Source organism: Aristolochia californica, unplaced genomic scaffold (assembly GCF_029961685.1).
Source record: "Aristolochia californica isolate CCGP_79_NKW_82.1479 unplaced genomic scaffold, dmAriCali1.0.hap1 SCAF_16, whole genome shotgun sequence".
NCBI lineage: Eukaryota > Viridiplantae > Streptophyta > Magnoliopsida > Piperales > Aristolochiaceae > Aristolochia > Aristolochia californica.
In genome coordinates, this window is record NW_027181837.1 from 4621696 (window position 1) to 4682643 (window position 60948).

Sequence of the window (60948 nt, forward strand, 5' to 3'; positions counted from 1 at the left end):
TTCTTCTTGCAAAAGATTAAAAGAATAGGACAACAAGGGCATCCAAAATAGAAAGCTAACTACGAAAAAGACCAAAGACAACAAATAAACAAACTAAGTCGCTTCTCCAGGGTATCACAAATTTCTATACCATTGATTTCTTTACAATTATTATTTAATTATTCATGAAAATCTGCATTAGAAGAATATCGCTACCCAAAAAAAGAAAAAGAGTGAAAAAAATCCACCCACTCCTCCCCCCCCCCTTACTAATAGTATCATCTAATATCTCATGGAGTATCATATGGTAACTCAAGTTGCCCCATGCATAATTTGTTGGATTATACCCTACAAAAGAATAATATTGATTTAAGAGCTTATACAACAACTGTATAAATACAACGGATTAAAACATCAATAGTCAAAAACCACCTCATGGTCATGAGTTTCTGGAGAAAGGTTCATCCAACAAACCTGAACCACTGAGTCCTGTAATCCATATAACACAACCTTTTTGCTGGAGTAATTTTTCCCTGTCAAGCTTCCCAACTGAACATTCTTGCCAAACAATATTTGTTGATTTCCCAATAGTTGACATCACGATACCATTTGTTTCTGGTCAGTAAAGATTTTAAAAGATCAAATTAAGATAAATAGATAATTGCCACATAGAGAGTTTTCCATGAATGTAAAGAACTCCCAAGTTTCTAAAGCAGTGATGCTAAGCATCCCAAAGACCAGACCAAGCATTTCCAATTGCTTGTTAGCTCGAGCATGGACTAAAATTATTGATTTGTGAGATTTATAAGACACTTCAAACAGGTAATTAACAATCTAAAGCTTATAAACTCATAAAAATTCTTGAATAAAATGATGGGTAGGAGAACAAGACTGTTGATTCAAATATTTAGTTTCAGATACCACTTGAGGCAAACTATCTGGCCCCATACGGGCAGCTCATGGAATTTTTAGCATAGAAGTACCATGCCACTGAAAGCATTATTTTTTCTCCAAAATCATCAACATAATATGAAGTGCCACTTATATGTTTCTGACAGGTAAAAATTTGCAAAAGAGAGGCCAACTCCCAAATTTAGAAATGTGAACTAATTTTTCCTTTGTCAACCCTTCTAATTAGGTGCACAATGGGTAATTTAAAGGTGACAAAAAGAATATGACTTGAAAAAGTGGTAGTTAATTATTCATGACGTCACGATAAAGAAATATAGGCCAAGCCACTATATGACCCAAGTTGACCTTTTACCTTTGGAGAAAGGTGCACAATGGGTAGTTTAAAGGCGACAAGAAAAACAAAAGACTTGGAAAAACGGTAGTTAATCATTCAAGACGTTACAATTGAGAAATATATATGTGACCCAAGTTAACCTTTTTCACACATCCGGATCTCAGATCTTTACTTCTTGGATTCAATAAGCCAATTAAGAATAACTGAATTAGCAACAGTGAATGATCTTATCCTTTGGTCCCAATGTAATGGACTCAAGTTTGACAAGTGGAGGTTGCTTTTGCATTAAATCCAGTGCCACAAATTCTAACATGCTCATTCATAAAATGTCAAATCATCTTTTTTTTCAAAGCAAGCAAAGAATCTTACTGTTCATCATCAATTATAATAGACACTGTGAAAAAGCTTCAAAACCGAACCAGCCCACACGCATAAATGCACAAATTAGCGGTATCCAGCCAACGGGTAATTTGACCGCAAGCAGTCAAAAGTATTTCATTTTCCAAAGGACAATTCTTTTTTCTTTTAACAAAACGATTCAAAGGAAGACCCTATTCAAGCAAAATTAGATCACATAGTGGACTTACCTGAGATAGAAGCACCATCAGGTCCTTCATCCTTGTAACCAACCGCATTCTCCCCTACGACATCCACGCACTCCGTCTTCGACTCCTCGACTGCCTTTATCGACGTCAAGTGCTCCATTCTCAGGGTGGAAACCCCACAATCCTTAAATTGACTCTCGAAAGAAACCAAATTCGATTCCGTATAACGCCCAAAGCTGATCCCTGTACACGACTCCGAGCTCAACGAAGAAAATTGCAACCTGGCAGCGATCCCAAACATAATTTTTCGGCACCTCAACGCAGACCCGGATCGCCGGATTCAATCGAAAAGAAAACGAAAACAAAAGAAGACATAATGAAAATTATGAAATGGCTGTTGGGACTTAAATAAGGACCAGCACCGGTGAAAGAGGAGGAGAGAAACGACTGGATTTGCGGGTTTTCTATAGATTTCGTTCGTTTGGAATTGACCACAAGGACGAAGACGGAGTAACAGACGATCGCGTGGCAAAACATTGGAAAACGTACCGGCTGGATTGGATTTTAACAGGTGTTACTGTCTATCTCTATCATTCGTTGATTCGACAAAAAATGGGCTCGATGCACGTCCAGGAATATTTTATCCCGTTAAAGTTGGTAGATAAGAGAATCTGCCTGCTGACTCGGATAGCAGGAGTTCTTTCCCGCAACGGACGATGTTTCCGCAACAGATTCCCTGAGAAGCATATGAGACGAGCTCACGGATGGTCTTTAATCCGATACCGCTCAGAGGAATTCTTATAGGCTTCTCTCGTTGAGAATTTTCTGATGGCTCCATGGAATCTTATCCGACATGGAAGGGTCAGAGGGGTGCGCTCCTTCGTCAGGACAAGTGAACGGACAGCGAAAAAGAATTAATGAACTCTTGAGACTGTTTAATAAGTGTAATTTGATTGAAAATATTTTTGCCTTAATAGTAGTAATTAATGTGAAAGGTGTCATTAGAAAATTTGATCTCTCCCTTCTATCATGTTTTTTGTTAATGGGGACCTCATCGTTAGTGTGGTTAGGTATGATCCTATAATCAAAATCAATCAGTTTGGTTAGGTATGCTTGTGCGTGTAGATCTACAAAGAGACGCACCCAATAATGCACAAACAAAGAGTAATTTACTTTAGGGCCTCTCTCTAGACGCTCTATGCTTCCCAACCTTCATCTCAACTTTCAGCTTTTGTAGTAATCAATCAAACTCTTTCAAGACTGCATCGCCCACCAAACCATCTGCTAAGAGAAGCCACAAGCCATGATTCTTTCCCTTGTGGATGACAAGTTCGATAGGGGAATGAAAGTGTAGACCCTTTTTTGTAGCTCTAGAAGTTGATAGTTTAGATGTAAGCTCTCTTTTGTGGTTCTACAATTGGATAATTTAGGTGTATGCCCTCTTTTGGATCTATGGATAATTTAGGTGTAGACCCTTTTTTGTGGATAGTTTTTAGGTGTAGGTTCACATATGAACCTGCTCTAATACCTTTTTTTGTGGATAGTTTAGGGATAGGTAGGGGTGGCTTCAAACTGAGTGGCTCGGTTCGATTCGGTATACCTCGAGCTCGAGTCGAGATCCGGGATCAGCTCGTTAAAAACGAGCCAAGCTCAATCGAATCTAGGTTCGGCTCGCGAGCTGGCTCGTTAACAGGCTGAGTCGGAATCGGGATCGGGGGAGCCCGAGGGGGGGAAGGTGGGAATTCTTCCTCTCCTCGCCACCATCAAGCCCCTCCCGTCCACTGTTGTCGCCACTTTTGTCGCCGACCGCCTCTATAGTCGTCCGTTTAATTTCTTCCTCCCCTCGTCATCGTCGAGCCCCGCTCGTCCGTTGTTGTCACTGACCGCCTCTATAGTCGTCTGTTCGATTTCTTCCTCCCCTCGCCTTCGCCTCTATTTTCGTCGCCGTCACCACCTCCTCCGTAGTAGCCGTCATCCCCGACAACAGGTCCTTGCCGGCACTGTAACCCCCTTCCCTCCACGTCATCTCGGTGGAAAACCAGAACCAGGGACGAAATCTCCGCCCCCCGGCGAAGATCCTTAAACTCTCCTTCCTCATGGCTCTTGAAGAAATTGAAAATACATTTTAGTAGAAATAAGTTTCTAGGGACTATTAGTGTCTCATGTTTTTTGTAAACATTTTTCTAATTGAAAATTCTTATTAAAAAAATTATATAATTTTCTAAGTAAAAATTTCCTGCCAAGAAGGGCTAGAAAACTGTATAGAAAATTTTTGAATAAATATTTGACAGTTGATGCTGTAATACTTTTAGCATGAGGCAATTTTCATTGCTATTTTGTATTTGACATTTTATTTGATTAAAAATTTATCGACAAGTATAATAATATAGTAGATTGATTGTTAATTTTTATTTATTTCCCTAGAAGAGGCAATAAGAGGTCCATTTAACTTTCCTAAGAAAATTTTAAAATATTTCTTGTAATTTTCTAATAAGTCACTAATAATAATAGGATTTTAGTTAAAGTATTTTTTGGAAATATGTATCATAGGAAAAATATTTATAGTTTTTCCTAGAATATAAATTTTCAACCAGGGGCACGAAGGAGACCATAGTAAATTTATGGCCAAATTCAAAAATTATAAAACAAGCTAGACAACATTTGGAGTAAAAAAGATTAATATTGGTGCGTTTTAATCCATTATTAAAATTCAATCCTGAACCTCCCCTATCATTCTTTTTTTTTTTAAATGTATACATAATTTTATATATAATTTATTTTACATGTATTTTATATAGAGTATTAAATGTAGGTTAAACTTGAACTCAGCTAGAGCTCAAACTTGAACTCAATTAAAATTATTAGGCTTGAGTTCGATTACAATTTTAAGTTCGAGGCTAGGGTCGGTTCGAGCTCAAGTTCAAAATATTTAAATCAAACTCGGCTTGAACAAGGTTCAGACTTAGCTGGATTTGATGCCACCCTTATGCCCAATTTTAAGTAGAGGTCATTCCTAATTTTATATACAATTTATTTGATATATATTTTTTGAAAAATTTTAAATGTATGTTGGAGCACGAACTTGAGACATATATTTTTTTAAAAGCTTTAAATGAATGTTGAAGCTCGAGCTCGGCTCGAACTCTGTTAAAATTATTAGGCTCAAGCCTAGGTTCAGCTCGAACATAGGCAGGTTCGAGCTCGGTGTGGCTTGATGCCACCCCTATCTATGGGAACATTAGAACTAGTGTTAACTACTTATGTCAATTGAGTAGAAGGTGTTGACATTCTTACTTCTACAAAAAAATTACTAATTAAAAACATAAATAAAAAAATAATCCAAACAACTAAGATAAATCCAAAAAAAGAAAGATTAACAAATAAATGTAGACACATAGATGAGAGAGGAGATAGTAACAATTTTTAATTTCTTTTATGTAAATTATAGAGAGAGAGTGAGACATTGGTTCATTAGTCTATTGTTTATTTTTCTCCATGCAAATTATAAAGAACTTATCCACCAATTGGTTGTTAATTTATCTCCGTGCAAATTATTAAGAACCTCTCCCTCTTTTATGGCTCTACAATTGGATAATTTAGGTGTAAGCCCTATTTTGGATATATGGATAATTTAGGTGTAGACCCTTTTTGTGGATAGTTTTTAGGTGTATGCTTACATATGAATACCTGCTCTAATACCATGTAAAGTTAGGTCCAAGGCCCCATTCAAAAATAATTAGCCAACTTCGAAAACCTTTTTCTCAATTAATAAACTCAAGATCTTTGTACTCACTAATCCATGTGAGACTATTCTATAACACTCCCCCTCACATGTATGCCCTCTTTTGTGGCTCTACAAGTGGGTAATTTAGGTGTAAACTTTTTTTTTGTGGCTCTATGGATAATATGAGTGTAAACCCTTTTTTGTCGCTCTACAAGTGGATAATTTAGGTGTAAACCCTCTTTTGTAGCTCTATGGATAGTTTAGGTGTATGCCCTCTTTTGTGGCTCTACAAGTAGATAATTTATGTGTAAGCCTTCTTTTGTGACTAGTGGATAGTTTTTAGGTATAGGCCAACATATGAGTACCTGTTTTGATACCATATAAAATTGGGTCCAAGGCCTATCCCAAAATAACTAGCCAACTTAAAAAATATTTTTTTCAACTAATAAACTCAACATCTTTGTACTCACTAATTTGTGGGACTATTCCTTAACATTGTGCATTAACACAAGAAAATATTTTCCAATACACTTCGTATTATACACACTAATACAAAAAAGTGATTAACTTTCCATTTCACTTTCAATTTCCCTTCCCCATATAAATGCACTAACCCTCCCTTACAACTAAATAGTCTCCCTTCTTCTACGTCTTGCATCATGAGTGGCACCATGGCCCATAGTTAAAGTATCTTCAGAAATCAATTTAACCCATCATTCCCTGTTTGTAGAATTACAGGGCTTCTCAGCCATAAATTAGAGGTCTGTGACAACTGATTTTGCTTCAACTTTCACATAGGCAACATCCAAGTCTTCAATGTGACCCCATATCGTGACCCCATATCTTTCACGAATGATACCAATCTTTCTGGACTTTGCTATTTGTCGTATTGCCTTGGGCACGTTCCGTGATGCGTTAAACCCTGGGTCACATCAGAATTCTCGCCCATGGTCTATGTGGGCGCTCGTTCATTCTGAATCCTCAATAGATTGCTGGGTAAGTTTCGGTCTCCTTTTTGGCGCTCTTCCGGTGTTTCTTCTGTTGCCATCATTTGCTTGTAGAAATGGATTCGTCCTCGGATGCGGGAGATCGGCCATGGCAGTTCTATCATACTGCGTTTACGAATGCAAAAGCAGGTGACTTCTCTCCACTTTTTTTTCTCTTCTTCGTGCTGGCTTTTGATTGTTGTTATCGATTCACGGCCAAGAAATCAGTGATCGTTATTGTAATGAACGGAAAGTCAAGAAGTGAATGCCGCTACTTGGACATGTTGTTTTCAAATTCAGTTTCACATTTAGCGATTTAACTGGGTTTAGTATGCGTGTACTTATGTACTGTAATTTATGATGTTGTCTGCCTTGGAGAGGTCTTGTAGTGGAGAAGGACAGGAATATTTTCAAAAACTTAAAAAGCTTGCTATCTTATTTGCTTCTTCTTTATTATTTCCTATTAATTGTTGTTTTTAATTTGTTTGCTATACTTTGAAATTATGTGTCTTAGGAATGGATGGAGTTGACAAGGAGAAAGTGCAAAGGACGGTCTATGAGATGAGCAAAGGGTCTAAATTTTTTGAGAATGAGCAAAGAAAAGAGGCATTTATTCAACAAAAAATTGAAAATATGCGTTGTCGATATGCAATGCTAACGGAGGCGGACATTTCTCATTTCCATATGGTGCGCCTTCAGGAATAACTATTTTACATGCTTTGTTCTTATAATCCATTTTTTCTTAATTGAGTTTATATGTGAACATTTAAATATTACACAACTTCCAGATTGCAGATAAGAAAATCAATGAGCTCGAAGCTTCACGTGTTCTTTCCAGGACATGGCTGCATGTCGATATGGATGCATTTTATGCTGCTGTGGAGACATTAGAAAATCCATCACTGAAGGAGAAGCCGTTGGCTGTAGGTAGCTTGTCAATGATCTCTACAGCTAATTATAAGGTGTGAAAATCGCTTTTTATCTCCTAATTTTTCATAATGCTCCCATTAAAAATAAATAAATAAAATTGATGTTTTGAGTCTCATTTTCGGAAGAGAAAATCATTTCTATAAGGTGTTAAGAGATCTAACAAGAAGTCATGGGTGAGGTCCTCATAAACATAATATATTGGAGTGGAATCACTTGAAGGACCTGCCTTTTATTTATTTATTTATTTATTTTTTTGGGGGGGGGGGACGCTGGTAGTCATCAGTGAAATGTCTTGTTAATTCCACAAATATTATATGTAGGCTAGGAAGTTTGGTGTTAGGGCTGCAATGCCTGGTTTCATTGCGAGGAAATTATGTCCAGACCTGATTTTTGTTCCCACAGATTTCAAGAAGTACACTCACTACAGTGAACTAACAAGAAAAGGTGAGATTTGTAGTGTGTATGGCAGATTTGAGAAGCATTTTTATTTGCTGCATAATTTTTGGAAAAATGATTATTGCTTGTCTTTTGTAGTTTTTGAGAAATATGATCCTTACTTCATGGCCACTAGTTTAGATGAAGCATACCTTGACATAACGGATGTCTGCAGAGATAGAACCATTACTAGTGAAGAAGTAAGTCTATATGCTAACAGCTTTCCTATAACCATGCTATTCTCTTTCATTTAGTTTTTGCTTGAGCAAGTTTTGTTTTGTTTTGTTTTGTTTTTTTTCTTCCTTTTCTCTCTGTATATATTAATGCATGATGGGCATTTCCTTTTTGTTTTGCCAAACACTGAAGATTGCTGAAGAGCTCAGAGCTGCAGTTTATGAGGAGACTGGTCTTACATGTAGTGCTGGAGTGGGGCCAAATCGCTTGCTTGCAAAGGTTCTTTTAACATTGTAACAAAAAGCTGTCTTTGGAAAATTTAATTACTTGTTTATATACTTAATGCATTTATTCTTTTTTCCTTTGTTTGGATATTATTTGCCGATAGGTTTGCTCAGATATAAACAAACCAAATGGACAATTTGTCTTACCACATGACCGCGTGGCTGTGGTGACATTTATTTCGTCTCTGCCAATTCGCAAGGTAGTGAACTATATATATATATATGTATGTATGTATATTTTGGATATTGACAGTCATATGATCTTCTTATTAACTTGAAGTCCATGGTTATAGTCGAACCATCTATAGCTCCAATTTGGATGTCTCAAGACAGAACATATAACTTTTGTTTGTTAATGGACTCATTTTGTTCTCAAGGGTTGCTTCGTCTTCCATTTGATTCTATTTATTATTGAGTCAGAGTCTCGGTTCTCTGCAATCAGTTTATCTTCTCTATTCTTGCATGAACTGGAGTTTTTTTTTTTGAGCGGCAATAATTTTATCTAACAAAGACAAGGAACAAGAGGAGGGGTGGCTGAGTCCCTTCAAAGAATGCAGCAAAAATTAAAGAGGCATCTTATACCCCACAACGAGTTGATACTTCCCCTAATGGGGCAGTGTCCCTGCAACTTACATCTTAAACAACTCATAGTATCTAAATATCTAATTCTTCTGAAAACTATGAACTTGTTAGCCACTTCTATTTTAGTATTTAGAGTCTTTCCTATCTAAACATGCGACTCATTTTCATACACTGTTTGGTTACACGGCCAATTACAACTCTTTTGCAAGATATGCTGCTGTACACTGTCCGAAACATCTCTCCTGTATCTCTTTGCCGATGGCTACATATTTTCTTGCACTTTACATGTAGTTAAATCTCCTTAATTTTTTACTTCAGATTGGGGGCATTGGCAAGGTGACTGAGCATATATTAAGAGACGTTCTCGGTATCAACACGTGTGAGGAGATGCTTCAGAAAAGCGCTTACATTTGTGCTCTATTTTCTAGTTGTGCTGCAGGTTGTATGCCTATGCATCTTTTGAGTTTCCAAAGACCATTCTATTATGAATTTTCTTTTGTGTCACTTGTTTTATTTAATTTTAAAACCTATGCTGTAGAAATTTCTGTCTTTGTTTTATGTGAAATCAAATAACAAAATTGCATGTTCAGAAATATTATTTTTTGTCACTTATGGATTCCTTGTTGCTTTTGGCCTTTCTTCTCTAGTCTCTTTCTACTTTTGGAATTCCTTTTCTTCTATGAAGCTCATCACTTCCAAGACCTGTCCCCCACAACCAGAAGATAAGACGTGGAAGTGTTTATGTTTTATTTGAGAGTAATGGTCAGCATATATCAGCAGAAAACGATGTGGATTTTTTTAGTTTTCAGAGTCATTTGTCTTCCATGGGGACTAGTGAAGTTTATAACTGGCATTTATCATACTGGCCCTTACTTGGAACTTCTATCTGTCCCTTTGTTTTTAACACCAATCATAAGTGTGCCCTTGATACATTTATAGTCATAGAATTTTCATACTCTATGTAGTATTACAAACTAAAAAACTCTTTGTAGTATTTCAAAATGAAAAACTATTTAATTATCTTTTGCTTGTTTAGTGAAGAAATGTACTAATGGGAGTGTTTTACCTACTTAGTGGTTAATGCCTAGGTGTAATGTAAATATTAATATAAAATGGAGAATCACATTGAGTTTCGAAGAGTTGAATGAGACTTAAAGTAGCTTTTTAGATGTATGGTGACGTGACATTGGCTGAGCTTTAAAAGTTGTTAAGAAATAGTCCCACATGGATTAGTGAGATCAAAGATCTTGAGTTTATTAGTTGGTAGAAGAGATTTTCTAAGATGGCTAGTCATTTCAGGATACGGCCTTGGACCCAATTTAACATGGTATCAGAGCAAGTACTCGTATGTGGGCCTCCACCCAAATTATCCACGTGCCTACACGTGAGGGCCTGCACCCAAATTATCCACGTGAGGGGGAGTGTTAAGGAATAGTCCCACATGGATTAGTGAGATCAAAGATCTTGAGTTTATTAGTTGGCAGAAGAGGTTTCCTAAGTGATTAGTCATTTTGGGATAGGCCTTGGACCCAACTTCACAAAAGTTAAGTTATACTTTTTGTTTTTTGCTACAGATTTCTTCCTGTCGGTGGGCCTAGGCTTAGGCAAAACAGAGACTCCAGAATTGAGGGTGAGGAAAAGTATAAGCACTGAGAGAACCTTCCCAGCAACTGAAGATGAGGCATTGATTTTACAGAGATTGGGTTAGTAAAACCTTAATGAGATTTACTGTGGATATTTATATGCAGTAATTAGTATCTAAAACTTAATCTTCCTGGATGGTGCAGTGGAAATAGCTGAAAATTTATCAAATGATATGGCTAGAGAAGGGCTTACAGGTAGAACTTTGACCTTGAAAGTGAAGACTGCATCCTTTGAGGTTTGTTCTCTATTTATTTATCCGATATTATGTGTTATTAATTGTTGGATATGACAGTTTCTTTATCTCTTTTACTTGCAACTTTCTTTTAATTTTTTTATTTAAAACTCCTGAAACTTTCATGTTTGCATCTTTTTATGTCTGTTCCTTGTTGTCCAATAGCTCCTCCTCTTGTACACTATTGGTTATTGGATATGACAATTTTTTCTCAGTATCCTTAAATCTTAAAATTCTGTGTATTGCATTCTTTTTTCCCATACATCAAGAGTGATGACATGTCTATTCCTGTGCTATGGATATTTATTTGACTTTTAAGGCCATGAATCAGATTCTCCCAAATGTTAGGGTGACACTAAAGGATTTAATTTTGTATCTCCTGTTTAACTACATCAGTTCGAGTCCAGAATTGCTTTTAATCTGAACTTTGGCATTCAAAGCTTAGAATAATGATGTATGAATTGGATTAGATCTCCCAAGAGGACCTAGCATAACCTAAATGAGCTATCATTTAGATTTTTTTTCCAATTCAGTGATCCTTTTTTTACTGTGTTGACCATTTTGGACTATTACTACAGATGAATATTTCTTTCCAAAAATAATATTATAGTTATTTTCATCAAGTTCTTATATCCGTTATCCTTGGGATGGTATAGGGAAATGCTCTTTTTATTGTTTATTGTCAGATTCTCTAATTTGCAGGTTCGTTCTAGAGCTGCGACTTTGCAAAAATATATCTGCTCAAAAGAGGATATCTTGACTCATGCTTCCAAGTTGTTAAAGGCTGAGCTGCCTATTTCACTGAGGCTGATCGGTATGGTGTGATATGCTGAATTTTATGCTGTGAAGGGCACTCATACGGATGCTTAACTGTGCCCAGCTTTATTGCCAGGGTTACGGATGTCTCAGTTCTGCAATGGGAAATTTGGTCAAGCAGATCCCACACAAAGAACACTAAAAAATTTCATTAAATCTGGAGATGCATCCTTAAAAGCTCCTGATAGTGAGAATTCCACATGCTCAGCTTTTAGCAATAATTGCCGAATGGATGACAGAAAAATTAGTGGATCGATTTACTCTTCAGATGCTTCTCCCACAAATGGGGATGCTTGTGATTTTGATGAATCTTCAGACTCAGACCATCTACTCGTTGACAATGGCCGAGGTGACTTTCCTTGCAGTGGTTCTAGTGAAATGAACAACAGATCTGAACCATCAAAGTGCCAAGAAGATGCAGCTGAGGTCTGGAACTTCATAAAGCTTCTATTCATCATACTAGTGGGCTAAGTTATGTTGATCTACAACTAATATTTTAATTATAAGGATTAGTCATGATCGTTGTTGGGTGAGATTTGCGAAAAAATGAATGTTTTAACTTAACAAGTTTGTCAGCATACTTCCTAATAGGTTTTGGTTGGAGAGTTTTTACAATGTTAGGCTCACACAATACATTTAAAATTACTGTGTCATTGTTTGCTTCTATTTCAGTTCTGCCAAAACCTGATCATGCTTTTATTTTTATTTTTTTATTTATTTTTCTCCTTCATCAGAGACTTAGAGACGGTTCCTCAGTTCCTAGAACACAAGCTAACATTATTGAAGGATCGGAAATGATGGATACAGAAGCTTCTTCAATCTCTGAACAGCTGAAAGAGGGTATTGATAGCAATATAGATGATATATGCATGATGGCCAGAATCTTTGATGATAAACAGCAGGTTTTGTCAAATGAAGATGAGCAGTCTATTTGGATAAATGACTATAAATGTTCGGTATGTGGTTTTGAGCTGCCTCCTAGTTTCATTGAGGAGAGGCAATACCACTCTGATTGTCATTTGGCAGAGAAGCTTCAGGAGTCACTTGTGCAAGAAACATCAGACATTCCACAGAAGCATAGGTACAAAAATAGTTGCTCTCTCCTTTTTTTTCTTCTTGTATTTCGCTTTTGTCTGTATTGACTAACTGTGCAATGCTAAGAAGAGAATGGGCTGTTCACCTGACAAAAAAGTGACCAGAACTGCAATTAACCTTAAAAAAAGTTAAAAGGAAGTGACAAACACTAGGAAGGGTTAGCGACCCTATGGATGAGTCTATGAAAGTCTTCTGACACTTGATAAACATGATAATGATGCTACAGATTAGTGTTAAATTCATAAAGCGTTCACTGTGCATCTGAATGATTGCTTGAGGTGGATCCATTGAGTCATATGGTTATGGTGGTCCACATGGAGAATGTGACACCTAGTTCTTCTTATTTTCTGTTGGCATTTTGGGAGCTATATGAATGAAAAGTAGAGTTTGTGTTTTCCTTGACCACAATTCAAATGGAATCTGAAATTTGATGCTAGTTTTTGTTAGGTAAGGAAGAAGGTAACACATGGGAGTAACATGTTTGGAAACTCGTATTGCTGGAGGTGATTTCTGGGGTCTCATGGGAGTCCATATAGTGCATAGGGTTCTTCAACTACCAACATATTTATTCATGTCAAAATTTGAAAATTTGTTAGTCTTACCTAATTTGTCATTTCAATATGTGCATGGCAATCCACATATTGAATTGGGTTCTGCCATCTATGTTCTTGGCAATCCACATATTGAATTGTTTAAGCCATCCTTGTGATTGTGGTGGGTACACGGAAATGAAACATGATATCGAATTGCTGATACCAGCTCTATCAACACATGGCAGGGTCAGCACATCTCAAGGGCAAGTGTCCAGTTACCTTAGGTATCACCTAGAATGTCCTATTGGGCTTCATTATGTGTGTGGTGATGGTCTAAGTAAGATCATGAGAATAACTATTAAGTTAGACCACTTTAGTTCTCTAAATCAATTGTCATAATGTAGTTTTTATTAAGCTAGAGATCTGGCACACAGATTTTTAAGAAATTTACAGTTTCCTAGCTAAATAACTCTACTAGTTATATTTTACTGATTCCTGCCAAAAGTGGATGACATGAGGTTGACAGCCAGCATATGCTGTCATGTCAAGGTGATTTATGTAACTGATGCCAATATAGTTGGCCAAGGCTATGCTAGTGAGGCAGCTGTAGATGTCTGTTTCCCATTTCTCAAGTGTTCTCAGGGTTGTACGAGTTTACAGAGTTTTGCTGGTTGTTTTCCAGATTCTCTATTCCCAATTTGCTATATATTAATGTTCCAATTGTTTTTGGATTTTTGTTCACTTGGTTTCTAGTTTTTTATATGGGTCGTGACTAGACTGCTGGGTCAGTAGGGGCTAATGGAGCGTGCTTTGCCTCTACTGGCACTAATTTCATGTTGACAATTGGATAGAATGAACTTAGGGATGGCATTTCTATCCAATTATTTATTGTATAGCTTTGCACCTCTGGTTATAATTAGGTATTGGACAAACTATTTATGTACTTAATTGGACTAAATAATTAGGTATTCTGATAAAATTACTTATTCGCCATTATGTTGTTAATGATGGAAAATGTTAAAGGTAGAAGGTATTTCATACCTAATTGCCTTGTACTGCTAGGGTATCATATGAATTTATCCCTATTTAGGATTTTAATTATTTTTTCAGTTGAAAACTATAAGAGAACCATCTTAATAAAAGGTTAAAACAAACTATAACGGGAGACAAAAAACAAATTGGAGAAAGATGCTCATGCAAGATCACCCTGTACTTGGTAGAGTTGTGAGCTAAAAATGTTGGTTCCACTGGGCCTTTTGAATTAGTTCTAGTTTTCGAGTGTCGACTTGGCACAAGTGTTAAAATGTTTTCTTTTTTTTCTGGTTTTGTTTGGAGCATGTTTCATTTTGTCAAACTGTTGGTCGTGTATCAGGATCACTCAAGAGGTGCAGTGTACCAGAGGAAGCTCAAGGAAAAAGCCGAAAACCACTCCAAAGGACCGCCAACATCTCACCATTGATTTATTTTTCGCAAAGGGTAAACAGAATTTATAGTAAGTGTTCCTTGTACCATATGTAAAGGTTACTTTATTTATTAGTTTTCTAAACATGTAAGAAAACGATTCTCTTGGTAATTTGATAATAAAGTATTATTCATTTATATCGCTTGCAAAAGAATTATGTTGGCTTCAGACAATCTTTTGCTGTTCTTGGCTCTCATTTTTGTTGATAATCAGACCCAGAATCCATGTCTGCAGAGGTGTTTGCACGTTTTGTTTTGAAAATCATCAAGTGTTAATGTTGCCAGCATTTTCTCAACTATTTTTATTGTCTTCCGTTCTGCTTTTACTGTCAGCTAACTGTCATGGCTAGTTTATAAACCCGTAACTGTCTATTTAGGGGAGACAGATCGAGTAGATTAAAGTTGTCTTACTAAACTTCTGATTTGAAAACCGCCGTGTTCTTTACTGTTGAAGACGATGGTGTTGGAATTAATTGCTACAAGAGCAAATGTTACTTCAGGCTCGAAGCAATGGAAAAATAACTCGATTTTTCATATCTACCATATAAACATCGGGAAAATGTGTGTTTTTCTTAAATATGTCACAAAAAAATTGACAAATATTTGCTTTTAAGAGTTTGTAGCTATTCACCATATTTCCTCCATTTGCAACAGATATAAGATTAAGCTCCTGCTGTCGACTATGGCTATAAGAAGTAGAATTACACTAGTTAAAAAAAAAATTGTATTGAAATTTGAAAACAAACAGAATTAAAATTCTAAGATCAATCCCGACACTCGGACCCTTAAAAGATGAATTGACGCGGTTGCTTTTGTATACAGGAATGTGTTTCTAATTTTCATTTGCATCTCTTCCACTGAACCTCTTCTACACTAACCAAATAATACAATCAAAACTCACACCAGTGACCGGCTCCTTCGATGACGTCCCCGCCTCTCTTCATCCTCCGACTCCTTCATAGATTCCTTCTCACGGCTTTCCTTCACCGACGTTCTGAACACGCTCTTCAGCCCATCCACCAGCTTCCTCCCTAAGCTCTTTCCCTTCTGCGAAACTCCTCCGTTTCTCTTCTCACTCCAATGCAACTCTCCTCTCCAGATTTCCTTTTTCTCCTCCTCCGAGCTAAACCGGAAGCTCGCCGACTTGGCCGTCTCCAATGCTTCTCTCCTCCTCTCCGACTCCTGCAAACTCTTCTTCATCCCCATCAGATCACTCTCCAGGCTTCGAATCCTGTCGCTTGTCGCCTCCATCGACGCCTTCAGCTGCGCCACGTGCCGGAGCGCGGCGTCTCGCTGCAGGATTGCACCCAGCGTCATGCTCTGATGATCCCTGTCCGACTTCCACTCCTGGTTTGCCGACTCCGTCGCGGTAAAGACCGATCGTCGGGTGTTGAAATGCTCCGCCAGCATCACCTGGACCACGAATCTCAGGGGCATGTTTGGGTTCTGGACTGCGTGCATGAGCACTTCGTGGGAGAGCTTGTTGCAGTCGATCGTGCTGGTCATCCGGTTCTTCACCGATTCCGATATTTTACTGCTATTTTCCTGTGAACAGTTTCGGTCATAATTTCAGATCACGGGGATCATCTCGGAACATTGATTTTCACTAAAACGTTGGGACATTTTGGTCCACTCACCTTAAGATAGAGGCTAACGATCTTGTACAGCGGATCGTGGCTCACTGTCAGTCTCCCTCGCAAGGAGTCCGTGATCAGCAGAAACTCCTCCGCCGTTAACGCCGTGACGCCGTCGATCCAACCGTCTCTGGCGTTCGCGTCGTTGCTTTTCTCCGTCGATAAAAATAAAGCTTCAATGCATCTGCTCCCTAAGCACGCGGTCTCCTCCGCCTCCGGCATCATCGTCAGGCACGACTGGAGAATGACCACGGTGTACTCACGGCTAGCGCCTACCAGGCGGCGGAAAGCTTCTTCCGTTCGCTGTTTTAGGTTTCCGACGTCGTCGTCGTCGTCGTCCTCCGCCACGTCCAAGAGTTCCGCGGCTACACGGAGCTCGGCGACATTGGACGGCGTGATGAGGACATTATGCCCGTAGAACGAGGCGGCGACAGTGGCGAAGGTTTCCGGCGTTATTGTGGGCGGAACGGTTGCGGAGGCTCCGAGCACGAGATGTCGTTTCAAGTAACCGCTGCCAGTGATTAAAGGTTCCTGTTCGAGGGACAGAATCAAATAAATGCCCAATGAATTGGAATTAATTACCATTAAGGGCTCTATTAATATGCTCCATTATTCCCATTATCCGGTGACTTGCGCGATCCGTTTGCAAATTAACGAGGGTCCCATTATCTTGTGGGGCCCGCGAAGGAAGAATGGCTCGCGCAAGCTCTAATGGCTCACCTGCTCCACCAAGTTGAGTACCCTGCAAGTACGTCCTCCCCTTTCCTCGATCCTATCGCCGGAATTTTCAACAGAAGATAAAAAGCCGGAGAAAGAAAAGGCAGAAAGCAAAAAGGTGAATTTGTTTTGGTTCGTGAAACTTCTGTTCTTTCTGAAGTTAGTCGATCTACCTTGTGAAGATGAAAGCGTCGTCCCTGAACAAGTATGACTACATTCGGCTCCCGCCCAGTAGCCTGAGACCTGAAAAAATTGAAACGGAGCTTTACAACTCAGAAACCCAGAAACTTCTCAAAGACAGAAGGAACCAACGAATAGAAAATGCCCAGAATGGGGAATGGGCAGTCCTCAGTGTTGAAAAAAGAAAAAAAAACAGGAGCAAATGGAGAATTAACTTACCATATCTCAACTCTGGTTTGGAGAGAATGATCGGAAGTAGTATCAAACGAAGAAGAGGTTGAAGAGGACTCTTCTTGCTCTTCTTCGTAGATGGTATCTACAACCCCCAAGTCCATCCAACTCTTCATATCTCCTCCCCTCCGCAGCACGGTTTCCAAAATCCCCAAACTCCTTCTTCGGATTGGTATTTGTATTTGGGCGTTTGGATTATCGCAAAAATGGGTAGAGCATTGAATGCTAGCATGTGGTGCACCATTAATGCTATCTCCGCTACCACTCAAATCCCTGCAATTTTGAAACATATGGGTTTGTGGATTGAACCACAGAGACTCAGAGAGGGACTTTGAAGCCATAGTTGAGTTTAGAATCATTAGACAGAGTCACGGAGGCCCCTCTCTCTTAACTGTGCTGTTGCTTCTACTGTAAATTGACTACACTCATGAGACAAAAATCAAGCTTCTTATGCACTTGTCTTGTCATTGGTACACCATTGTTTAGACCTGCAGTTGGAAATATTTATGGTTTAGTGGGTCTTGTTGATCTGTATGATAGAAACACAGACCTGAACCCTGATGGAATTCATAATTTTCTGCTGCTATCGATGTCTTTCAGAATTCGACAGTTTTGGGAGATTGCTACTGTGGTTAGAACTTACGAAGGAAAGTGAGCTTTGATTCAGGAAGTTTTTCTTGTTGAATTCTAGATATAGATAAATTATCTTTGCAACAGAGGGATAAGTCCTTCTGCCGTAAAATAGTAATCAAAATTTGAATATGAAGAATTTATGGTTATCCTATCAGATACAGGAGCAGATAGCAGCAGAACAGCCAAGATTAAGAACGTCTTTTAATGGAAGAACGAACAAAAAAAGAATTTATCCCGTTTGTTTACAAGTTAGCTATAGTATTTAGTCCTGAAAAGAACATATAAATATTTCATGTGTGCATGGTGTTTTATATTGCATGCTTTGATGAGGCTTTGTTTTTTCCTTGACTATTAAGTTCTGTTTATGATTAAAAATACTTTAAAATTTACATGCCTTTAGGTGGATTCTTGTATTCGTATTTTGTCATTTGGCTAACTCGGAATTTACTTATATGTAGAGTGAGTGAGCTAGGAGTTAGTAAACCGAACGAAGAAATACGAAGAAGAACGTGAATCAAAAATCCTTTTTTTTTTTTTCTCATTGGGGCTTTTGTTTGGGAATCAACATTATGTAGTTTGTTTTCTCATGAAACACTAAATTGTTGATAATAAAAATGGCAGTTTGATTATCACATTCCATAACTATTAACAATGCTACTTGTACTCCAAACTCGGACACCACATAATGAACCTAGATCAACTCACATGTTGTATGAGTAATAACCCTATATTCTGCTTCAGTACTTGATCTTGCTATAACATTTTGCTTCTTACTTTGTCAAGTAACTAAATTTCCCTCACAAGTGAGTCCTCATCAAATAAGTCATCATTTCCTTCTCAAGGAGTACCAATTGGTTTGGTTTCCAATAACCTAATCTCACTTCAAAGATTCATTATATACTTCATCTGAGATAATAAAATACTTGTTTTATTTCTAGCCACTTCAATTCCTAAAAAAAATACATAAGTGGTAGTCCTAAGTCCTTTGTTTGAATTTTTTTCTGAAGGTGAGCTTTAATCTTTGCAATGCCACCAGAGTCATCAACTGAAATCACAAGATCATTCATATATACAATTAAAATTACATAATGTATGACTCTTCTCCGGATGAACACAAATTGATCTAAACTGCTCCTTTTAAACCCAAATTCCATAATCTCTTTGCTAAATTTATAGAACCATGTTCTTGGGCTTTGCTTTAAACCATAGACCTTAAATAATAAATCCCGAAGGTTGCTCTATATAAACTATTGCAAATAGATCTCCATACAATAAGACATCTTGACATCTAGTTAGTGTAATGGCAAACCTTTGTTCACAACTACAAATATTAAGATACACGTAGAGTGTAACCTTACAATGGGGGAGAAATTTTCAACATAATCCACTTTGTAAATTTGAATATGACCTTTAGCCACAAGACAAACCTTGAACTCAGAACCCATCAAACTTCTGCTAATCGTCACACATGCAATTTTCTCAACCATACGCATGCGCAATAGAAAATGATAATCAAGGTCTAGTTTTTTTGTTGTTCTTCTTCACTTGAAGCTTTCAACTCGAAAGGTATATACTGTTTCCCATGAGCAGCTCCAAGAGCAATCGTTGTAGAGAGAGATTTCAAGTAAAATGCAAACATATTTGAAGAAGAGATGGGTCTCCCTCTATCATTTTTATCCTATATTGATCAGGTGAGGATGCAACTTACCTGTCCCTTTTGTGATAGTGTAGGGAAGAGCACTTGGAGTTAAAAGGGACAATGAGAAGGCAAGTAATCTCCTTGGGAACCAAGAGCAAAGAGTCATCTTTGTTTTGGCAAGGAAGGAGGATAAAAAGTGTTTGCCCTTCTATCCCTCCCAAAGTAGGAAAAGAGGAGAAGTGGTGTCACCCTTTTCCCCTGTCTTGTTCTTTAATAATAACATAAATTTAATATAAATAAATATAAATGAAAATTTATCATTGACTACCTAAAATCAACTATAGTGGGAGAAGTTATTTTAAGATATTAGGGCTGAAAACAATTTACAATTTGTTAGACACTAGAGATACACAAAGGGAGAAAGAGAAGAGGGAGGGGGAGGGCCAGAGAGATGGGAGGTGGTGTAGGGGGAGAAAGGTGGGTGGGGGTTAAGAGGGATAGGGGGAGGGATGGAAAGGAAGAAAGGGATAACATTCTTGTAAGTAGTGGTACTTTTCTAGAGAAAAAATATGGGACCAGAAAATGTTACCTTTCTTCTCCCACTTTGTAATATCTAGAGTATATTTTTTAAAAATATTATGATTTTTCTGTGTTTACCCACTATTGTTTTCAGAATTTATAACTTTTTTTCTTCTTATTTTTGTAACTTTCCCTCTCATGGGTTTATATAATGAACTGTACTGAACCACTATGAACCATGCTTTTGTATTGATTTAAAGTAGTATTTATATACAATTTTACAACAGAAATTACTTAACCAAGAAGGTGATTCAGAGGAGTCAGAGAAGTCTTATTCTTATGAACGACCCAACTGATTAGTTCACAAAGTCAAGGTATTTTGTACGTTATGCTATTAATCAATTTGACAAACAAATTAGACTTTGATCAACCCAGTTAAACAGGAAGGTGATTCAGAGGAGTCAGAGGAGTCTTATTCTTATAGACGACCGAACTGATTAGTTCACAAAGTCAAGGTATTTTGTTCGTTATCCTATTAATCAATTTGACAAACAAATTAGACTTTGCTCAACCCAGTTAAACATAGGTTCAAGTTGACCCAAAGCATGACTAACTTGGACCTATTTGTCACCTCTAAAATCCAAAGTTAATGAACCAGTTATCATAATACTTTGTGTAAAGGTTTATCACATAGGATTATATAAGCACAAGGGGTGTTCTCATGTAACTCAAATACATTTTTTTTTTGTCATTTCTTTACATCATCTCTGCCCTTTTTCTCGTAGACTGATTGACCTCACAATTGTATTAAGTTTACAGGCTATAATTATAATTTAATCTTGAACATTTTATTCCCAAAGTTAAGCGGATTAATTTATAGAAAAAGAAAGAATATTAAAATCCACAAAGGAAAAATTGTGAAACCTTCCCAAGTTTGACAGTCCTTTCTGGAATAATGCCTTCTAGGCTCTGTAAAACGTTCAATCTCTCGGTAGTCTTTCCTCTTTCACCAACAGCAATGAATTAGTTTCCAAAGGTAGCAGCGAACCAGACGATGCAAGGTAAGTTTATACAAATCATTGGCTGTTCTGGAGTCTGTGTCCCGTTCATAGCCATTAATTGTCCAGCAAATATTCACTTTAACCATTCCGTTTTCCCTCTATATAGTGAGAAAGATGGTGAAGGACAAGTAGCTAAGTAGACGCTTCTTCTCTTTCTTTTGGTTCGTCTACCTCTGTAAACTCCATTTTCTCTTCGTTGCTTCCATGAATCTCATTGTATTTTCTTTTTTTGAGTTTTTGTCTTGCTTCCATTGCTTCTTCGTTGTTTATCCATTCATTCTTTGCTGCTTTTCCAGGTCTTGAAGTTCCTATCGAAATGGCGATTGTATGGGAAGATCATCGTGTTCTATTGATATTTTTTTCAGTTCTCTTTGCAGGTCAGGAAACCGGGAGTCTCAGTGTTTTTTCCGTCTAGAAAAAAAGCATTATTATCCTTTCTGTATTTTGTCGTCATTTTTCTTCATCTATTAACTCAAAAAAGAAAAATTTGCAGCTTCCGATGTCAAAGTAAATATAGCTTTTAAAATATAGATTAGTGTCTAAATTTCAATGAAAACACACTCAGATTTTAATTTTTTAATTTTTTATTATTTTTCCACTTTCCTTCTTTCCATTTTCATTCGTAAATACAAGTTAATCATTCTGTCCGTTGTTGCAGGGATTCGAGTTAATTCTCTCCCCTACGATTACTCCGCATCCATTGAGGCAATCTTTCTTCTTCTTCTTCATAATTTTTCTTTCTTCCAACTTGAACTTAATGAAATAGCTATCCTCAATCTCCTCAGTAACTATTTTCTGTTAGCTTTCTGTATGTGAACACAGCTTACCCAGTTCTTGTTCAAATAACTTATCTTTAATTCCAGTTATCTCGTTCCCTCTCCTTCAGTGTTTGGCGGAGCCGCTGAAGCCTCAGTATGGTGGAGGGATTCTTGTCAACCCAGAATTCCAACACGGATTGAGAGGCTGGGCTGGATTTGGTGGAGTTATTGCTTCATCTAATGGAGGCAACAGCTTCATGGTCGTCCGCAGTGGAGGCCGACCCACTAAGAGGCTATACTTGCACGATGACAGGATTTATACCTTTTCTGGTAATTTCTTTGCTTACCCATGAAACTATTATTCTGTTGGAAGACGAAGAGGTGACAAGAAAGATGAGTTATGCTTCTGTGTTTGGTGTTATTTCTGTTTCAGCCTGGGTGCAGATCAGTGAAGGAAGTGCTCGGGTCGGAGCGGTTTTCAACACTGCCGATGGTGATATGCACGCCGGCGCCACCATCGCCGAGGCTGGCTGTTGGTCGATGATTAAGGGAGGACTCAGTGTTAACAAATCTGGGCCTGCTGAACTCTATTTTCAGGTCAATTGATCCACGAGAACATCCTTTGTCCTGAAATATGATGGAATGAGATCAGTTAATCCTAAAATATTGTTGTAAATGATTGAATGAGATAATTTAGGACTCCTCGCATGATCTGCAAATTTATTATTTTTGGGATTAATATTGGACCCCAAATCAAATGATATTGTTCCATTTCATTGCTCAGAGTAAGAATGCATCGGTGGAGATATGGATTGACAGTATCTCACTCCAGCCTTTTACCCGCGAAGAGTGGAGATCTCACCAAGAAGAAAGCACCCAGAAGGTGAATAAATTTTCATCCTGAGAAATGCAAAAAAAATTATCTTCTTCTATCTTGACTGATCATTCTTTCTCTGTAACCTCCGTGAATCCATGCATGCAGGCTCGTAAGCGAAGCGTCCGGTTCCAGGCAGTGGACAGCCAAGGAAAGAGTTTGCCTGGTGCGAATCTCTCCATCGAGTTAAACAGGGCAAGCTTCCCTCTTGGCTGCGCCATTAACAGAAACATACTGCAGAACACAGGCTACCAGCAGTGGTTTACCGCCCGGAAATTCACCGTCACCGTATTCGAAGACGAGCTTAAGTGGTATAGCACAGAGAGGAACCAAGGCCAAGAGGACTACTCCGTCAGCGACGCCTTGTTCGCCTTCGCAAAGCGGCACGGCCTCGCCGTCAGAGGGCACAACGTCTTCTGGGACGACGCTAAGTACCAGATGGGCTGGATCAACAACCTTTCGCCGGACCAGCTGAGAGCGGCGACGGACAAGAGGATCAACTCCGTCATGTCGAGATACGCAGGCCAGGTGAACAGCTGGGACGTCGTGAATGAGAATCTGCATTTCAATTTCTACGAGAGCAAGCTTGGGGCTGGATTTTCGACCGACGCTTACCAGAAAGCACACCGGTTGGACGGAAGGACGACCATGTTTTTGAATGAGTATAACACCCTTGAGTACAGTGGTGACCGCGCTGTTACTCCATCTGAATATATCAAGAAGGTGAACCAGATCAAGTCGCAAGGACCAACTGGCATTGGACTGGAGGGTCACTTCGTGAGCGTTAACCTGGCTTACATTAGATCCGCCATTGATCAACTTGCTGCTACTGGCTTGCCCATTTGGATAACCGAACTCGACGTAGCCAATTCCATAAATCAGGTAGATCGTCTGAATTCTAAACATGTTTTGTTCAAATTTGCTGGAGTTTATATAAGATAGAATTGAAAGTTTTCTGGGTATGCAGGCACAAGCCTTGGAACAGATTCTGAGAGAGGCCAGCACTCATCCGGCCGTTCACGGGGTTGTCATTTGGGCGGCATGGAGTCCCGGAGGCTGCTACAAAATGTGCTTGACGGATAACAATTTCAGGAATCTGCCCACCGGCGATGTTGTCGACAAGCTGCTCAGAGAGTGGGGAGCCCTCCGATTACAGGGCACCACTGATAGTGATGGATACTTCGAAGCTGTGCTTCCTCACGGGGATTATCAAGTAACAATCTTTGACCCGTCCAAGAATTCATCTTTCGCACACGCCATGAAAGTGGAAGCAGATACGAAGGAAGAGAAATCAGTTCTCCATCTCGAGGTCCATGCATCAGAAGCTTAGGGTCTCTCTCTCTTTTTCCCATCATTCCGAGTAGAATGTGAATAATCAGAGGAGACAATTAAACTATTGCTTACAAAAATTTGACAGGCGATTCTGTTTATTTAATATTCATTCAAACCTGGTAGATTTGACAAAACCGGTTAGGGTTCAGTTTGAAGAGACTCAACCCAGGTCTAGTCCCGATCTAATAACATTGCCAATGACTAGTGTAAACTACCCTAAAGAATAGCGGCATGCTGAACGCTCAAATTAAAATTTAAAATATTTATGAGATTAAGAAAGATAAAGAAAAGGAAAACCGAATGAACAGATTGGATTGAACATGGTTAGGGGTGGCATCGAGCCGAGCCTGAACCTGCCTATGTTCGTGCCGAACTTGATTTAAATATTTCAAACTCGAGCTCCAACTGAGCCTTGCCTCGAGCCTAAAATTTTTATCGAGCTTGAGCACAATAATTTTAACCGAGTTTGAGCCGAGCTCGAACTTCAACATTCATTTAAAACTTTTTAAAAAATAATGTCTTGAGTTCGAGCTCCAACATTTATTTAAAACTTTTCAAAAAAATACATGTTAAATAAATTGTATATAAAATTATACGTACATTTTACATAAAATTGGGCATACATTTTACAAAAAATTAGGCATGACCTCTACTTAAAATTGGACATAAGGGTGACATTAAATCCAACTGAGTCAGAACCTTCCTGTTTGAGCCGAGTTTGATTTAAATATTTCGAACTCGACCTCGATCCGACCCTAACCTCAAACCAAAAATTGTAATCGGGCCCGAGCCTAATAATTTTAACTGAGTTCGAGCTCGAGCTCTAGCCGAGTTCGAGCTTAACCTACATTTAACACTCTAGATAAAATATATGTCAAATAAATTATATATAAAATTATGCATGTATTTTAAAAAAAGAATGATAGGGAGGTTCAGGATTGAATCTCGATAATGGATTAGAATGCACCAATATTAATCTTTTTAACCGCAAATATTCTTTAGCTTATTTTCTAATTTTTGAATCTGGCCATAAATTTTCTATGACCTCCTTAGAGCCCCTGGTTGAAAATTTATATTCTAGGAAAAATTAAAAATATTTTCCTATGTTACATATTTCAAAAAAACCCTTTAAATAAAATCCTATTACTATTAGTGACTTACTAGAAAATTACAAGAAATATCTTAAAATTTTCTTAGGAAATTTAAATGGACCTCTTATTGCCTCTTCTAAGAAAATAAATAAAAAATAATAATCAATCTAATATATTACTATACTTATTGATAACTTTTTAATCAAATAAAATATCAAACACAAAATTGCTATGAAAATTGCCTCATGCTAAAAGTATTACAACATCAATTGTCAAATACTTATTCAAAAATTTTCTATACGGTTTTCTAGACTATCTTGGTAGGAAAATCTTACTTAGAAAATTATATGATTTTTTAATAAGAATTTTCAATTAGAAAAATATTTCCAAAAAAATGATGCACTAATAGTCCCTAAAAAGTATTTCTACTAAAAATGTATTTTCAACATTTTTTGAAAAAACCACTAATTGTCTTTAGAAATGTATTTCTACTAAAATGTCTTTTCAATTTCTTCAAGAGAGACAAGGAAGGGATAGCCGGAGTTTAAGAAAGAGTTTTTTTTTTACTTGCTTATGATCTCGCACTTGCGAATTTCGCACGAGGGGGGGGGGGGGGGGGGGGGGGGGGGGGGGGAGGGGATTATTTCCCCCATTTAACTTAGGTCTCTGGTTTTTGGTTTTGTCCGTCGAGACGATGCCTAGGGAGGGGTCTAGCGGCGTTGGACCTGTCGTTGGGGATGACGGCGACGACGAAAATAGAGGCGAAGGCAGACAAGGGAGGAAGAAATTGAAGAAAAAAATGGAACCAAGCGGAGAAGGTGGTCGGCGAGCAGGCGGTGAAGGCGACAACAGTTGACGGAGGGCTTGGCGGTGACGAGGGGAGGAAAAATTTTCCCCCCTCGCTCTCGCTCTCCTGCTCCCGCTCCCGCTCCCAAATCCCCGACTCTTGAGCCCTTTAACGAGCCGGCTTGCGAGCTTTCGAACCGAATCATGACTCGGTCGAGCTCGGCTCGTTAACACAAACGAGCTTTATCTGGATCTTGACCTCGGTTTGAGATCCAAGTATACCGAATCGAACTGAGCCGAGCTTGAGCTGCTCGCGAACTAGCTTGGTTCGAAGCCACCCCTAAACATGGTCACCATCATTTTCTTCAAATTGAGTTAACCTATCAGACTTTGAAGCTTATAGTGCACAATCGGATGCAGAAACATACCATATGCTTTTAGTGATCAAGTTCTTCAAATCAAATGTTTTTAGTTATGTTACTCTTCTATTCATATTCAGTTGTTTAATTGTTATAAGACATTTTTTTTTGTGTTTAACTTTTGTTATAATAGGGTTACAAAAGTAGCTTAATTGTAATTAGATTCTACTAGTTTCCTCTATATAAATAAAGGTTCATTGTACTCAGTTATTTAGTAAAATATTTCTCTTTTTTCATAAATTCAACAAACTTTCTATCACCAAGTTCACCGATTCCTCCCCTAAGTAGTTATAAGGGAATAGTGACTACATATACATTTTTCGTAGTCAGGGAAGGGCTGCCACCCCTTGTACTAGTGTTAGAAAGGAGGGAGGACTCTCTCCAGTTCTTCCATTCTGAAGTTTCCACATGGAGGGGGAGATTTCCCTCCCCTCCTTGGGCACGACAAGAATTTCCCACTATCATGAACGAAAAGAGGTCTCCTTAATTTTTATTTCATAATAATTAATAAATACAAATTTCAATATAAAAGGTGGATAGTAATTTTTTTTCTCGATTAGATTATAGTAACTAGATCTCACTTATACACTCTAGGGGAAGATACTATATCTAGTAGGCTGTTATTGGGAAAATGAGTAGGGTGGGGTTGTCCAGCCTCACCATGATTGAGGACAAAACTATCATAGTGTAGGAGATTGGAGAAGCCCCTAACCTCCTCCTATGTTTTGTAGTGTGAAGGGTGAGGTTGAGGCATCTGAAAGAAAGGGGAAAACAGGTTTGCCCCCATGTTCGAGAGGGAGGGAGGGGATGTCTTGCTCTATCCCTTCTTTCCTATTCGTAAAATTCCGAGTTTTGAAAGAATACCAATTAAAAAACTTCCCTTCCGTCCCTCCCAAAGTAGGGAAGGTCACTCCTCTCCCCTTTCTTGTTCTTTATTAATAATATAACTTTAACATTTAAACATTAACTAATAAATAAAATACAAATGTAAATTTATCATTTACTATCTAAAGTCAACTATAGTGGGAGAAGTTGTTTTTATATATTAGGGCTGAAAGCAATTTGCAATTTGTTAGACACTAGAGTTACACAAAGGGAGAAAGAGAAGAGGAAGGGGAAGGGCGGAAGAGAGGGGAGAAGGAATAGGGGGACAAAGTTGGGTGAGGGTGAAGAGGGATAGGCGGAGGGATGGAAAGGAAGAAAGGGATAAGTCTAAGGGTGACATCGAGTCGAGCCGAGCCAAAACTTGCCTATGTTCAAGTTGAGTTTGATTTAAATATTTTGAACTCGAGCTCGACACGAGCCCATTCTCGAGCCTAAAATTGTAATTGAGTTTGAACATAATAATTTTAATTGAGTTCGAGTTCGAGCTCCAACCTACATTTACTTTACATAAAATACATGTCCTATAAAACTGTATATAAAATTATACATAAATTTTACATAAAATTGGGCATGACCTCTATACATAAACCTTGCATAAAATTGTTCATAAACACTGCATAATATTATGCATAAACCTTATTTAATAATCAAACACAAAAACATTATTGAAATATCAATATCAATTTACAACCACCCAAATAAAAACTATACATCCAGTATAAATTTATATACTCTTACTCTAGCTCTTTCTCTTCGTGCTAGAAAATAATATACGAAGTTCTCGTTCACATAAGCAAAATCTCCACCTATATAAAAAAAATAGAATAAAACTTTTTATTGTCTGATAAAAAATACTCTACCACCATTAATTACTTAATGTAGTGAAAAATATTAAAATGACCAGGATGAGAAAAAAATGAAAAATGAAGTAAATGGTAGCATTATCTCCAGTTTTTTCTTAGGCTGTAATCATCAAAATAAAAATACAAAATTTACTCAAAATATTATAATAAATAATTATTCAAAATTAGTTCACCTTTTGATTTTTTTTTACACCATGAAGAGCCCAAACCCAATCACTGCAATAAATCAAAGCTTGAACTGTATTTGGTGCCAAGGAAGAACGATATGGGTTTATTATTCTATCACCAACACTAAAGGTAGACTTTGAAACTAATGTGGATATGGGAATTACAAGGATGTTTGGTGCCATCTTATATAATACCCGAAATTTCAAATTCTTCATTTTCCACCATTTCAAAAACATAAAAAATCATATTGTGAAGTTTCCTCACAAATATAAAAACTTTCTTCAAGATAATTTTCCAATCCTAACCATGGTGAATTCACTATTTCCACTTGTTTCACATAAGTCATTAACTTTGACCAACCTTGACTTGACGAAGAATGTGACCTATGACTTGTGAAAACACCCGTAAAGCTAATACATTAAGTAATATCTTCATTACTAATCTCTATGTTATATATGAATACATATTCATCATAAATCTCACATAAGATCTATTGAACTAAGTTTATATTTATTGTACCTTCTCCTCATAATATATCTCTGGAAAACACATTTCGATTAATCTTAACTTACCCCTATGATCCAAAACTGAACCAATAGTTATCAACAAATTACATTCACCCTAGTACTTCTCAAAATTCTCTTTCATTCTACTAACTATTGTCTTAACGAAAATATTTTCATTTTTAGAAGGAAAATTCATAACTTCTCTTACCCTATCTACCTCACTAAGGTACAAGTTAGAATTAGGACAGTTACTCCTAGAAATTATATTAGTGACTATATTAAAAACTTATAGAATCTCACACACCATCTCTACCTTTTCTCATTCATCAAGACTTGACAAACAATCATAAGTTGGTTCTCTATTTTGAAATCTAAGAAATGAATATTTGAATTTTAATGCAGAAGACAACAAGTCATAAGTGGATTTCCAACGAGTTGGATAATCAATAACAAACTTTTTTGCACTTAATTGTAAATAAGTCATCCGGCCGTTCCAAGGGCTGCTACATAATGTGTTTGAGGGATAACAATTTCAGGAATCTGCCCACCGGGGATGTTGTCGACAAGCTGCTTAGAGAATGGTGAGCCCCCGGGTACCACTGACAGTGATGGATATTTCGATGCTGTTCTTCCTCATGGGGATTATCAAATAACAATCTTTGACCCGTCCAAGAATTCATCTTTCGCACACGCCATGAAAGTGGAAGCAGATACGAAGGAAGAGAAATCAGTTCTTCATCTCAAGCTCCATGCATCAGAAGCTTAGGGACTCTTTTTTTTTTTGTTTTTTTATCATTCCGAGTAGAATGTGAATAATAAGAGGAGAATTAAATTTGATGTTTCTGCGTTCTGATAAGCCAATTACCTCAATTTGAACTGCAACATTCCTTTGTGGGATGTGGGACTTCTGTCGATTATCACCGGCAGCATCTTTAATCTATCGCTTACAGGGATTCTGGTTATTTAATGCTCATTGAAACCTGGTTGATTTGACTAATCCGATTAGGGTTCAGTTTGAAGAGACTGAACCGAGCCACATGCTGAACGCTCAAATTAAAATTTAAAATATTTATGAGATTAAGAAAGATATAAAAAAGGAAAACCGAATGAACAGATTGGATTGAACATGGTCACCGCCAGTTTCTTCAAATTGAGTTAACCTATCTGAGTGGAAGCCAATAGTGCACAATCGGATGCAGAAGCAGAACAATTGCTTTTAGTGACCAGGTTCTTCAAATCGAGTGTAACCAGCATCAAATGCATCACTCTTTTCTTTTGCTGAAAATGCTTAAGTCAACTACTACAACTCTATAATACCACTCCTACAGCCTTGCCTCTTGGAATGAACTCTTGTCTAACATTCTTTTTCCTGGCAATTGAAGGAAGCCATTTCTCTCCTCTAACCCTTTTCAGTTCCTCAATTCTTTTTTCCTCTTTCTCTGCTTTGGCCTTTGCAGCCATACCTTGAGCCTCAAATCTATCCAATGATCTCTGGCACACATCTCTGGCAGCAGCCATTATGTGGTCACCATCTACAGCAGCAGATTGAATTCGCTGTTTAAACTGCAACAAACATGCATACAGGCACATCAATAATGGATTCAACCGACTATCGGAAGTGTATAGAGAGAATAGTTGGTCAAAGATGACAGGATCGAGCAGCCTTCCTAGGAGGAGTTGCTCCAAAAAAATCCATCATATGCTTTGTTCATGAATGTTACTGGCATAAGCACAATTCAATGACACCACAATGGGAGGGGCTGTGGTCTAGATATTTACACAATGGCTAGTTGGTATGATAATTGGTGGACCAAGGAATCATCTGCAAGTATGAACATGCACAGTTCATGAGCTTGCCCCACAGGAGGAGGACCAAGCTTCTTTAAGATCTTACCTTCTTTGATCTTTCATCAACATCCACACCCGGGAGAATACTCAATCTCTTCCTTGGTTGTGTAGATTCATCTGGTGCAGAGATAGAAGATGAATGAATCTCTTGAATAAGAATTAGCTCATGCTGCAGAAATATATAGAATGATTTGCAGATTTATCATTACCGAGTGGTTCAAATATTATTCCAGGAGGCGCATTCCTGAATAACCGCACACCAACATTGTCATCGCATTCTTTTGGATTTCTATCAGAGGATGCGGTGGAATTTCTTACTATTACCAATTTTTTCTCTAGCATGTCATCTAACAGCTTTTGTGCCTGGTATTGGGAGCATTTAATACACAGTTATACACTAAATAGAAAATGGTAAGAATCTAATATAGAATATAAGAGGCCTCTATATACTTACCTCTATCAGAAAGAACTTAACAAACAGACCCAAATTAGACAGAGAAACTAGATATATGCATCAAAACACATGCAACAGACACTGATTTTGTGTGAGAGAGTGTATCGGTGGTGTGTGATCACAAAATGCACACAACTACTCAAAGCATCCCACTACTTGAATATTGAATCGAGGATATCCTTTTCCTACAAGCTTCCTGCATTGATGTCAAGATGCATCTGACACTTTAGAATTGTCACTTTTCATAAAATAGAGAAAGAAGTATGACAGCAGCGCTGTGACATACTGCTGGAATTTCTACAAAGACAAATACTAAGAAGAACTACAACAGGTTGCCTTCCAAAACAACAGACATTCTTATCAGTTTCTAATAGAAACCAGCTCTGACCTAAGAGCACACCCCCTCTCGCATTGGCTTTGAGTTGCTAGTGGACATAGATGTGAATGTCATGTGTGGCAATGGCTCATACTGTTTGGCTATATAGAAAGGATTGGATTTCTTTTCTAAGCCATAGGAAGCTTACTTGTTTCACTTTCCTGGAAATCCATAATCATTCAGTTCAATTATTTGTCCATGAAGATCTTTATTTCTATAGAGGACTAAATTCTCCAAGTTCATGACCGGTGTAGTAATTGAAATCAACATGATAACCCAGGGTCAACCACAGGGCCACAAATACAAGGTCTCTTAAGAAAAGGATTTCTAATGACCACAACCACTTACCACCACACTCTATTTTGAATCATTTTTAATAATTAGAAGTGATTAGGGAACTCAATGTAAAGTCTCAGTCCTGCATGAAATCCAAGGAATTGCCTTTGTAGAGCCGTGTTAATTAAATTTCATCTATAGGTGTCCCATCGATGTGGTTACACTTCTCTAATTTGCTTGGTAAAGATAAGAAGTTTCCTAGGAAAAAGATACAGAATTAAAGGGTGTCCAAGAAAAATTGTTGTTTATACTGTATCTGAAGATGGAAAGGAAGTAACACTTTTGATTACACGTGGAGTTTAAGCGAATGATAAGTGCTGCCAACTCAGGCCGTGGGCTCAAGTGTTGCAGACGCACAGAAAACTACAAAAAAAGGGGAAAAGTGAACAACCTGGCAATTGGAAAGGACAATTTCCTCTAAGTGAACAAGCAATGGTCAGAACAAGAAGCCCCACTGCACTACTATATGAAGAACTTAACACAACATTGTCTTACAAGAATTTCTATTAAAGGTGTTAAATATAATATAGTGGGTAGTTGGTCATTTCACAGAGTTTTTATGCCTGTGAGAGTACCAGTAGTTTCAGCATGTTTATATTAGTCTATGGTTCAATCTTCATAGCATTTGGATATGTAAAATATGGAGATATAAGGAGTTCTTGTATAAGTGGTAGTGAGGTCATTTTCTCTCTACTCACTGAAGTTAATAAAAGAGAGATTGGCTCGAGTTTTTGCCCCATAAAGGGAGCCTATGCCCTTCTCCAAATCTCTCCCTTCTTTTTTTTTTACCTTTTCTATATCTCAACTCTCTTTTCTTCAATATTTCACATGGTATCAGAACAGTAGACCCTGATTACAAAGCCTGTGAAGCTCCTTTTTTCTCTCTATTGAACACAGAGAAGTCATAGGAAGAGGATTTCAATGTTTGATCTTGATTGATTGACAAAAGTTTGATTTTTTGAGTCCTTTATCTGCCATAACCCTAGGGTTGATTGCTTCTACTGCCTTTGGAGCAGTTTGATACTTGATTAGAGCCCCAAGAGGAACATTTGACTTGGGATTATCCCATCTGTCTGGTGCACAGCCTAATACGAGGGGTGAATTACCTGTGTCATCATCTGATAGGCTGACATCAGCCTATTTAATGGAGTTTTTGGTAACACAAAGGTAGAATTGGAAGATTATTGTGATTATTTTCTGTTATTGTGGCATCTATGTATAGTTGACCAAACTACCCATAACATAATATTTAACAAGTTATGCCTATTCAAAATTGTTATTAGTTATCAAAATTGATCTTCTAAAACGAGAAAGCAACAGCACACAAGTTTTAATTAAGGTCGTTCTTAAAGGAGATAGTTGTAAGAAGACTTTCAAATTCTCATAGAAGTACCAGTGCTCATAATATGGATGATTTTAAGAGCCAAAATAGTCTATAAAAGGCATCAATTGCCTTCAGAATATCTTTAAAAGAAGCAACCAGGCTTTCTTGCATCAAACCATTGAAAAACATTACTTACGTTACAGATTTTCTGATCTCTTCTTTGCAGAACTCAAACTTTCCTCAATTGTTCTTTATAAAAATGACGGACAAACAGTTGAAAGGTCTTTCTCCCTTCTCTTTCTAATCATTTTCTCCTGTTTAATTTAATCATATGACCATCAATTCAAAAAAGAAAAAAAAAAAAAGTTGAGCTCCATTTGAACCATATTTTCACATCTTACTACGCAATACTCTATGTTTTCGGACGCCGCAACCCTAAGCAGTCGCCAAAGTCAGAAGACCCAATACAAAAAAGTAAAAGACCCAATACTCAGAAGCGAGAGGGAGGGAAATTACTGAATTGCTGCTTCCCTAGTACATAACTTCCGATTCTCACAGCAGCCCTTGAAGGCACTCAGACCCTAAAGTATAGAGAAGAAACATATATGTACCTTCACTTGGTAGAGCTTGAAAGGCCGGGATTCCAATGTCTTTTCCATATCCCTGCCATCTTTAGCAACCTTAGACGAATCAGCTATATTTGGGGTTACCCCAAAGCCGTTAGGGACTTCGGAAGTGATGGAGTCGATCGCCGCCTGCCATTCGGCGTCTCCGTCTTCCTCGCTGCTGCTGCTCATGGAATCCCAAACTCGCGTTTCCTTTACACCCGCAGGCGCCAGAAGAGGATGCTGACGGAATTCATATACTCTTAAAAGTGGGACCTACTTTATTGGCCTCGACAAGATCTTACCAATGATTTGTTTGTTTGTGTGGGGCCTGGGGCCCACAAGAGTTTACAAACTATCGACTCGACTCCCTGCTTCGCCTGGGCTTCTCCTGTTCTTGAGTTCTGCCCTCGCTTGCTTAAAATCGTCCCCTACAGCCAACCTTGACGAAAATCAAACTCTCTGTTGATCTTCTACTTCCGTTCATTCTAATCCTCGTGACGGCGGCAACATGGGAAAGAAGCAGCATAGCAAAGATCGGATGTTCATTACTAAAATGGAATGGGCAACCGAATGGGGCGGCGCCAAACAGAAAGACGTTTCGAGTCCTTTCAAACGCCTTCCTTTCTACTGTTGCGCGTAAGTAATTCTCTTCGCAACCCTAAAATGATTCCTATTTCTCTTTTTATATCTGAGGGAGGTTTTCTTTTGCTTCTTTCATGTAGTCTTACTTTCACTCCATTTGAGGATGCAGTTTGTACGAGTGATGGCAGTGTGTTCGATATAATGTGAGTGTTAATTTCTGGGGATGCTTGTGTTAATTTTGATTTTGAACTTTTGTATTGTGGGCGTTTTTTTTTTTTTTTTTGAAAAGTTTGTCTTGTTTTTTTTTTTTTCAGGAACATCCTCCCGTACATAAACAAGTATGGGAAGCATCCGGTAACAGGGGCTCCACTTAAGCAAGAGGATCTCATCCCTCTTACGTTTCACAAGAACTCCGATGGTAAGCGTCTTCTTGTTCATTTTTTAACGGTACCATCGTTCGTTAGGTTGTCAATAGTGCTCTTAATTTTGTTTTTGGATTGTGTTACATGTAGCTTTTGAGTATTAGTAAACTTTTTCATTTGCTCTACTACATTAATTTCTTCTCAAAAGTTTGATGACAAAGGAGTTGATGCAATCACAGATAACTCCAAGTTAAAAACCGACCTAAAGAACTATTTGCCTGATCGAACGCTTTGGCAAAAGTAACTCAACTGTCATGCCCAATCTATGTGGTTGGGCTTTTAGCTCAATGGCTACATGGGGGGATTTTTGGTGTTAGTTATTGAGTTCAAATTTCACAGAGAGGAAAGGAGTGGCGTGTGTGTGTGTGATATCCACATTCAAAAAAAAAATTGCAATCTATAAATTTTGCCAATAATATCAACCTAAGTTATTATTTGTCAGTAGTGGTTCTCAATTGTCTAACTAAATTTTATTTTAGCAAAAATTGCCTTCTTTAGTGGCACTTTATGGTAGGAAAAGTTGTTCTAGCATTAATAAGTAGGAGATTTGGCCATGACTTAACTCCTATTCGACCTCAGATAAGAGGTTGAATAGGTTTATCTGGAGTAAATTTTAGAAGGGATGGCTAGAAATTTTTCGGATTGAAGGAAAAATTTTGAAAGAAGGGTAGCGGGATAAGAGAGAAAAAGATTCTTTAATAAAAGAAAAGGGAAAATGCTTTTATCATTTCAAAGGTGGGCTGAAATTCATGACTATTTTTTTTGAAGATCTGAAACTCATGACTTTTGAGCTTGCCATGATGAATGAAGTAGAAAGAATAGTGATAGAAGGGAACAAGTGCATACCTTTTAACCCCATTAAATTACTATTTCTTATTGTTCCCTGTGATTTGTTGTTTTTGCTTAGTGAATGAAATATAAAGAAAATTTAAGACATAATTCCCCACTATGCCTTGCTTACTCCATTTTTTTGTTAGAAATTTTGGAGAAAAAGATGGCATCACGAGAAGTTACTAAGAAGAGAATTACAAAGAGAGAAGGCAAAGCCCTCAAACAGACAAGACTAAAGTGAGATGGACAAATAAAAATAAATAAGTAAACAAATAAAAGCCTAATCATAAGGAGGGCATTCCTGCTACAAGGTATTGTCAAGAAGTCCTGCTTTTAACCGAGGAATCGACCATGATATTGGCGATTCTCAGATTAGGCACCAAAGAGATTGAAAAAAAGTGGCATATGTCCTCATGATTGACTGTCGAATCCTCTTCCTCCTAAAATGTTGATGGGAGGTGATCCATGTAAACTTGAAGATATATAGGAAGATTTTTACTCTGCTTCCCTCTGGACTTCCAATGACCAAATTAGGGAGAGAAGATAAAGCAGGCATTTCCTATAAAGTTCCTAATGTTTCCACCACCACCAGTGACGGTCCCCTTGTTACCACAGAACTGACATCAAAATAGAGTTTGGGCCAAACATAGAGGGAGGAGACAATTCGGGAGACTAATGAATGACATCCACGTTTCTCTGACAGTAGTGGTAGTATGATCAACTTCAAGTAGCTTTACAGTCAAATAATTGGAGTTTGTGCATGGTCTCTTTAGTGACATCACTAATACGTTTGGTTGGCAGGGTCAGATATCCTCCAATTTCTTTCTTCCCAAATACACCAAGCAATTGCTGCAGTAGTCAAAAACCAAACTTTTTGCTTATTTTCTTCTAGGGCTGTGCCTCAACCTGCTCAAGAAGAACTTGGAGAGATGGGAGAAAACAAAGTTGAAAATCAAGCTTACACCGACCAGTTCCCCTTATAGATTATTATTTGTTTTTTTGTTGCTTTGCATGTATTTTTCTTGATGTTGATGTGTTTCTTATGTTTGACTTTTGTTTTAGTTTGTTCCCCTTCAGGGCCATGGTACATTATTCCCCCTAATAAATTTTTTCATTTTCAAAATAAAAATTGTGATGGTGGCATTTGGTTTTTTATTGCTCCTTTTGTCGATTGCAAATTTAGCTAAGGTGGAGTTAAGGGCCTTTTTCCAAAGACAATGGGTGTATGTTTGCAGCAACTTCTCTGAGCACTTCATTGAAGGAGATTTGGCAGGCTTCATCAGCTGTGTTTCAGGAAAGAAATGAGGTTCTTGCTTCTTGTATGAGGTAGAAGACATTTCTAGAACAATCTCTTAGGTCCTCATGTCAAGAAGTGTCAATAGTTTTGTTTATTCCTTGGCTACAGGTGGGACTATCAATCAAAACTTTCTTGATTAGCTATCCTTCCTTCCTAAACTGGGGGAAAAAGAGAGTCAGCAGAAAAGAACATGCCAGCTGTACATAGAAAATTGTTGTGCAAGATCTCCCATGAAGTCTAAATAGAACAGCAAGAGAGCATATCCTCATCATCATCAAATAAAGGAAGATTTAGGGATGTAACTCATGGAAGACTGAAATTGATTTATAGTGGAACTGAGAATGGCGACTTAAAATTAACATGGTGGAGAACATTTAGAGCCACACAATTGAAATGGTTTGGGGGTAGTGGACTTGTGGGGGGATTAGTCTCAATAGTATTTTTGAGGGGCTACAGTAAGTAGAGGGATGCTGAAAATGACCTGGGTGGAAGTCATGAGGAAACACTTGAAGAAGGATGACTTTGATATAGTATGTTAAAGAAAGGCATGACTGAGGAAGATGTTTTATGAAGGCAATGAAAGCATTGCTGTGCTAAGTGTAGGACTGATTGTAATGGTCCCTTGAGAAATCTGACAACTGGCTTGGCTTATGTTTTGTTTTCTTCTTCTCATTGGTCATTTTTGTCCCTTTCTCCCTGAAGATTTTCATAATATTCCTTTAAAGTGAGATTCATTTTTTCTTTTTCTTTTTGGGACATCTATTGGATTCTTGCATCTAGATTTAGTCTTGATACCTTGTCTATCAGGGGTCCTAGGACTTCTGAATCTCCACTATCGTGAGTTTGCTACAATGATTGTTGCCTCTGTTTTTGGTGTAACTGTAGGGGAGTACCACTGTCCAGTCTTAAACAAAGTCTTTACTGAGTTTACACATATTGTTGCTGTGAAGACTACAGGGAATGTGTTCTGTTATGAGGTTTGCTTTTCCTGGTCTTTCTTTTATTTAAGTTCCTTCATCTACACACCATTCTATAGAAAGCTTTCCAACCCATAAATGCATTATTAAACTGCTTACTTGTTTTTTGTTCAATATTTTTACCTTGTTGATAATTTTGTTGTATAGGCAATAAAAGAGCTGAATCTGAAAACAAAGAACTGGAGAGAGTTACTTACAGATGAACCATTCACTAAAGATGATCTGATAACCATCCAGGTTTAAAATTTTGGTAAATTAAGATCTGTGATGTCCTTTTCTTTTACACTGGTACTTATTGTCATTCCCTAAACAATCTTTTATGCTATTGTCTCTGCAGAATCCAAATGCCCTCAATAGCAAGGTCCTCACAGAATTTGACCATGTCAAGCATACTCTCAAAGTGGATGATGAAGGTGATCATTTCATGTTAGTTCGGTAGTTGTTTTACTTATCTAGTTTCTTTTTTATTGTAACTGTGAGAAATTGGCAAGAGTGAAAGAGGAAAGAGAGGAAACCGAGAGAGGAGAAGAGGCTGAATGAGTGGGAGAGAAAAAAGGAGGTTATCTCTCCCATCATGTAACTCATTTATTTATAATAAAATAAGTTAAAAAATAAAAAAATAGTTAGAAATTTACTTTTCTTCTGAAAATAAAAAATAAAAAAACTAAAAAATAGAAAGTAGTCTCCTCTACATACATGGAGATCAAGACAACCCTAATTCTCTAGCCTTAACCACCTAGTAAAGCTAGTAAGATTGGAAATTAAGCTAGGAAATAAAATAGACATAACCTCCTAGAATATTACTCACCTACACTTATAATGTCCCTTTTCACAGTAACCGTTTCATTTCAAAGTGAATATAACTTTATTTTTTACGTTTTTTTACACGTATTCAGCTTCTGTTTTGGAGACAATCTTGAGCCTATATGTTGTTCTTAGCAGTCTAATGACATTTCTTATTAATCTGATAGGTAGCTACATAAAACTGGGCATTCCACTTCACCATTATTTCATTATTTCATTTTTTCCCCTTTCTTTTGACTTAAAAAAGTTTTTGTTTCAGAGTTGAGAAAAATGGAAGATCCATTATGCAATTTAAATGTTACTGGAGATATCAAGGAGATGCTGAAGGAGCTTGGAACTGAAAAGGGAAAGCAAGCTGCATTACATGGTGGAGGAGGCAATAAAGCTCAGAAGGAAAGAGAAGTTGCTCTAGCTACCATTTTGTCTGCTAGGTCTCGCATTGAAGACAACTCAAAATCAAAACCCAATGGAGAGGCTACTCAGTCATTCAGCATTGTGGATGCTGCATCTGCTTCAGTACATGGAAGAAGTGCAGCTGCTGCCAAAGCTTCATCTGGTGATAAAACAGCTGCTCGAATAGCTATGCACATGGCAGGTGAACGTGAGCCTGTAAATGCAAAAATGGTGAGTATACGTATTATAATTGAAACCAATTTAGATCTAGTGCAATCTTCTTCTATTACAATTGAATTAAGAAAGTGCTGGATATATAGCTTCACTCCTGCTACAAGGGCATTTCAACTTATATTGAGTTACGGTGACTTGAGTAGGTCATAAGAGTTTGACCAGAGAGATGCTGTTCTTGAATCAGTCACTAAAATGTTTGATCAAGTTCTAATCTAAATAGACTTGGATACTCCATAACAAGAGAAATTTGACCCACCCATTCAGCTTTGACCCATCTTGTACATGATGCTAGAAGTTTGATGAGCGTTTTCAGTTTGCGAACATTTTTCCATAAATATGAAGTTTTGAATGTGGCAGTCTTGGGATAGCCAACCTTAGGTATATAATATATTTGTACAAATAACTTCCCTCCATAAGGCATTTCTATCATCAGCAAATCTCTAAAGCCATTGGTTCGTGTGCATTAATTTTAAAATGCCTTGGCCACTGTCTTTATTTCCTTTTACATATTTATTCCCATTTGACTATGGGTATTTGAAATTTTCTAATAATCACCACCAAAGGAATTTTTTTCTCCATTGCCTCCAATTTATCTTAATGTTTGCTGTACAGGAAATGAGTGATAGGATGTAATTGGGGAGTCTTGCTAGAGTAGATTTAATTGGTGTGGCTCTGCTACCCAAGGAGAGGAGTTCCCTTTCCATGAGGCCAATCTTTCAAATCTCTCAGTTATATGAGTCAAAATCTGTACTGCTTGCTTACCTTTGAAAAGAGGATCCTGAAGGTAGGTAATTTTTGGACGATCAGTTACCTTACATTCTAGAATTTTTGCGAGTTTCACCAGGTCATCTTCAATATTGATTCCAAAGAGCTCACATTTCCTCCAGTTTACTTTATGACTGAAAATTAGCTCAAATAGGTGTAAGATAACCTTCAAATTCAGCAGCTTTTCTTTGCTTCCTTTGAAAAAGTATATGGTATTATCTGCAAATTGGAGGAGAGGGATTTTGAAAAGGTAGAGCATGCACTAAATCCAGTTATCCAATCATTCATCTGTCCCAAATGCATCAAAGAACACAGTTTCCCCTACAAAGTTGAAAAGGAGAGGAAAAAGGGAGTCACTTTACCTTACATCTCTTAAACCGTTCTTGAGGAAGACAAAGAACTGCATCTGAGCCGCGCTCTGGATCCCCAGGTTTAAGTGAGCTCTGGGCCAGTTTGCTGAAAGATGGGCCGTCATCCAATTGACTTCCAGGTCCACTCTTTCTGGGACAGCTGGGACACCAACACATGTGACTGCAGCCTGGCTTCCATCATACACTCTCTCATCTGGGTTTACAAATGGGAAAAAGATGTCCATCAAGCAGTCTTCTTTTATTGGAAAACTGTATGTTCGTTTGTCTTTTTTTCTGTTTTTAGTTTTAAGTAGAAATGGTTAATTGTAGTGTGCCTGATATTTTCTGGTCTTTATGGGAGAAATGGATCAATGGGATTATAAATATTGAAGTGTCAGGCACACTGTAGATTATTTTTTTCATAAGTTCTCATTAGTAAGGTTGAAGCAGTGTTCATTTTTTCAAGTCCATGCAACATTTTTGATTTCTTACTCTAGTCACATGCTAGAGCATCTTTTCTATTTTTCTGTTTAGTGCTGCTAAGGCTACTGGATTCTCTTTTGAAGTTCTAATTTTTATATCAGTTGTTATTGTGGTGGTGATGATGATTCCAGGCCAAAAGTCGTTTCACTACAGGAGCTGCTTCAAGATCCTTTACTTCTACTTCTTTTGATCCTGTCACTAAGAATGAGTTTGAATATGTTAAAGTTGAAAAAAATCCAAAAAAGAAAGGGTACGTTCAGTTGCACACAACACATGGAGACTTGAATATAGAGCTTCATTGCGATATCACTCCAAGAGCATGCGAAAACTTTATTACACTTTCAGAACGTGGCTATTATAATGGAATAGCATTCCATCGAAGCATTAGGTATTTAAAGAAACAAACTGACTGCGTTTTATTCACTTGTCTTTTTTTAAATTTCTTTTGAATTTGTTGCTGACTTGCCTTTGTACTCATGTAGGAATTTCATGATTCAAGGCGGCGACCCTACTGGTACTGGTAGAGGAGGGGAGTCCATTTGGGGGAAGCCTTTCAAAGATGAGTTCAACTCAAAACTGGTTCACTCTGGAAGAGGTGTTGTCAGCATGGCAAATAGTGGACCCCACACAAATGGATCCCAGTTTTTTATCTTGTACAAATCTGCAAATCATCTCAACTTCAAACACACAGTGTTTGGTGTGGTTGTAGGTGGTATGACCACACTTGCAGCCATGGAAAAGGTCCCTGTAGATGATGATGATCGACCTTTGGTACGTGAGATTCTATTGGATAAATTCAAATATTCTCTAGTGTTCACTTAGTGAGGAATTTAGAGGTGGTGGTCATTTAAGTTTACATTGAAAACAGGGGGTAGCTTACACTTATTTTGTGTTGCGCAGGAGGAGATAAAGATAAACGGTGTTACTGTGTTTGTTAATCCTTATTCAGAAATGGATGAAGAGGAGGAAGAAAAAGATGGAGATGACAAGAATGTTAAAGATGATGAAAAGGTAAGCTTCATGCTGCCTGGTAATCCTTGATCTATTTTTGGACAGTTGGTGTGTTTGAGAAGATCTTCACTTGAACATCACATGAATATCAGGGTGTTTCTGTGCTTTGTCTGCCAACAGAACCCTGTATTTGTTGGCATATGGAGCAAGGATTGGGGACCTGGGTTACCCCAAGTCTTGAAACACCTAGTTTGCATGGTATTGGATCACTTAGCCTTTTAATTTATTAAGCTGATGCCATTCTTATATACAGGATAAGATGGGTTCATGGTATAGCAACCCAGTTGTGCCAACAACTGAATCTGTGGCTATCGGAGGTGGTGTTGGCAAGTATCTGAAAGCACGGAATGCCAAAACTGAAGCTTCTACAGATGCTCTTGAGCTGGAGGCAAATGGCGTTAATAAGAAAAGGAAAGTCGGTGCTTCAACAACCGAGTTTAAGAACTTCTCTGCATGGTAACAGTGACCAGGCTTGTAATTTCATGGAAGATTCCAAATGCTTGAGATGCTTGGGGGTAGAGAAACCGTCTTGTGGGCTTCCAAAATCGTATTAGGATTTGGGAGGGCATATTTAGTGCTTCATGTATCTATATTGTACAATAAGATGCACATAGCGATCACCATTCCTGAAAGCAGGTTCAGGTTTTCTACTCTTTCTGAGGATTGAGAACCTCGACAGAAGCTGATTTGCAAAGTGGTTCATGATAGCTGTGACTAGGTAACTATAGCTCCACTAGAATCCTGAGCGAGTTTGCTCGTGCTTGTAACATGCCCAAACAGAACTGAATCTAACAGCTACAAAAAACGTCACTGTATGAAACTTTCATCTGCGGTGGATTTTGATGCCAGACTTTTTTATGACAATATTCAGTTACAACGTGACCCATTACTGCGTATTCTATTGCTGTAGCGAAGCCGGACGGTAAACAGGAGACACAGGTAAGGAATTGAGAAGCTTGCTGACTTGCTTCTAACCGAGAATGATCCAGGTTGAACCTTAATGAGGATTTTGGGCATTCAAGAACCTTAATCAATTGCCAAAATGTCTGTGAATACTCTTAATTATTGTGTTTTAGTAAAACATCAATAATTGTAGTAATTCGTGATTTTTATGACATTTTTTGTTCTTGAATAATTTTCCTTCCTTGCCCTTGGTAGAGGATTGGATTGATCATTTTTAAATTTTAGATAGCTTGCATTAGTAGATTTGCAGGGAATCCTACAGAAAATCCGCGTCCATACTTCTCTGTATATTGATCATAAGGAAGAAGCTTTCGGTGAAAGTCTTCTCTGACCTTTCTTATCGCATTGTCCTTCAGCACTGAAAACTCACCCTACCACGTCCTTGGATTCAAAGCATTTGCTCCCCTTTACTACCTCTTCTTGCTAATGGTCGAGCTTTCAAAGTGGAATCCAACTTGAAGGCTGTTTTTTTGTCCCTCGCCGATACGACTTTCGCCAAAATTTTCCAGCTACCCACTTTACAGTCGGGTGCTCACTGGATTTTCTGAAACTTCGCTGCATCAACCGTCCACCCACTTCCTCCATGAAAAGAAAACAAACTTCGGAAAGAAAGCATCATGGAAAGCTATGAGCGCTGCTTCACGGTTCTTTATCTGGGTGGTCACGATTTTGGTTTATCAATGATCACTCGATACGATACGGTATTTGTCTGCATTGTGATTGAAAAGGTGACAGGAGAAACTCCCGTATACTTTTCCATGTAGCAACTTTTCTGCAAAAGTTGTGGGGAAGGGACGACCCTGCATCACCAAACAACAACGAACAGTCCCATGGCAGCCGACTCCCGTTGAAAGCTTAAAAACTCTCCCCAATTTGCCACCACCAGACATTCATTTGGAATATCTGAAACTGAAAATTGACATCAACAAGCAGATTTATTAATTCCCTATGATTATAATGCGGTAACTTCAATTATTTACCTTCGAAATCACAGCCAGCAGAGCTGAAAGTTGACATCAACAAGCAGATATATTAATTCCCTGTGATTATAATGCAGATAATTTCAATTATTTACCTTCGAAATCACAGCCAGCAGAGATAGATTGAATTGCCTACACCTCCATAGCCTTCTGGGTTCAACTTTAATTTAATAAAGCTTTCTGTCATTAGTTTATAGCTTCTTTACACAAAATCAGTTCAAAAGAATTAACAATCAGATCATGTCTGCGACCTTCCATTAGTGCCTGCCTCATACTCCAATTTAGAATTGTCAAATGAACCCAAACAAACAAACAAAAAAAAAAAAAAAAAAAAAAAAAAAAAGGGAAGGTGGGGGACCTCAAACCCACATTCCCGGCATTTCCACAGAAAGGAAAAAGATGATTCCGGCAAGACCATGTTTTTTCCTATAAATCCAAACTCATCATCATGTCCCATACCTTCTCCGTTTTTAAAAAAAACTCAGTTATGTACAGCTTTCCTAATCCAAAGATAATTCTATTGTTGTTGTGGCAATGACGTTTCATCTACCATGACTTGCTGTTATTGAGGTTCTAGAGACTCATACTTGCCTCTCTAATCTTAAAAGTTTGGTTCCTAATACAGTCTTGAACTTTCACATTTGCAAAACTTAAACAGTGATTACCTATTTAATAAGCCTCAAGAGAGCTGTTGTTTGGCAATAACAAGTGCAAGAATGAGTCTAGGAGAGGACAGAACAGTCCCAAAGAATTTTTTCATGCCCTAGATTCCCCCTGACCCACAAACCCAATACCATCTGGGTGCGAGGGCCTGTCTTTCTTTGGAATCAGAGGAAGTGGGGAAGCTCTAGGGACACAGAAATGATAACCTCCAAGAAACAAGGGACAAGGAAACCAGGCATGAATTCCTTCTAATGATTGAAGGAGACCTATTAAAGGAAAAACCCTAGGACCTAAACAAAGAAAAAAACAAGGAAATACACCAACAGGCAGATTTTATGGGTAATGTAACGCAGGATTGTTTGTAGCTATTAAGCGACATACAATCTAGACATTTTCTTGCAGAGAAGATGATTCTGAAGATGACCCACGAAATGGAAAGAGCTGCTTTTCGTGTTCTTGAGATAAGAGAGAGAGGGTGGGGAGAAGAGAAGTATGGAAATGGAGGGTCATATTTTGCCTGGTGTCTGGAGAGTTTTATTGTGGATTGCAGAGAGAGAGGAAGCATGCCCTGGGGGCTCAGAAAAGAGTGTAAAAGTATTAAAAAACAATTGATGATCAAAGTAGAGGAGGGAATGTAGATGCCAATAATAACATGTGTGGGTTGAAATGGCATAGAAAAGAGAAAAGGAAGGGAATTTTGGCAGAGTTTGGAGAGGGATTAGGCGGCAAATAGGGAATATCAAGGATGGAGTGGTGATGGTGGGTTTGATGATGATGATGCACGCTGAGGCAGCTTTTCTGACCTTCATCTCCTTTCGCTCCCCATGGCACGCCTGCTCCCACTCTCTCTCTCTATGTCTCTGTACTGTAGTCTATCCTCTCCCTCTCAGTTTCTCTCTCTACCCTACAACCATGAACCACCAGGCCAAGATATAGATATTATATTTTATAAGCATCTCCTTCCTTTTCGTATCCTTGTATACTCTCCTTTTTTGTCAGATATAAAAACTCCTAATCTCCAGAAAAAAAAAACTGTATCAGTCTCAGTCAATCAATCCTCCCTAAAATTTTGTAAGGCACTCCAAAGAAAGCATTCCCCCGCATAGAAAGAAAGAAAACATCCCACTGATTTCTCATCGATTACACCAAAAAGAAAGGTGGAAAGAGAAGTACCCCACTGAGATTCCAGCTTTCTTTCTCTCTTTCTCTCTCTGAGAGGCTCGACGTTAAAAACCCAACTAAAATCCAGTTTAAAGATCCTCGAATCATCTCTCTCCCGCGTCCCTCTTTCTACTCCGCTGTCAAAAGCACAAAAGACCAGTCCCCCATACCCAAAAGCTTCTCTTCTTACATGGGTTGTTGATGTTGCTGTTGTTGAGGTGTGTTTAGTTAAATGGATACCTTGTTCAGGTTAGTCAGTCTTCAATCAGATCAGTCTTACAACTCCAGCAGGACCTCGAGCAGCTCTAGATCGTCCAAACACCCACAGCAACCGGAGTGCTATGAGCTTTTCATGGACGAAGATGACTTCTCTTCATCTTCTTCAAGGAACTTCTTCCCCGAGTACCAAAGCCAACAGCAGCCCTCGTCTGCAACTGCGAGTACTGCTCCAACCAACACTAGCACCACCAGCCACTTAACCCATCTGTCCCGTCCGGAGCTCGTCCTAGAGTCGTCGCCGGACCTGAACATGGAATTCATCTCCTCCACGTCCGGCAAGTGGGCCAGAGACCTCCTGCTAGAGTGCGCACGTGCCGTCGCCAATAAGAACAGTGCACGTGTGCAGCAGTTGATGTGGATGCTCAATGAGCTAGGCTCTCCTTACGGGGACACCGAGCAGAAGCTCGCCTCCTCTTTCCTGCAGGCTCTTTTCTGCCGGATGACCGACTCCGGTGAGCGGTGTTACCGAACTTTGACGTCGGCGTCGGAGAAGACGTGCTCTTTCGACTCCACCCGGAAGATGGTGCTCAAGTTCCAGGAGGTGAGCCCTTGGACCACCTTCGGACACGTCGCCTGCAATGGTGCAATCCTGGAAGCCTTCGAGGGGGAGTCGAAACTCCACATTGTGGACATCAGCAACACCTACTGCACCCAGTGGCCGACGCTGTTGGAGGCCCTCGCGACGCGGAACGACGACACGCCGCACCTCCGCCTCACCACCCTCGTCGCCACCAGAGCTACCGGCGCCGTGCACAAAGTCATGAAGGAGATTGGCAGCCGCATGGAAAAGTTCGCGCGACTCATGGGTGTCCCCTTCAAGTTCAACGCCCTCCACCACGCCGGTGACCTCTCCGACTTGAATTTCGACGACCTGGACATCAGAGAAGACGAGGCCCTCGCCGTGAACTGCGTCGGGACGCTCCACACCATCGCCTCCGGCGGCGGCCGAGACAGCGTCCTCGCAGCCATCCGGAGACTACGTCCCAAGATCGTGACCATCGTCGAAGACGAGGCCGATCTCGACGTGGGCGCCGACGGTGACCACTTTTTATCAGGCTTCCAGGAGTGCTTGAGGTGGTTCTCCCTCTACCTGGAGTCATTAGACGAGAGCTTCCCCCGAACAAGCAACGAGCGTCTCATGCTAGAACGCGCGGCGGGGCGGGCGCTCGTGGACCTCATCGCCTGCTCACCATCCGACTCAGACGAGCGTCGGGAGACGGCCGCCCGATGGTCGAGACGGCTGCGAGGTGAGGGCCTCACTCCCGCCCCATTCAGCAGCGACGTAGAGGACGACGTGCGAGCCCTCCTAAGGCGTTACCAAGAAGGGTGGTCGATGACGTCCCCCGGCGGTAGCGAAGAGGACGGTGACCCCGGAATCTTCCTGGCGTGGAAGGACCAGCCGGTGGTGTGGGCCAGCGCATGGAAGCTGTGAAGATTAGACGAAATACGATCGTCAAGTCAGTGCCCAGCACGTGCAAGGGTGTGAAAGTGGAGCGTGCCAAAGGAGATGGAATCTGATTGAGGAAAATGTTAAAGAGAGAGAGAGAGAGATGAGAGGCAAGAAAATGGAGGAAAGAAAAAAGGGAAGAGAAGAAGAGCTTCAAATAGAATACTGAAAAAAACCATTATTTAGTATTGCTGTTATTTTCATCGGTATTGACATTTCACGGTAGAGAGAGAAAGAGAGGCATGCAGATTCTTAGAGAGAGAGAGAGAGAGAGGGGTCATTTTCTACTTACAATTCTAAATTTTTTGTTTGAATATGATTGTTTATAAAAATGGGATTGATGTTAGGAATTGTGATGAATGAAGCTAAAGGGGAGTGTTTTCTGAGTGTTAATTGTGGGAGAGATTGTCCTGGAGCAAAGAAAGGAATACGAATCTAAAGAGAGAGAATCTGAGAAAGGGAAAAGAAGGGGTGGTGATGGGTGTTTTGCCTTTTTTGTCTGGTGAATTGGGAGGCATTTGGAGGGACCCTTTTCAAACTCCCCACCACCAACACCACCCAGAATGTCTCTTCTTTCTTTTGCATTTCCACATGCACATAGTGGGAGCTGCTTTTTCAGGCTTGTTTTTACAGCTTAGTCTTTGACTAGACTCATCGTCCCCACTCTCTCTCTCTCTCTCTCTCTCTTTATTTTAGCCATGGCGAAACATCATCTTTGTCCAAACCGCCGGTTTCTCCGTCACTCGCGTCGACTGCTAAGATGAATTCCCCGCGTCCAACAAACGTATCCCGACAAGAGATGATTCAACTGTTCAACCACTAAGTCAGTCCATCAAAATGACCCCCGACCCACTAAGAACCACTAAGAACCATTAATTAAATTAAGGTTGGTTAGGTTTGATGGAGATGACACGCCTCATCGGAGGAAATTTTGTCTGCTATGGAGCTGTGAGTGAAATGCACAAAGATGTCACGGTCTTGCATTTCTTTAAAACCCTTATCTGCAACTTCTGAGCATGTATCTGGGGATGCCATTAAGACTAAGATATTAAAAAAGAAAGGAAGGGAGGAAAAGAACAAATCAATGTTATCAAACCTGCCCAAGTTATCAAATTGGTCAAGTGGTGGAGTCTAGTCCAACTGGTTTAACTACTAAAACGTCTCTCAATCTCTCCCTTCTGTTAGCAGATGAAGGTGTTGTTTGCTGTCCAATATTGTCTATTACCTGCTTTATTCAATTTTTCACTAAAACTTCCACCCTGTGATGCTAACATAATAGAGGAATTGCAGGAACAGAACACTTCCCTGCTGCTTGAGCATTCTGCAGTCTGATTCCTTTAATGGCATCATTTTGTCACCACACGAACAGCCATTTTGAATTAGACAATATATACGAAAAAAACAAACCGATGGTATTTAAGTTATTGCTTATGATCATTTAAGAAAAAGAAAAGAGTTCTTAATATTATATTAAATTGCCTGACCTTCACCCATCTTAAGTGTACAAAAGTTTATATGATACAAAGGTAAAGTGGTGAGGATAAAATTCCAATATAGAAATGGAGGACAGCAGATATAGTTACACAGAAAAAATTAGCAAATATGTATCCTAATAACCATTTTTTTGTTGAACCTACAGGGAGGAACAACTAAGCATAAAGTTTATTCCAGCCCTCCGGGAGCCTCCACCTTTTATGCCAGTATACAGATACCCTAGACCACAATGGGAAACCAAAATTGTACTCTAGGGGTTCATCAGCTGCACCCCCCACAGTCAGGGGCAACCAGACATACCTTGAATCCTTCAAATCTGCAGGATTCCATCGATCCGCCATAAAAATAAAAAAATCAGGAATCCCAGCAACTGGGAGCACAAAAGTGCTCTGAGAGAAAAATGTGGTTGATTTGAATATCTTATTACCCGCTATACATGGGTTTCCCATTGTCTCCCACGGCCCCATGATGGACTCAGCTGCATGGGCCAATGCTTCATTTGGCGCCCATCCCGTGCACCCTGAAGTGATCATGTAGTAAGTGCCTTGGTGCTTGAAAACAGCAGGTGCTTCTCTATGTTGACCCACTAAGATTCTTCTCATCACCCTTGTGACATCAAGATAATCATCAGTTAGTGGTCCAATATGAAGTTCACTGTTGTCCTCTGATGAATAGATGAGATATGCTGTTCCATCATCATCCTTAAACATGGTCATGTCCCTGCTATCGAACCCATGGGGACGCTTGCTGTACAGATATTCAAAGGGGCCTGTTGGTGAATCACTAACTGCCACACCCACTGAGGCTTTCGTATAGTTGCCGTCATCTATGTGCATCCACATTACATATTTCCCTGTCTTATCATTATAGATAACTTTAGGCCTCTCCAGTACATTGGTTTTGTAGAGGTCATGCATTGAATTTTCTTCTTCTCCTGCTAACACAATTCCCTCATGCTTCCATGTCCACAAGTCCTGAGAAGAGTAGCAACTGACTCCAATAATGTCAACCTAAACCAAAAAATAATTCATCACCTAAGTAAGAGAGTTAACTGGAACAGAAAACAGTTTGTTGCAAAACAATTAAAAAAAATAAAAAGGCAAGTACAAAGATTTACCCTTTTGAACTACAATAAGAACAATTCAAATATCGTGTGTGCATTAGAATGATCTCAAAAATTATGGACATTGCTGATACTTACAGAGTAGTACGATAGTCTCGTAGTTTATGTCCAGATTTCAAGTTTACAAAAAGAAGAATTCAACTAGGCAGACACATGCAACCCTTCCTTGGAAATAAGAAATTTAGCTTCCTACATCTTAGTCTCTACAGTATTATACCAAACAAGACAATGAAGTTCCTTGGTATAAATTGAACAATTTGATCTTAACACCCCACACAAACTCTGCAGGTTAATGTTTATGGATCCTTAGCCAGGGCCAAGGGAGGAAGGTTACATCAGCTTGGTTGACAACCAATGTAAAACCTTTCTCTTGTTCTGGTTTAGATTAAGTGAATTTTCTTACACTACCAAAGAAAGAAAATAATGCAGTCCACTCAAACAAGAGGCCAGCAGCAAAAGAAGAAAAATCAAAGAACACACAAGAAACAAGAAAAACAGTGGAAGAAGTGAAATAAGTCCTAAGAGTGAGCAATAAAGAGTGAGTGACACTCCATCCCATCCCTATGTATAGAATTCACAGCTTGGTTAGCAAAGTGCTGTGTTTGGATACAAGTGATAAACAGAGCATGTGTAAGGTCTTGCATATCTTCAAAGAAAAGGGGAAGATGCCAAGAGGGATCTAAACATGGGCACATGAACCAATGGCCACTTTGGAGTTGACTTCAACATGAAATGGCAAGGAGAAGGTCATCTTATAAATCTGGGAGGGGTATAAACTCAACCATAATAGAAGCCATCGTGCCCAGAAGGCTCAAATAGGAGAGCAGTAAACTACCATAATGATCGTTACAAATAATCCATGTAGGCTGAAGGACAGCCCAAGAACTTTCATCAAAATCCAGCCATAAGATATTCAGAAGGGCACAAAAAGCCATACATCCTGAATCAATTGGAAAAAATGAACAGTAATCTCCCTCCAATTCCAACAAATCACAGAACCGCCGACATGGCTGCACTCAGGGTAAGGACCAACCCAAGAAACAGTTTGATGAAGCACCTCCTCAATTAACCAACCAACTTAGTCCGTTATGGGAGTTCTTTATTTGAGAGCAATGCAAAGAGAGAATATATTAAGAGAGTTAAAAAAACTAGCATGATGTAAAGGAAAAAAGGAAAAAAGGAAAAAAAAAAAAAAAAGAGCAAAGGACCACAAGTCCAACAAAAAAAATACAAGCAACTGAGACAAAAAGGTCAAACAGGAAAACAGGTGTCAACAATGAGATGTTGCTGGTAACATTTTCCCTAGCCAATAAGTCCTAATGCCATTAATGCTTCTAAGTCAATGATTCTATGTCACCAACAATGAACTACATAAATCTTCAATTTCGTCAAAAATAGTTGAAGAAGGATGGGTGGGGGGTGGAGGAGGTATGGAATTCCATGTAGAAGCACTACCGATCACAAAAGCCAAGTCCCCAGGCCCTAAAGAAGGGTCCTAAGCTCAGCCAGTGTAGATTCACAGTGACCAAAAGATCAGAGAACAATGAGAACACTACCTATCTAGTCCGAATGACATTCAAAATAATTCCCACATTGATCCAGGGTTACAAGATTCCAACCAGTCCAAGATCGCTGCCAGAGCTAGTATCTAAATTCAGCTGCAGCCAACCCTGAGGATGAGTAGACCAGGTTGTCATATTAAGATTACAATGGTTAGCTGAGTTAATTACAAAGTTCCAATTCCTTCTAATAACAGAGCCAGGAAGATAGGAGTTTCTGAACCTCCAGACACATGAGAATATGAGAGAGATGGACTCTATCACTTAAAGGGTTCATCCCAGTATATTTCTTCTGCATTTCATGTAGATGGTACACCCTTCTTGTGGCATCTTTGACTAGGTTATCCTTCACTGGCTGAGTTATCTTAGTTAATTCCTATCTTGCCATCTAAATTTGATTTCCAATGCAAGTCATGTAAGCTTGGGAAGCATCAAAGAGCATCATTTCCTTCAAGTCATTCATCTAATAGTAGTCTCTTTGAGATAATTCATTCAAATGTATGGGGACCTTGTCCTGTCTAGTACGTTTGGTTGCAAATATTTTTTTGTCCTTTATTGATAAGTTTAGCTAAACTACTTGGGTGTATTTCCTAGAAGAGAAATCTGAAGCATTCAATGCATTTTTTATTTTCAACAATGAAATAAAAACTCAAAATGGTGCTTCACTTCGAATTCTGCATACTGATAATGGGCTTGAATTTGTGAATCACAAGTTTACTTCATTTTTTCACTCTATGGGTGTTACTCATCAATCATCTTATGTGTATACTCTACAACAAAATGGAGTTGCAGAAAGAAAAAAATCGTCATTTGTTGGAAGTTGTGGGGACTATGTTATTTCATATGCATCTTCCCAAATCATATTAGGGTGATGCAGTTCTCACTACTTGTTTTCTTATTAACATGATGTCTTCCTTTGTGATTGGAGACAAGATTCCATTTCAGGTGTTTCAGCCTGATAATGAGTTATTTCCCTTGTCTTCTCATATTTTTGGTTTTATTTGTTTTGTGAATGTGTTGGATCCTGCATTTGATAAACTTTCTCCTAAAGCAATTAAAGGTGTTTTTTGGGTTATTCATGCACACAAAAGGGGTATAAATGTTATTGTCCTTCTACCAGGAAAACCCTTATTTCAGCTAAGGTTACATTTTTTTAAGACACCATATTTCTCTATGTCAACATCTTTGCCCGTTACTTCTTTCCAACCAAATCATGTTGCTCCTAGTCTAGTGGAGGAGACTTCTAGCACAATGCCACTAGTTGAAACATCAAAACCATTGAGGGTGTATCAACGCAGAAATTTTCATAAGACACCACAGAAGAATCTCTTTCTGCTACCTACGCCAGAACCTTCTTTGTTTGAAGCTCCTAAGGTAAGTGATTTACATCTTCATGTTGTTATTCATAAAGGTGTCCGTGCTTGCACAACATATCCTATTTCTCAGTAGGTCTCTTTGATTCTCTATCTAGGTCTTTTAAAGAGTTTACTTGGTCACTGTCTTCTTGTACTATTCCTTCTTCTGCGCAAGAAGTATCATTGTCCCTTTCATGGAAACAGGCTATTGACATAGAGATGGAGGCTTTATTTGATCCTTAAACACAGACATTATGTGATCTGTCTTGTGATGCTATAGTTGCAAGATGTCGTTGGGTGTACACAGTTAAGTATAATGTTGATGGCTCCATTAAAAGGTATAAAGCCTGCTTTGTTGCAAAAGGATATACCCCGACTTATGGAATTGATGTATTTGGGACATTCTCTCTTGTAGCCAAATTATATTCTATTGGGATTCTGGTTTCCATGGCAGTGACTCAAGATTCGCTTTTATATCAATTGGATATCAAAAACACATTCTTATATGGAGACTTGGATGAGGAAGTGTATCTAAAGCAGCCTCTTATGTATATTGCTTAAGGGGAGATAGAAAAAGTATGTAAGTTGAACAAGGCAATATACGGTCTCAAGCAAAGTCCTTGGGCATGGTTTGACAAGTTCACAAAGTAGTTATGTCTTTAGATATCTCTAGAAGTCATCATTATCATTCATTATTCACTTTAAAAAGACATATTGGAATTGTGATACCACTTGGTTATGTGGATGATATAGTCTTATTCGAAAGCAATGTGCTAGGGATGGAAAAGGTAAAACATACCTCGCTAAGCACTTCCAAACAAGGGTCACTGATATATTATCTAGGAATTGAGGTAGTTAGAAGTAAAATTGGAGTTGTATTGACTCAATGTGAGTATGTGACAGAAATGTTGTAGGAGTATGGGTTACTTGGGGAAAAACCTGCAAAAATTCTTATAGAAACCAGTCACAACCTCCATGAAGATGATAGTACAGAGCTGACAAACAAGACCATGTATAGAAGATTGGTAGGTAAACTTATTTATGCTATTGTCACTCATCCAAATTTTTCCTTTGTTGTTAGTATGGTCAACCAGTCTATGGACTGCCCTCATAAGACATTTAGAATCAGCCCACCAAATAATATTAAGGTACTTAAAGAATACCAGGAAAAGGTTAGGTGTATAAGCCTCATGGTAACATGAAGATTGAGCATATTCAAATGCAAAATACACAGGATGAAAATTGGACCGAAAATCCACAATTGGCTATTATGTTTTTGTTAGTGGAACCTAGTTAGCTGGAAAAGTAAAAAATTATATTATTGCATTGAAATTATGCTCACTCGGTATGGACAAAACTCATCAGCAAAATTGGCTACAATACTGCTCCTCCCAAAATCTCATATCTACAATCCATCACAAAGGTTAATCTCCCTAAATTTGGAAAGCTATTAATCTCCTGCTGCGTTGGTCACATTATCTGGGCCCTTTGGAAAGAACGGAATAACAGAAGGTTTAATAAAAAATCTCTTCCCGACAATTTTCTTAGCAACCGAATTGTTGGGCAAGTTACTTCTTGGATTCGTATGAGAAAAGAATTTAAAAAACTCGAAGGAATCAACATTCGAGAGAATTGGGATCTTGTTGCAAAAATGTCTCATCTCCCCCGCCCTCCGATTATGGAGACTTGATCTCTTCCCCCGGTTGGATTTTTTAAACTAAATTTTGATGGAAGTGTGTTGGGTTGTCCAGAGCCTATTGGATATGGAGGGGTTATTCATGACGATAAAGGAAGTTTTCTCTTCTCTTTTTCCGGGCCAATCGGGATATCAGACTCAACTACAGTCGAGCTATCTAGGTTGTTTAATGGCCTGAAACTGTTTCATCAGAGGATGGTAGGACCTTTATATGTTGAAGGCGATTCTCAAGTTGTCATCAGTTGGTGTAAGAAGACATGTAAACCTCCTTGGCGTCACTGGGATCTTTTTGATGATATATGTATTTTAACTTCCCATTACAATGTATGTGGAATCATATTCCTAGATCCGCTAATCACTTAGTGGATAGTCAAGCTAAATCAGGTGTTTTTCTCCAACATCTTGCTGTGGAGGAAGGTCCTGTTAAGTAAGGTTTGTATTATTTTCTCTCAGTAATATATTCATACCTCTTCTGTCTGCTCTAGTATAGAAGTTGCATATACAACAATGGCTAATATAGTCAGTGAGGCTATGTTTATCTATTGCGATAATCAAACTGCAATCTTTATTGCTAGTAACCCTATATTCCATGAATGCACAAAATTTGTGAAATTTGATTGTCATTTTATCCATGATGCAATGAACCATGGTTATTCTTTTATGTTCGATCTTCTAATCAGATTGGTGATATTTTACTAAAGCTAAAGAATTTAGGATTTTTTGTAACAAGCTAAGGCCTCTTGATATGTATACGTTCCAGCTTGAGGGGTAATGTTTGAAACCATGCAAGGGTATTTTAGTCATTTTCCACTTTCTGATACACAATTCTTGAGGTAGCACTTGGCTATATATCATGTTAGAATTCTTTAGTCCAATTTTGGTTAAGTTTTGAGTTGTATTGAGTGAGTTGTTAAGGTTTATGTTGTAAAGGGTATTTTTGTAATCTTGTATCAATTTCAATTAAATGAGTTTTAATAGAGGAAAGGGGCTCGATTTTGAGCCTTAAAGTGTGCTGCCTCACGCACACTTGCCCTCTCTTTCTTCTCCTTTCTTCTTCTTTCTTCTTATTCTCTCTAAAGCATGCACCTTTACAAGTATTGAGTAACTACTCCTAAAGCTCTTCTTTTAGCAAGTCCCATCCTCAAATAAATATTTGAAGTTAGGAGGTCTCTTTCCCATAAATAAACATATGATCTTTCAAACCTGAATCCATATGGGACTATACTTAACAATCCCCTCATCAAACCTAAACTCAGGGTCTAGTTATCTATTACAAAATGGATTCATCAAACAGTTTAAGTGTCCCTATAACCAAAAGTGACATCATGTCAAATGTATGAATTACAACATAAGTTTACCATAAATGAGTGAGGTTTGCATGTTCCTTCAGACAGTTATGGTTTGAAAATGTAAAAAAATGAACATACCCTACTCACTGGGCAATGTCATTGCTCCTAGACTACCATGAAAGCCATGCTACAAAAGAGAAAAGGAAAAAAACCAAAAACCATCATCATAAGAGCTTGCAAAAAACAGGAGTGCTAAAGTTGATGCATCAGCTAGTGAATATTTGAGAAAATTCTATAAAATACAGAAATGTAATCCAACTGACCCGTGCAGCTCCTTTGCTGTGAGCTTGGTAGGTGGCTCCATCTTTGTTTTCACCATACCAGTAGTATGTCCCTGATCTCTCCACATAAAGAACGCCTCCACCATGGGCTTGAATAGTGTTTCCATCAGTGTCCAACCACATCCTACCAGGGAAAAAGTACAAGCTATCATTCTGTCTCACCCTCATGGGATCCACTGCAGTTTTACCACTGGGGAAGAACACAAGCCTTATCTGGGAAGAATCGTCAAGAAACTCATCAATCAAAGAAGGCTTCTTATTTCCTCTCCGTTTTGCAGCGCGAGGCGATCGCTGACGGGGTGGTGCAAATTGGAAATTTTCTTCCTCAACCTCTTCAAGCTCTTTTATTAGAGGGAAACGACTCAGCCCAACTTGCTTTTCTCTTAGTTGTTTGTGACTTGTGAGGGAATAAAAATGGATCAGAAGGATAATACCCACTAGACTCCACACTAGAGCTGGTAAACTGCATCTGCTTCCTGCATTGCAATCGAAAGCAGATGATTTCTTGTATTTGTTTCTCATCCTCATTTTCTCCCCCATTTATCTCCAATTAAAGAAAATGCAACCTATACGAGCCAAGTTCAAGCATATTAATAACATATTCAGATTATCTACGCTTTCCAGTGCATCTGTTGTAAGGAAACAAAATGAGAACACCGCCGTGGAAGGCAAAGCCAAACTTGTACCAAACCGAGTTTTGCTCTCAGAGGTAGAGAAACAAAATGAAACTGACTTGCATAAAATTCAACTGCAAGATAGGTGCTCACGAACGATAGAGAAAATTATCACTGGTTACTGTGACTCACATAATCCGAAGGTGCAATAAACTGACTGCTGGCTCATTAGAAACAGAGAAAACTTTATCTATGACCCATTTTTTCAGTCAATCACATCTTTTTACCTCCCTGAAGATACCACAAAATTGTATGCTGAATCCCGCGAAATTGGAAATAACTTCCATATCATCCTCACGAATTCATACACACAAGGAAACAGAGAATGTGTCCTACTTCTCGCAGCAACAGTAAACGCACAATCGCAATATTCTAGAATAATCAATAAGCCAAGAAAACAAAAGTTAAATGTCCACAATTTCTTTAAATCAGTTTCGGAGTGCACGAAGAAACAACTATTTTGACATACTCTTAGAAACATGCTCAATGGTACTCTCTCTGCTGGATAAATTCGTGGCAAGACTTTGAAAGTAAACTAAAAGAAAAATGAAAAATAAAAGGAAAGAACGGAAAAAAAAGCACCACAAAAAGTAAAATAAAATAAACGAACAAAGACGTTTTTTTCCTTAAAAAAGAATACAAAAGTACGCAATAACCAAAAACACCACCACCCCAGTTGAGATAATTATGTCGAAATCCAAACATATATCACAGATCTACAAGCGCCAGCTCCAAACCAACAGAGCAGCAGAATTCAGAACCATGAAAAATTCCAGAAGAGCACCAACCTCTCCTGATGACAGACGGAGCATGCGAGGACATGGGTCTCGGCGACAAGCTCCTTTCCACCATTTAATCACCAGAAAATCTGCTCGAGGACCCCTAGCTCAACCACAGTACATCGTCTCAAACCGGCTTATCTCCCTATTATGCGTATGATTTCGTACTCACGAGACGAGATTCGAGGAGTCAATTTTTGCTCCCCCAAGTGCCCGTTGCGATCGACACCAGCTCAACACTCACGTCAATGATTACCAGGGAGGTAAACCGTAGCTTATTTTTCAATTCTCGCGAATCTATGGATGACTTCCGATTAAAGCTCCCTCTCTTTTGATCTTAAGAAGCGGAGCTGTCAACTTTGGACAGTTCTAATTTAAAACTTTTAGCTCCAGAGGAATCCCAAGTCCACTCGGGTACATCTTTCCCCAACAAACAAGGCTACCAGACGATTCGACCAAATACTACTGCTCACCCGAGACATTTCTGCTGGTTGGTCTTGACTCTTGATACCATTTTTAATGTAGCTTTAAAGATGACTCACTCGTTTGACCAACCAATGACATGTTGACACATCAGAAGATAATGTCACAACAAAGTTCATAAGGGACCCATATTTGGACTCATTAATCCATCTCTTTTATTTTCTTGGAGATTTCCTAGGAGGTCTCATGAAGAATTAGAGACCTACAGAATATACCTATACACAATTTCACTGTACAGTGGCCGGGTTTGACCCATGGCGATCAACTACAGTGACCAAATTTTGGGAAAACAACTGTACATTTCTCTCTAATGTTGGTTTCTGGCTGAATCAACTCCTTCGGAGTATAATCAGCTTCCCCTACGAGCTCTCAGTATCCAAACGATCACCAAGACGACCATTGAGACAGAGAGCGCAAGCATGGAGGACCACAGCAGCCGAATTGAAGACTTCAGGGGCTTGCATTGATGATGTAGAATATCAGAGAATGTGTCCTCAAGGAATGAGCAATGCGTTAAGCTGTAAAGCTCTGGGAGGACATCGATGATTCCCTGAATGGATTGGCTATATGCTTTGGCCATGTCGATGGATGTCCCCGACAGAAATTTCCGACTCAGGTCGCAGGTTATTGTCGTCTCTTCTTCTGGGCATTCCAGCCTGTTCAGGACCTGGGCATGGAATGAATTTAATGAGATCATCTTCTGGTCTGGAGTAGTCGTGTTATATGTTGAAGATTACCTTTGGGACGTCACTAATCGGGATCGTGTCCTTGGAACAATTCTTAGGATCGTACTGGTAATCGGGTGCCTCTGAAAATGGGTCGCAGACGAATCTAAATCCTCCCTGCAGGCTGGCTGTTTGATCGACTAATGGAAGCAGCGTGTCGAGATTTCTGATCTTGGAATTCACCTGCAAATGCCCAGAAACAGTGGCTGTTGATCATTTTCTTTCGCTCAGTTTGAGGTTCAATTCAAACAAATACCTGGCTAATGACCGTATGAACTCCGAGGCCAATCTCTGACATGACGGCGTCCGCAGAGGTCTGGTTGAGGCACGGAAGCATTGATCTCAAACTGTTCTCGTCCGGCGTTCTCGTATATTCTTCCAAAGCAGAGCAAGCGTCTCGGATGAGACTGCAATGTAAGCAAACTTTGGATGTCAGATAATGAGATTTTAAAGAAGATTTTGACGAACCGTTCATGGTGCCTGAGATGAATTAGAAGTGCTTTACTGATACGAATTTTAGCCGAAATCCGATTTTTTCCACAATTGTACAGCGAGGAGGAGGTAAATACTCACGTAAATTCGACGAATTCCAAGCCTTCAAGAACCCAACATAAAGCTGTTAATAACAAGCATATGAACATTATCCTGGAAACAGAGAGCGATTAAAATGGAAAATAAGAAGTCCGTAAATAGAAAAACTCAACCGAAGTTTAATAAATTTTTCTTACGTGATGAAGCAGAGACGCCAACGTAGCAGCATTACAACTGAACCCACAAACAGAAATCCTATCAATGAAGGATTCGTAATGAGAAATCGGAAGAAAATTTACAAGGAGAGATACCGACCAAATGCGCCAACAACCAACACCAGAGCAGCACAGGCTGCTCCCAGAGTTACTCCATTCCTGGAAACATGAACAGCAGATAAAAAAGGATTGAAGTTCCTTAAAATCTGAAAGAAGAGTAGAGTAATTTGGGAAATGAAAACTTACGAAATGTGAATGGCTAAACCAATGGAACGCCGATTCTCGTGCACCACACGACGTATGACTCGGGATTGGTATTGGAGCTCCTCCGATGTTAAGTTTAACCGGGAACTGGCCGCTTCGTCGTATTCACGAAGAAGAAGGTGCATATTGTCCACGGCCCCCGTCACCGCCCGAATGTTCTTCCGAACATCCACGACTGTTTCTTCCACGGTTTCTATCAGCTTCTTCGCTTTCTTGTTGAAGCTCTGATTTGCCGCAACGATGATACCAGATACTACTCTTAAAGAGTTTCAAGAATCGAATTTTTTTTGTCAAAATATGTTGATATGGTTCGCTTCCTCAGGAATGGAAAAGCTCAGGGAAAAGGTTTAATAGTCACGAACTTACATGACAAGCAACGTGAGAAGAAGGATGATCAGAAACGGGAAGAAAGAACAACAATCTGAGTGACCCAAAATGGCAGGCTCCTCTCGCATACTCCTTCTCAAGATGAAAATCCCAAATCCTAATCCCCCCAACAACCAAATTCCCGCCGTTGCGTACCCATGAACGCCGGTGAAAACCAGGGACTGCCGAGGAAAACCGAGAAAGAAAGGCAGAAAAAGATATAAGAATACCCATCAAGCAAAACGCTGAAGATCCAGTCCAGGATAAAATTTAAATAATCTTACCGACCAATAATGCCGATCCCTGATGTCAAAATCTCCATTATAAGGTTTAAATCCTCGGAGAGGGTCTGGTCTACTGAAGCTGAACCTCTGTTCCGTAACGGAGGTAACCAGAACAGAAGAAGCAACCAACAAGAAGAAAATTAAAGGGAGGAGGAGCCCATTTGCTTTGATCATGGTGAAAGCGAAACGGGTTCCGGCGGGAAGAGAAAAAGAGTTTTCA

The 60948-nt window shown here is 38.9% G+C and overlaps 8 protein-coding genes across 14 annotated transcripts in view; 4 read left to right on the forward strand and 4 right to left on the reverse strand.

Moving 5' to 3' along the window:
* The window catches only part of LOC137953215 (adenylyl-sulfate kinase 3-like), a 5413-nt gene extending 3065 nt beyond the window's left edge, over positions 1 to 2348 (reverse strand). Inside the window, exons 1-2 of one of the 2 annotated variants that reach the window (XM_068800499.1) lie at positions 1813 to 2348; positions 454 to 594 (exon numbers count right to left, since the gene is read on the reverse strand). In XM_068800499.1, the coding sequence (XP_068656600.1) occupies positions 454 to 594; positions 1813 to 2071 (400 nt within the window). In that variant the 5' untranslated portion in view covers positions 2072 to 2348. The remainder of the gene's footprint in view (positions 1 to 453; positions 595 to 1812) is intronic. The other variant, XM_068800500.1, reaches the window with a different exon arrangement.
* A 4109-nt stretch (positions 2349 to 6457) lies between these two features.
* Positions 6458 to 14768, forward strand: LOC137953357 (DNA polymerase kappa). 3 transcript variants are annotated; one of them, XM_068800723.1, is made up of 14 exons: positions 6458 to 6490; positions 6995 to 7167; positions 7269 to 7442; positions 7731 to 7854; positions 7945 to 8045; positions 8212 to 8298; positions 8408 to 8503; positions 9204 to 9324; positions 10460 to 10588; positions 10673 to 10764; positions 11464 to 11575; positions 11654 to 12003; positions 12312 to 12658; positions 14578 to 14768. In XM_068800723.1, exons 2-14 carry the CDS (start codon positions 6997 to 6999, stop codon positions 14696 to 14698), a joined length of 2025 nt encoding a protein of 674 aa, XP_068656824.1. In that variant the 5' UTR covers positions 6458 to 6490; positions 6995 to 6996; the 3' UTR covers positions 14699 to 14768. The 3 variants fall into 3 exon arrangements, with proteins under 3 accessions (XP_068656824.1, XP_068656823.1, XP_068656822.1); XM_068800722.1 differs by having other exon boundaries at positions 6467 to 6630; XM_068800721.1 differs by having other exon boundaries at positions 6467 to 6630; positions 7731 to 8045.
* A 533-nt stretch (positions 14769 to 15301) lies between these two features.
* On the reverse strand, positions 15302 to 17545 carry LOC137953675 (BTB/POZ domain-containing protein At3g49900). Its single transcript, XM_068801137.1, has 4 exons — positions 17417 to 17545; positions 17191 to 17260; positions 16304 to 16831; positions 15302 to 16211 (listed from the first exon to the last, which is right to left on the reverse strand). Exons 1-4 carry the CDS (start codon positions 17542 to 17544, stop codon positions 15564 to 15566), a joined length of 1374 nt encoding a protein of 457 aa, XP_068657238.1. The 5' UTR covers position 17545; the 3' UTR covers positions 15302 to 15563.
* A 3883-nt stretch (positions 17546 to 21428) lies between these two features.
* On the forward strand, positions 21429 to 24360 carry LOC137953762 (endo-1,4-beta-xylanase 5-like). Of its 2 annotated transcripts, none has more exons than XM_068801260.1 (8): positions 21429 to 21441; positions 21577 to 21657; positions 21939 to 21985; positions 22167 to 22368; positions 22472 to 22635; positions 22823 to 22921; positions 23021 to 23794; positions 23880 to 24360. In XM_068801260.1, the coding sequence occupies exons 2-8, from the start codon at positions 21597 to 21599 to the stop codon at positions 24240 to 24242; spliced, it is 1710 nt and encodes a 569-aa protein (XP_068657361.1). In that variant the 5' UTR covers positions 21429 to 21441; positions 21577 to 21596; the 3' UTR covers positions 24243 to 24360. The 2 variants fall into 2 exon arrangements, with proteins under 2 accessions (XP_068657361.1, XP_068657362.1); XM_068801261.1 differs by lacking the exon at positions 21429 to 21441 and adding an exon at positions 21447 to 21455.
* Positions 24361 to 30051: 5691 nt separating this feature from the next.
* Positions 30052 to 34115, reverse strand: LOC137953885 (uncharacterized). The gene is made up of 4 exons (XM_068801426.1): positions 33912 to 34115; positions 31020 to 31173; positions 30857 to 30927; positions 30052 to 30525 (listed from the first exon to the last, which is right to left on the reverse strand). Exons 1-4 carry the CDS (start codon positions 34095 to 34097, stop codon positions 30271 to 30273), a joined length of 666 nt encoding a protein of 221 aa, XP_068657527.1. The 5' UTR covers positions 34098 to 34115; the 3' UTR covers positions 30052 to 30270.
* An 85-nt stretch (positions 34116 to 34200) lies between these two features.
* LOC137953177 (peptidyl-prolyl cis-trans isomerase CYP65-like) lies at positions 34201 to 43064 on the forward strand. Its single transcript, XM_068800435.1, has 11 exons — positions 34201 to 34544; positions 34631 to 34693; positions 34805 to 34908; positions 37926 to 38017; positions 38165 to 38254; positions 38355 to 38430; positions 39081 to 39445; positions 41178 to 41434; positions 41529 to 41817; positions 41947 to 42057; positions 42311 to 43064. Exons 1-11 carry the CDS (start codon positions 34417 to 34419, stop codon positions 42515 to 42517), a joined length of 1782 nt encoding a protein of 593 aa, XP_068656536.1. The 5' UTR covers positions 34201 to 34416; the 3' UTR covers positions 42518 to 43064.
* A 2871-nt stretch (positions 43065 to 45935) lies between these two features.
* Positions 45936 to 48178, forward strand: LOC137953877 (protein SHORT-ROOT-like). The gene has a single exon (XM_068801414.1). The coding sequence runs from the start codon at positions 46057 to 46059 to the stop codon at positions 47533 to 47535; it is 1479 nt and encodes a 492-aa protein (XP_068657515.1). The 5' UTR covers positions 45936 to 46056; the 3' UTR covers positions 47536 to 48178.
* An 809-nt stretch (positions 48179 to 48987) lies between these two features.
* On the reverse strand, positions 48988 to 58281 carry LOC137953936 (uncharacterized). Of its 3 annotated transcripts, XM_068801500.1 has the most exons (4): positions 57870 to 58281; positions 56390 to 56973; positions 49472 to 50054; positions 48988 to 49360 (listed from the first exon to the last, which is right to left on the reverse strand). In XM_068801500.1, the coding sequence occupies exons 2-4, from the start codon at positions 56945 to 56947 to the stop codon at positions 49200 to 49202; spliced, it is 1302 nt and encodes a 433-aa protein (XP_068657601.1). In that variant the 5' UTR covers positions 56948 to 56973; positions 57870 to 58281; the 3' UTR covers positions 48988 to 49199. The 3 variants fall into 3 exon arrangements, with proteins under 3 accessions (XP_068657601.1, XP_068657600.1, XP_068657599.1); XM_068801499.1 differs by having other exon boundaries at positions 48988 to 50054; positions 56390 to 56883; XM_068801498.1 differs by having other exon boundaries at positions 48988 to 50054.
* Between the last annotated feature and the right edge of the window lie 2667 nt (positions 58282 to 60948).

Excerpts from the sequence above, each read along its gene's own strand:
- LOC137953357 (XM_068800721.1), top strand. The coding sequence starts at position 6,558 with ATGGATTCGTCCTCGGATGCGGGAGATCGGCCATGGCAGTTCTATCAT. Across the intron at positions 7,168-7,268 it reads ACATTTCTCATTTCCATATG|ATTGCAGATAAGAAAATCAA; the intron begins GTGCGCCTTCAG and ends CACAACTTCCAG. Across the intron at positions 8,504-9,203 it reads CGTCTCTGCCAATTCGCAAG|ATTGGGGGCATTGGCAAGGT; the intron begins GTAGTGAACTAT and ends TTTTTACTTCAG.
- LOC137953675 (XM_068801137.1), bottom strand. The coding sequence starts at position 17,544 with ATGAAGAGTTGGATGGACTTGGGGGTTGTAGATACCATCTACGAAGAA. Across the intron at positions 17,261-17,416 it reads CAAACCAGAGTTGAGATATG|GTCTCAGGCTACTGGGCGGG; the intron begins GTAAGTTAATTC and ends CAATTTTTTCAG. Across the intron at positions 16,832-17,190 it reads GACGCTTTCATCTTCACAAG|GAACCTTTAATCACTGGCAG; the intron begins GTAGATCGACTA and ends TCCCTCGAACAG.
- LOC137953762 (XM_068801260.1), top strand. The coding sequence starts at position 21,597 with ATGGCGATTGTATGGGAAGATCATCGTGTTCTATTGATATTTTTTTCA. Across the intron at positions 21,986-22,166 it reads ATTACTCCGCATCCATTGAG|TGTTTGGCGGAGCCGCTGAA; the intron begins GCAATCTTTCTT and ends CCTCTCCTTCAG. Across the intron at positions 23,795-23,879 it reads TAGCCAATTCCATAAATCAG|GCACAAGCCTTGGAACAGAT; the intron begins GTAGATCGTCTG and ends CTGGGTATGCAG.
- LOC137953885 (XM_068801426.1), bottom strand. The coding sequence starts at position 34,097 with ATGAGCAGCAGCAGCGAGGAAGACGGAGACGCCGAATGGCAGGCGGCG. Across the intron at positions 30,928-31,019 it reads AATAATATTTGAACCACTCG|ATGAATCTACACAACCAAGG; the intron begins GTAATGATAAAT and ends TCTCTGCACCAG. Across the intron at positions 30,526-30,856 it reads TTGATGAAAGATCAAAGAAG|TTTAAACAGCGAATTCAATC; the intron begins GTAAGATCTTAA and ends TGTTTGTTGCAG.
- LOC137953177 (XM_068800435.1), top strand. The coding sequence starts at position 34,417 with ATGGGAAAGAAGCAGCATAGCAAAGATCGGATGTTCATTACTAAAATG. Across the intron at positions 34,545-34,630 it reads CTTCCTTTCTACTGTTGCGC|TCTTACTTTCACTCCATTTG; the intron begins GTAAGTAATTCT and ends TCTTTCATGTAG. Across the intron at positions 38,431-39,080 it reads TCTCAAAGTGGATGATGAAG|AGTTGAGAAAAATGGAAGAT; the intron begins GTGATCATTTCA and ends TTTTTGTTTCAG.
- LOC137953877 (XM_068801414.1), top strand. The coding sequence starts at position 46,057 with ATGGATACCTTGTTCAGGTTAGTCAGTCTTCAATCAGATCAGTCTTAC.
- LOC137953936 (XM_068801499.1), bottom strand. The coding sequence starts at position 57,933 with ATGGTGGAAAGGAGCTTGTCGCCGAGACCCATGTCCTCGCATGCTCCG. Across the intron at positions 56,884-57,869 it reads TCCGTCTGTCATCAGGAGAG|GAAGCAGATGCAGTTTACCA; the intron begins GTTGGTGCTCTT and ends ATTGCAATGCAG. Across the intron at positions 50,055-56,389 it reads ACAGCAAAGGAGCTGCACGG|GTTGACATTATTGGAGTCAG; the intron begins GTCAGTTGGATT and ends TTTTTGGTTTAG.